The sequence below is a fragment of the Mercenaria mercenaria genome, unplaced genomic scaffold, assembly GCF_021730395.1.
Source record: "Mercenaria mercenaria strain notata unplaced genomic scaffold, MADL_Memer_1 contig_1276, whole genome shotgun sequence".
Classification (NCBI taxonomy): domain Eukaryota; kingdom Metazoa; phylum Mollusca; class Bivalvia; order Venerida; family Veneridae; genus Mercenaria; species Mercenaria mercenaria.
Window position 1 is genome coordinate 1 of NW_026459255.1, and position 58,447 is coordinate 58,447.

The window sequence follows — 58,447 nt, forward strand, 5'->3', positions numbered from 1 at the left end:
ATCCAAATATATGTTACAAGGGCTGTAGCCATGCTTGAAGTAGCACAGAAAAAATAAGGTTTGATTACCTGTAATATTTGCAATGTGCAAAGATAATAAATGTATAAATCAGGAAATTCTCTCTTTAAACTATTCAAGGTAGCATTTTTAACCTTCCTGTGTGTAAACAAAAGGTTTCTGAATATCAGCAGAAGGTTGTCTTCACTTTTAGAAAAATGGATTATTTCTCTTTAGTCTGAATTACCTTTTCACATCTGGTATAGTTGTTTCTATGAACTATCTTATCATTAAGAAAAAATATGATAAAAAGTGAAATATCACGCATTAAACACTGTAAATATAACGTTTCACATTCATAACGATTTAATATTAATACTTGTATAAGCATTTTCATGATAAGTATTATGTCTTAGGTATTATTACAAACTAAAATACCTTTTTTGTCAATTTAACATCTGATACGTTACCCAGGTTCTAATTTTAGGTTCTTTGGATAACACAGGGATTTCTCCGAAAAGAATAGATAGTACTATTGGAAAGGTTCCGACAATTGAATGTTTATTTGGAACAAATGAAAAGAAAAAAGATCATCGCGGATCTACACCGAACACTGTGGACGTGCATGTTGACGGAAGCTCCACAGATAGGTACACGACAGGTATCCGTTTAATCAATACGTTCACACCAATATCTGTTGAAACCATTCGGAAAGGTCGGCTATTATGTAAGTCCTATAGAGGCATATCAAGAAAAAGTATCACGACAAAAAGTGAAATATCGCTGTATTAAACAATGAAGATATTATGTTGTTTCAAACAAACTGTTACATTTACAAGTGACTTAATAGTTTTAACATTTGTGTAGGTATTTTCAAGATAAGTGTTATATCTTAAGTAATGTAACAAACTCAAAGATCTTTTGTCAGTGGTGTTGCTTTAAACAGAACAGAGTTTAACATTTGATACGGTTCCTAAATTCTGATTTTAGGTTCTTTGGAAAACATAAGGAGTTCTTTTGAAAGCATAAATAGCAACGTTGGTAAGGTTCCGGCAATTGAATGTTTATTTGGGGAAAACTACGAGAAGAAAGATTCTCGAGGATTTACACCGAACATTGTGGACGTGCATGTTGACGGGAGCTTCCCAGATAGGTACACAACAGGTATATGTTTGCTCAGTATGTTTGCACCAATATCCATTCAAACCATTAGCAAAGGCCGGTCATCAGGTTAGTCCTACAGAAGCATACCTATGACAGTGTCACGTCTTGATCTGTCACTTGGCCTGACAATCATCGTCAACTTTTATTGTTCTGTATTCCCAGTCTCCCTCTAATACAGTTAACCATTTCTTAATATGTGTGTCATTGTTTTCTAAACACTTATTGAAACCAATGGACATAAAAGAAGTGACTAGTTTAATAAGAAGTGTATTCAGACCCAAAACTTTAAAATTATACACAGTGTAATCAAACATATAAAGATATATAGACCAACACTGTTTACTAAATGGTTTTATGTCTAAAGTACAACACATTCTTTTTTCTTAAAAATACAGAACTCAAATCACAACAAACATTTGTATTTAAGGTAACGTTGCACTTGTATATTAGGTAACGTAACATGCTCTAGTCAAATCATTTTTGTTTGGAAAACGACATATTTAGTTTTATGTTGGTTTTAGTTTATCGGTCAGTTCAGAGTTGTTTACCTTAGATTTTTCGTTGGTAGGTACTGGAACGTTCTAGATTTCATAGAAGACAATATACATTGGCAAATATGTATTGATAAGAGTAACAGCTCCGTTCCAATATGCGAGATATTGCAAAATGAATAACACAAGCGTTGTTTCAATTCATTTCAACTTGTGATAAATCATGAAAGGTGGAATGCTAATTTTAAATAAAATACTCACTCGTTGTGTAATAAAAAAATATATTAACTATTTAAAGATCGAGGTTTATAAATGTATTGTATAATAACGATTTCCAACTATTAAAACTGTTTTAAATGAAAGTCTTTATACTAAGTACTAATACACTTTAATAAAGCATTAGACACGTAGTTTTTCACTTACATGTTCAGTTTTTCCATTTTGATATTAAACGACAATGCATGTACAGAGCCGAGTCCCAGTAATTGAAATCAAACTACTTTATTCAATAAACTGTATACCATCGCTAAGCAGAACACACTAAAACATCACTTGTGGATTTTATTGTGCTGTTTACGTCTGATTATAAGTAGGAGCAACAAATGCCAGTTACATCTCCATTCGTAAAGTCAGATAATGAAATAAAAACAATTAATCCAACTTTCAAATAACATTGGTGAAATGTGTTCCCGACACGAATTAAAAACTGTGACGTAGGCAGATATCATGTTTATTTGCATGTGCTGTACTTGTTCGATTATGCGCATTGTGTATTCTGTATCTTTATTTACATTTCCAGTGTTGCAATTGTACAATAAATGATACAGTTAATAATTATTGATTTCTGGAGGGAATATTAGGTACGCTGAAATCCGTACAGTAGATCACTAATTTAAACATTAAAGAAATATCTCAAACTATGCTCACACATGTCTTCAGTAAAATATTGGCAAATTCCCCTCGGAACGCCAAAAAACAAGTTTAAGTCTAAATTTTAAACAAAAAAAAAAGGCGCTAATTTTCTGTTGAACGTAATTGACACAATTTGAATTAAAACGAACGATTCGCAAAAGCTGAGATAGTTTAGCATTATTGCAATACACAATCGGTATCAAAATTGTGTTTCCAATACATGTGCTCATTAGATAAATCCTCAATATTTATTTGAAAATAAGGGATGTGATTTGTATAATTGCAACACTGTGAGTTGCTCTAATTAGTGACAAATGACTAAAACAATAGAAATTCGTACGTGATTTGGATAGACAAAACGACAGTGAGGTAACAATATATTCTTATATTGTTTTTATTCAAGAGTTGTAAGCTACAATATATAATACCCATTTTTAAGAAAATCAAACTGGAAGTTAGAAATAACAGAAAAAAAATTAGGTCATGAGTCATCATATACCTGTCAAAATTTGTAATGTGTTTTCACGAGCTGACAAAAATATTTTTATCTCTCTATTCTGCAATTGCATTGTTTTCGTAAGTATTTTGGTCGGATATTATAGTGTGTAACTTACTTTACATTCCACATTGATATTTGTGCTTGAAATTGCTTTGTTGAGTTCACCGAAGTCACGTATGAATTTCTATTGTTTTAGTTTATTGTCTGTTATAAAGGTACCCAACCTCAATATTAAGATATAAGAATTGTTCCCTTCTGGTTGACAAAGAAAACTATTTGGTTGAATCATAACATGACGGTTTTTGGAAAGAACTGAATATTCTTTGGTTTTTTTGTTATTCACCGGACATTCGAAACGTGACATCACCTTAAAACATTTATATGTTGAAATAATGCATTTTACGTCAATTTGATGCTCTCTAGCAGATGTCGTACAAATGTGCAAAAAAACAAAACACATTGGCTTTTAAAAGGAAAATATTACATGTATAAAGACATTTCACAAACAGTTTATTCATATGAATAGAAAATTTAACATGCTGCAGTTTATATGTACATAAATTAAATGAACTCTAGTGTGCATTTTACAATGTTTTTTGTTTATGGATAGGAGCTGCACATAATCATATATTGAAAAAATATGCGACTTGAAATATGTATTTGTTTCTGATAAAACTTGAGGTAAGTTTTTGTATATATGACTACGATCTTTACAAGAATTGAAAATGTTTCTTTTTTTCCTAACATTTGGGGTTTATACAAAGAGTTTGAGTAGAGATTTAGTCTTATTGTTTTAGTAAAGATACTACAATACTTACAGTGAAGTTGTTTTATATTGTACATTTCCTTGTCTGATCCCCTTTCTTACCACATTTCGAAACAACAATGCTTATACAAGGCAATATCGTCTATTTAACGTTTCTGACATGAATGTTGCTGTAAAATAAAATACACATATATGGCAAATTTCTTTTTGAATTATTCCCTTTACGAAACGTTACAAAGGATAAATATATCTACGATTAGATTCCAGATACGAGAAATGATTCACCAGTTTAAAACAATGTTAATAGTATCACCATCTCGCGCTGGGTACTGTCAAATTTCGGCCTAGAGAACTATTAGGTTATTCTAGGTTATTGAAAAATGTTTTAAATCTGACGAATCTCGACGCATACAAAAATGTATTAGAAATCGTTAGATAACATTTGTTACCAAACATTTATGCTACATTTAATTTTACAGTTAGTACAGCAAATACAAGCTTGTAGCCGAAAGGATGGAATTGAATGAAAATGCTTTAATATTTAATATTTTCAGATAAAAGTCAAGTTAGTAAAACTGAAGATGTATCAAAAGGAAACACTAATAAACTCGCCACAGAAAGTAAACTTATAGCCGTTATATCACCGGTCCAAGGGGCGGTTGCAAACAGTAAGTCAAATCCCTGTGAAGTTTTTGTTTAGATTTCGTGTATTGTATAACTCCTGAACATTATCATCTTCTAAATACGCGTTAATTGTTATTTTAAAAGTTATTTGCTTTAATTTGAGAGTGATTTCATTTATATCCCGAAATTATCTGGAGATCTAATCAGTAACAACAACTTTAGGAAATATTGATTTTTTTTTCACATTCCATTTTATTTTTGATTTACATTCAGAATGTCATTCTGTGGAAGGCAATTTCTACGGAGGACAGCAACTGACACGAGAACGTCTTCAGCTTTCTGGAGGCAGTGAAAATACACCAAAAGGTACTAATTATTGATAGTAAATACAAAAATATAAAAATATATCATTCTGAGTTGGTGGCTTATCACCTAGAACATAGTGTAGAAATCAAACGATAGTATTTGCAGCATATAGAGTAATGTGCTATTTTTTAGAATTGGCGAATCAAAAAGTGCATTTTACATTAGAGTTAGTAGCAAGACAACACACTCACTCAAAGAATACCTTTAATGTTCATCCAGAGGAAAAAAATAACAAAGGACCGACCAACAACGTGACATCACCGTCACATGCTGAGAATCGAATTGTTCATGTGAAGGAACCAGCCGAGTCTGATGAAAAGGGTAATTGCTTAACATAATTCCATATCGCTTATTTAATCACAATTGCTCGTGCAGTTATGTTTGTTCTGTTGTTTGTCAAATAACCGACAATGGTAAAATGTTGCAAAATGGCACAAATCTATAACGTTGTGTGCATTAGCCTCGCTGCTTATCAAAAGAAAGGTCAACAATGTATACTGTTTCATGACCACAATTAGTACATTTGATATTTCAGTTATGTATTTGTTGTACGGTAGGCAAAATAACACTTATATGTTTATGAGTAATTAAACAACTGACAACTGTAGCATTTAATTCACTTATCTAGCTTCTCCTAACTGTTGCTAGCTAAGTTCTGCTGTTTCCCTTAATTGTATTCCTTTTTGGTTAAGAAAGTAGAGCTTGAAGCCGAGTCAGTTAATTTCAGTCAAGAGAAGTAGTTTTTTTTTATGAATAGAACTTAAGTTGACAAGTAGTTAAGTCTATACCGATATGCCCTCTAAGATACAAAAATGTAAAATTTCTTTCTATATTTACGATACAATTACAATTTTAAACAGATTTGGTATGATGATGTCATTTCAATAAAACGGTGTACGGCACCAATGTTTGGCTTTCTTATGCAAGAAAAACAAATTACTTCTGGAACTGCAGCGTGACTTAATTTATTGTAGGTTCCAAAATAGAACACACTGGCTAAATAAGAATTTAATGGAACGAAAAGTTCTATACCGGTGACTCCTTTTGTGCATTTATACATAGTGTCCGATTAACGGAAATTTTGAAAATGGGATAATATTCCTATGAGCATTAGTCAGTAAAAATCCACAGTCGCTTTTAAGAATATTGCGTAGATTTTGATACATGTATGGGCATTTTCAGTGTATTTTGTAATTACCCACATGTATCGTAATGGTTTTTATGTTTCAACATTTATTATATAACGCCACTGAATACGTTCTTGTAGCAAAAAATAGGTGTTTTGTCAAAGGAAACCGTTTCAGTTTCTGTCCCAAGATGCTGTCCAAAATTGAGACAGATATTTTAGTAGTACCGTAAGAGTCTGTTCATTACATATGGAATATAGTTTTACAATGGGTCTGAATTGTTGCTTCGACAACTTTCTCAAGACAAATGAAAACAATCAAAAGAAGAATTAAGCAACAGCTCCACCACAATGAAGAATCGGAAATAACTTTTTCTTAATTATATTGGAATTTTTCTTCTTACAAATGGAATTTTAAAATATATTGCCTCTCAATATCAAAATTATACTTGCAAGCAAGAGACATTTTCTTATCGAGCAAATATTATTGATTTATTTAATATAGTAAACATAGTTTTAGAAACTGTTACATAAATTATTTATAGTTCCTCGAAACAAACATAAATGTGTCCTGTTCTTTTTAACTTTAGGTGCTGCAAATACTGAAATCGACTGGATAAAATTATTTAGAGACATAGTGCCGCACCTACCAATAGACGACTGTTCCTGGACGTTTTTTGCGATAGACCTTTTACGTATACCTTGCTGTTATATCATTTCAAATTAATCTTTGATCTACAGGCTATCATATTTGCTAAACAATGACATAACTTCACGACCGTTTACTGAAATAGTGTTTATTTATTTGAATGTGATAATCTTGTTGATCTTTTCGTAATGCTGATTCAAATAGCTTTAAATGTTTATCTTTATTTAATACAATTTAAATAAAGTTTGTACTATTTCTTGCCTGAAAAACACTAACTGAAATATAATATTATATGCTGTTTTAGATATTAGCCATGAACAATGTGGTTTACCAAAAAATGTCAGTAATGAGATGAACAAAATAAAACAGAACAACAAACGGCTAGACCTTGCTTATCTCGAATTGCTGAATATCTGGTACAGCATGATGGGTAGTGAAGCGAGTTTAGAACATATTGAAAGTGCATTAAAGAGATTGGACAACAAGGTCATTATGGAAGAATTCGAACGAATCAAAGAGTGAGTCTCCAAAAAGGTTTTTCTCCAATCTAGATATGAATAGATATGACTCCATGTATGCATATTTAACATCTTAAATGGTATAATGGAAGTACAACAGTGCAAAAACTTCAATTTGTGCACCTATATATAAATATGTAAACCTTTACTTATAGCTACAGGAGGTAGTTTTTCTGTTTGTGTTGGGTTTTACGTTAATTATAGATCATATGGCAATTTTCCGGCTTTGATGACGAAGGAAGACCCTAGGCGTCACTCCGTACATTATTTCATCACGAGCGGGCACCTAGATGGAACTCTCAACCTTCAGTAAGCCAGCTGGATGGCTTCTTTAATTGAAGAATTCAGCATCCCGAATGAGGCTCGAACCCACATCGGTGAGGGGCAAGTAATTCTAAGTCCGCGACCTTAACCATTCGGTATCGGAAGCCCATCTGAGAGTGGTAGATTGTATACGCAGAAGAAAATTTCAGTAAATACGACACCAAGATTAATGCAATTAATGATAATCATTTAAACATTATTATCTAAAAAGTCGCTTTTAATCTCCCATGATAAGAGTCGACTCAGAAAATTGTAGAGGTTCTATCATATAATTTGTTGTGTAAAATTTTAATTAAGGCTATATGAATTAATGCAGTGGGTAAATTACAAGCAAAATGTCATATTTAGTGGTATGCACGTGCACATTTAGACACGCTGGACGCGTCATACATGTATCTATTTAATGTTGCTTTAATTTGGACGCAGAAATCTACTTACACTTGCTTATTTTCTGCTGAATTTTCAGTTAAATCTTATTACGATGTTAGAAGCTTTTTTATGGATATTTAAATGTTTGCTTTTTGTCTTACAGCAATCCTCCTACAAGAAAAATATTTGCCCAGAAAACGGAGACATCATTAATGCCAAGGAGAAAAAATGAACAATTTCCACTAGCCCAACGTCCATTATTCGTTTATGCCCAACATGAAAGTACACATGAAATAGCGGAGACACACGACCTTCTTTCTCACACAGAGGATGGACACTTTGTCCAATTAACAAACTTTAGCGCTACATCTCAAACACAGACGTCCCAATCTTTTCTATCAGACCCATCAAGACTAGTGCGGCAAAAAGTGCAACAGCGCAGCAAGGAAAAGTATTACGACAATGATCCATATCATAAGGTTAGATGGCGAGGTTCCAAAAATAAAAAGAGATCTTCACGAAGGAAATCAAAAATGAAAAAGAAGCTTAAAATGGCTGAAGAAATGAGAAAATTGGAGTCAGAGAACTCTTCTCTTAAAAATGAAAATATCACACTTATTAAAACAATCTTACCGTTTGACAAGATTCGTTTGAGTCGGCAGCAATATAACACATTCGTTGACTATACTGTAAATAAAATAATGGAGCACAACCACGTTTCAAGAAAGACTGTGCTGTCAATAACGTATGAAGCGTACACTGAAATAGCTGAGACGAAAAATGGCGGAAGATATATACTTTATAGTGGGAGTCCAAACTTAAATTTGGATAAGGATCAATATGATGACCTAGTGTTTTATGTGAAATTTGCAAGGACTAGAGTACTGAATGAAATAGAAGAACTCCAAGGTAATGGCGATACTCTGTTCCTATTTATCACATATGATGGAAAATCAGCCCTTGAACTGTACCAGGTGAGTGGAAATCTGATAATTCAATATGTAAGACTAATGATATGCAGGCGTTATTGTTCCATAAGGTCTGTGATTCTTATATGAGGCACATTGCTATTGTTTCTCTCTCTCTCTACCTGTGCATATTTAGATTTCTACCTTCCACCCCTCTTACATCCAGCATGATATTACTGAAACAGATATGTCTTTGATATAAAGTCTCATAGCGCATCTCGTCAACACGTCCCCATTTTTTTAAAAAAAGGAAACTGCCCGCACTTCTTCTCCATTGCTATTTATAGGATTTGAATGTCACTAACTAGTCGCGCAATTATTCCGTGTCGATGATTGAAATGGTATTTTTGCCATTTGATAATTCTAGCTGGATTAAGCGGAAAATAGAAAAATTCTAAAGATTAAGTCGAACAATTATTGTCATGTTGCTTTTTTCAGAGGCAATCGCGTTTGAAGAAAAGAAGAAATCTGTTAAATTCGTTTGAACCAGATTATTGCTCTTGTAGTAGTGGAAGTTCATCTTCAGAGACAGAAAGCAGTGGCGTTCATGATATTGAAACAGGAGAAGGTCTTAAAAGCCAAATACATACAAGCTCAGCCTCTTCTTCCATGTATGATAATCGTGTAAACGACTTTTGTGTGGAAACTTACAACTTACCAGCGATATCCGAGAACAATAAATCCCTCAAAAATAAACACACTGTGTCCACACATCAAAATGAGTCATATTCTGCAACAATTTATAGCCGACGAAGACGTAATGAGGAGATTGAGGAAAATCACGACTGCAACGATAACGAGGATATCACAGTAGTAAAAGGATTGCCTGAAAGTGGAGGTTTTGAAGTAGAAAACGAAATGTCAGCAGAATGTATACCAGTTGAAGAGAATAGAAATCAGGCAATGTCAGAGCCATTGCGTACGCGTAACAGAAATATTGCAAATCACAACAACGGGGTGCAAGAAAATGATTCTGACATGTCATTTGAAGATTTGATGGAGGACATTGATAAAGAACTAGCATGTACAACGTCTTTATGAATGAATTCGATTTTTAGTTTTATATAGACAGACAGGAAAGATAGTTTGTATATAGTCAAAATAATAGCATAATCGAATAATTCTAAATCAGGTGAAATACGTATTTTTGTGTCACTGTACACGTTTTGAAATGCCTTACAAATTAAAATCAATTAGAAATGAGGCATTTCTTTAAAACAAATAACCTGTACGATAAGTAACGGTTCGTGTTACTAATTTGTAACAAATATTCATATTTTCATTTTTATTAGTACGCCTCCATTTGATTAAATTTATTATCATCCGATCACAGTAACATTGTAGTCACATTTGGTTTTTCGTTATAGGACACTGAACAATTCAGGAAACCGTGTCAATATCATAAATAAATGGTTAGCTATGAGTGTATAAATTCACCTCATCCATATTTACAGTTGACTGGTATCAGCCCTTCGTTCCACACATTAACTGAGCTTCTCACTTAAGAATCGTATTTAAATGTTTTCTATACGGTAGGCACAGAAATAATGTATTTTTACTAGCAATAATCTTTGATAAATGTGCTCTTGATTTAATTTCTTTGTGCATTTTGATAAACTAAAGACTTTACCCTCCAAATTTTTAATATCCTACATTTTAGCATATCGGAAAGTATTTTGGGAATAAGTTTATTTACCGCAGCAGTTTGAACGCCAGTAAAATGCATATGTATCCATAGATATTTTCGCAGAAATTTCTGTCTCTTAATGGTTTTTAGACAATGAGTTGAATAAAGATTATATTGTAGGGAAAAATATAATACATTGTACTTGTAAGATGTAAAAACAATGATTCGAGACTAAATGTGCTTTTCTGGCTTTTTGATAGTACACATGCATTTTGTTTTGAGTAAGCAAATGTGAAAGCGTATATTATGAATTGTTTCTTCAAATAAAAAAGATGCAGATAAATTCTTTCTTCGAAGTTTATAAACTTATAATTTTACAAATATAGAAAACTCATTTATATATTTTAAACAGAACATACTCTGATTGTTTATATTGTTTCAGATGATATATAGCATGCAAGGAATTCTTGACGAAAGCGTTTGTGCTTGAAATGAAAATAATTTTGTAATGTATGCACAAAGTTTATGTCTTTACTGAAATATATATTGAAACAGAAGTGAGCACCGTAGAATTGATTTAAACTTGTTAAAAGGATTATATTTTAATATATATTTATATGGTTTGTCAATACACTTGACACAAATAAGGGTCAACACTTACCAAAGAATATAAGACTGCTTGTCAGTATATCAGCTATTTTCATAGATAAACCAAATAAGATGATTGTCAAATAACTTTAGAACTCAATATTTATATACTTAAGAGGAGAAAGTTTTCAGATGAGTATACCTTACATCATTAATTTCCTTAGACTTCAAAATTATGTTTATTACTAATTACGAAGCTACAGATAATAAGGTTGGTCGAATGTCCTATATGAATATTCGAAAATAAATCTCACCTCGTGCGCATGACATCATCCCAAGCTTTTATTATATTTCAACTGACTTATGATAGTAGGTTGTCCTCCTTGAAAGTAACCCGAGAAATAGTATTGGTTACCGGCTGAATAAACTTTGAGCACTAGAGTATATAGCAAAACTATGTTCAACGGTTAATTGCAAATATTTCTTTACATTTCTGAATGTTTTAGCAGCTGTGACATTATACATCAATTTCTCCTCTTTAGTTCTTTCACTTCAGAGGACAATAGATCATGTTATTCCATTAAAAATATGACAACTTATTAGCACATGTGTAGGTGTGCTTGACTTTATGAACATTATGATGACATATTTAAAAAGATGAAAGCACCTCGCTTCCATTTAACGTCAAAGTTAACCAAGGAACTAAAACATGGCGGTTTTGTTGTAGCTCTATTGTAGCTTACGCGTTATTGATTTATAGAACCACTTTCTCAGATGAAGACTTCAACGCCCCAATTGAGGCTCAAACCCACATCGATGAGGGGCAAGTGTTTTGAAGTCAGCGTTCAAACTCACATCGATGAGGGGCAAGTGATCTGAAGTCAGCGCTCAGACCAAGATGGGCAAGTGATCTGAAGTCAGCGCTCAAAACCACATTGTCGAGGGGCAAGTGATTTGAGGTCAGCGACCTTAACCACTCGGCCATGGAGGTCACCTAACCCCCACTATTAATAAGTAGACGGAATGAATTAAAAAAGTTTTTATATATCAATGACATTTTCTAAATGTTTATGATGATGATATACAAATAGATTCATTACTTCTCTTTTTATATCAATGATCAAAGGAAAGAAAACTCGTTATTTCTCATCATAAGCTCGCCATGCTTATCTCGGGCTCATGACTGACATCTTATCTCGAGCGCACGACATAATATTTGGAGCGAACGACATCCTATCGCGTGCGCATAACATATTTTCTCGAGCGCACATCTTATCACGAGCTCACGGCATTTTAGCATTGAAAATGAGCATTGCGCAGCAGCCTTCCATAGGTTCTATACAAAACTGAAGTTTTATTTTTACCATAAATAGAAACCGCACCCAGAAAGATAAAAATAAAAGTACTTTTTGAAAATTTTAAAATACAAAGCTGATGGCTATCGTAGATGATTTGTGTCATTTCGGTCACAGCGACAACGACAAACAGGTTACGGCGCCCAACCGAACGTCACTTTTCCGAATGCTATCCCGCCGAATGTCGTTAAGGTGCACGACCATACGTAACCCCGCCGAATGTCGCACAGCACGACACTATGTATACGTGAGTGCGTCCGTCCGTCCGCCCAGTTAATGTTTATTCAGATCATATCTTTGTCGTACATACTTTAGACTTTACTCAGATGGATTCTCGCGTGAAAACATAAGATCTCTATTTGTTATGGAAAGGCGGGCGCTTGTATACAAGCTCTATTTGGTCAATGTCACACTTGGCTCAGGGGTCATGCTGGCGAAAATCTAGATACATAGTATCTTCCCAATGAACGACACCAAAAATTTAACGGACAGATGGACGTGTAGGCGCTTGTACACACACATTGTCCTCTATCGGACTGTTTGTCAAAAAAAAAATCTTGCAATTTAAAAATGACGTTGATAGGCTCACTGAAGGATTGAAGGTTGGGATTGAGGTAAGATGATTGGGGTAACTGAGCAATTTCCATTTGTTTCGCTTCATTAGTGACAAAATATAATCACAATTATTAAATCTCACTACCTTTTATTTCCAATATAATTAATACTATATCATTCATGAAAGCAAAAACACGACATTTGGGAGACAACGCTCGGCAGGGCGACTTTTGGTTGGGTGATATTCAGTGGGGCGAATTTTTGCGGGACGACATTCGGCGGGGCTAACCACGTTTGTCGTTGTCGCTGCGACAGAACAAAATAATGAAACGGCACAAATATGCCACTCTGGCTGTAACATTCAAAATATGCATTTATTTTGTTGTGCTAACGTCACACGAACACAATTTAGGTCATATAACGACTTTCCATCTTTTTATGGTGAAGGAGACCCCAAGTGCCCCTTCTTGCATTATGTAAGGATAGAGATAAGATGTCGAGTGCACGAGATAAGAACTCAAGCGAACGAGGTAACACGGCTTGCGCTCGACATAAAATGTCGTGACCACGAGATAAGATGTCGTGCGCTCGAGATAAGATCAGGTGCGCACGAGCTGAGGTTTTTTTCTACTGTTCAGTTATGAGTTGAATAATTAAGATTTACAACGACCAAGTCAGTACTTGAATAACGGGGTACGAGAATGAAAAACCTTGTTTTGGATTTTTCAAATATAATCATCAAACAATAAGTAATTTTTCAATTAAATATAGATGAACATTTCTAACATAAGATCGTATGAAAAATGTTGAGAATAAACAGATTTGGCCTGTCTCTGTTGCATGTAATAAGTAACCTTCATTTAAAAAATTTTGGGAGTGGGAGTATTTTGTTTTAGTTGCACTAAACAGCTAAGTTTCTTTACATTTCATTTTTGACGTTATATAGAAACATAAGTGGCATATAGCATCAGCAAAATAGTGTTTTTATATACAATGTAGTTTTGAAAAATATTTTGAAAGAACAATGTCTTTACTAAGCAAACTCTTAGTTTTAGTTTAAATTACTTTATATTTTAAGACTCTTTAAGACCCTTCGTAAGGCCCTAATGTAATTCCTTGATGATTTCGGAGCAGTTGTGCGGAGGTAAATCACGACAAATTGAAAGCCATAATATCACTGATAAGAAAATTGAACCGGAATATGCCGAAAATATGCAAAATGAGAATTTGTACTGATTGTACTGATCACTCCTGTATGGTTTAGTAGCGATCCGCCGAATAAAATACGAAAAGTGACCAATATAAATTTGATGAATCAAGGCCATAAATCCACTGACAATCAAAAAAGCGGAACATTTGATGATATGCAAAACTAGGCTTGAAAAGTTTGATGTAAATCAATCCAGTGGTGTTAGAGGAGCTGTGTGACAAACTTGTACAGATTATTTCGTAAATACACATGCTTATGTCAAATCAGTAATAAAAAGATGATGTCTATCAGAAAAAAAGGAGAAAATAAAAATTATCTGAAATGATCGGCCTTTTCATCAAAATTATTTGCAAACTAAATGCTCACAGGAAGTCGATATTTTATCATTAAAGGTAAGTTCTTGTTACAATTTTAGACCGAATACTGCTTGTTTGTAGCAACTGTCGACAACCTCTTAACAGGATTCTTTTCTGTTTTATGTCCCGGTTTTCAGGTAAAAGCTGGAATTTATTTTCCAATATATAAACTTCAAACGAGAGATTAATCATTTTCAATGGGCGTTTCATCCATTATAAAGTGTAAATCGTCAGTAAAATTTCACAAAAGGATTATAAAAACAAACACTAAAATGTCGATAGTTTGGTTGTAGGATGTACCTTAAAGTCTTGCTGATTTTTTTTTCTATCCTATCGTTATCTCTGTAACTACATGATGGATCTGCTTAAAACTTGAAATAGTTATTTCTCATCATCTGACACAAGGGTCATAACTCTAGACCAGTATTTCCTGACTTATCCCCCCTTCAGTGACAGCTCAAGCACCCACAAATGTGTCTAGTTTCACTGTCGAGCATCGTAATAGTCGAGAGCGCAGTCTCATGTGACAGGCCTTCTTGGCTAAATTTGATTTGGCCATGAGATTTATATGTCCAACATGGCGCTTGTTAAAGCAAAATTTAAAAGTGTGTTTACTGTCATTTATAACTTTAATTGATATGTAATATTTCTTAGAAGATGTCTTTCATAAGAATTGTAATTGCAAAAAAAATATTTATGTGAACAATCTTTCAAAATATTTGGGTTGTGAGTAAAAGAAAATATGTAAAACGATCACTGCAAACTCTGTTTCTTTAGGTGCATGATCAGATACAGCCATTGGGAGTCACATTGAGTCACTCAGGAATGTTAAAAAGCATGGAACAAATATCCGGCCACTTCAATTCAGGACTTGTTGGTGCCTTAAAAGAAGAACAATCGTTTCGCATTGTGGGGGATAATATAAATTTTCAGTTTGGCGTATCCCATGCCAGAAAAACTACTGGTAAAGCGAGTCATATGGAATACATGTTTAGGTCAGCTGTCATTGTCCAAAAAAACTTGCATTTAATCAGGTGTCTTCCCATAAACCACGTGACTTACGAACATTACCAGCAGCAAGCTTCATCCTTGATGATGCAATCTGGACCATTTTGGCCAGAGATGTTTCACATATAATGAGAAGTATATTAACCGAGTTTTTCCCGCGGCTAAAATTTATTTAAAAAGGCCACCAATAAAGACATACCAGGTGAACATAGCCAAGTATTGTGTAAGAAGAACAAAGTCATACCATTGCCTATCATGGCTAAATGAAAAAAGTATGCAGACGTGGTTGAGATTATGGATGAATTTGAGTCTTTTGTAGAGTCAGTCCATAAAAGTGCCGGAACCCAAATCACATCTGTTCATATAGGAGGTAAACAGTTGACACGCGAGCGATTTTCGGGGGCAAACGTCTGCGTGCTGCAGCATTGTCACCATCTGAGAGATTCACTCAGTTACAGCTTATAACATTTGAGCTATTCCATCTTCAGACGGCAGCCCAAGTAGCATTCTATGAAATTTTATATACACAGCTAACACTGAATTATTTACACTGTATTGAAAAAAGATACGGCTGATGCGGAAGGATGTAGATGGCAATGATGTGACGAATCATTATGATAACTGCAAGGTTCAGGCTACTTCCTTCATTAATGGATATGTTGTGGAGTTTGCATGTCATTACTTTAATATGGAAGACACAGATACTGTCTCATGTATAGCATAACCACTGAGCTCAAACAAGAGTGAGTCTGACATACAGAACTTACTTATACAATTTGCCATGCCTTTTGTTGAAGAAATTCTGAAACAGAATAGGAACAACATTGCTGCAATAAACACTTTGATGAAGACAAATTGGGACAGAATGACATGATACAGGAATATGGCAGAGTAATAGAAATAGGTTTAATGCTAATGGAACTTAATGATATAATTAAAGTACCAGATAGGCGAAGACTTCTTGCAACCATGAAATGCTGTTTGTAAAGGCACATACCAACAGATCAAAGTATGCTTTGGAAAAACTGAGACAGCTTAGTCAACATTACTTAGTGAGAGGCATGCTCAAAGAAGTCTGTATGGATTATTTGTTGATACAGGCGACAGAGTGCTCTAATTATTGCCAAATATAGGTTGTCAACCGTGCTCAAAAGCACAAAATGCCATCGTCATATGATGAAGAAATGCGTATCATCAATGACCTAAGGTCTGTAAGACATTTTACATATATGCATTGGAGACGCATTGACAGTATGAAGAAGGCCCTAAAGAATACAATTAAAAGCTGAATATGGAAAGATTTGCAAAGTAGGTTGAAAATTACCAGTTCAATCTTTCTCATAAATTAGGACAGTGAGATTTCTACAGCATTTGACTGGAAAAGGGATTTTCAGCACAAAGAATCTGATACTGAACAAGAATTATACAATCATGCATATCAATGTCTATGAATATTCAAAAATATTGAATGTTGAACATGTACTAATTAAAAGTTGATTTATTTAAGGTAGTTCTGGACATTTGACAAACAGGAAGTAACAGTTTAACATCATTTTCTCTTGATAACACAGAAGAAAACCTTGGCTTATGAAAAGAAATTTATTGAAACTGCCATTTTTATCTTTCAAATGTACAAATCAAGTATAATTATGCACACATACTTAAATATTTTATCATTTCCTTTAGCTGCATAAAGAAGGTTATAATATTGAGTGAATACCCTTGACTTTCATGATTTTGAACATTCTGAAGAAACTATGTTTTTTGTCGGTACAATGTGCTTATAAAACAACTGCCACAAGATCAATGTTTTTATGAAGATCTTCTGTAGTACAGAGTAAACTTGGTAGTTATAAATTGATGGACCAAAAGTACTATTTTATAACCAAAAACTGTTTTTCTTTTTGTCATGTTGGGTTTTACGTCACATCGACAAGGTTACAGATCATATGGCGATTTTCCAGATTCTTGGAGGAGGAAGACCTCGCGTGCCCCTGTAGGCATTTCTTCGTCATAAAAGGGTGGGCGTGGGGGGCACCTGGGTAGAACCATGGACATTTCCCCAGCCAGCTTGATGGCTTCCTCATAGGCTATCATTCTATGTGTGTAACTTCTGTAATATTTCAGGTTCTTCCCCATGACAACTGGAAAGGCAACGGCGCTTTATACACTTGAGAGTATTGTTGGATAACATGTGCCAGAGATGTATAACTTTGTGTACCTTGCGTTGTTATTTTGAAAATTAATAGCAACGATTAATCAGAAAGCTTTTAATGTTTGTAGTATTAATCATTCATACACCTTGGCGGCCTGATGGAGCTGTTGATGTTCTGGTTAAAATACTACTAGTAGGTTAATTGACAACTGTTTCCCAGCTATGAACTTGGATGTGGCGGTTTATGAGAGCTGTTATATTTCCATCTTTTTAAAAACGCCCAGCACAGCATTTCTGTTTTGTTAGTGGTACTGTTTAATTTTTTTAGCTTGAACAGTTTTGCTTGATAGGTTCCAATTTCGCTTTCATAGTGTTTGGTATTGCTTAATTACCCGTTGTATATGGTGCCTGACTTGTTAATGTCTTTGGACAGTTTCTGTTATATACAGGATCCCCTTTTCTTGGTTCTAGTTTGTTTAGTTCTGTCCATTGGTTTCTACTTTAAGGTTAGTATAATAGATTATTTTAACTGAGGGCCATACGCCGTTTTCTGCCGTATGAACATATTTGCGGATGTCTTTAAATGTATCACGGTATATGACTCATGTGCAAATATCGAGATCGTCTCGACCCGCGTATCTGTGAATTTTTATTGAGAATTCGTCTGTGTTAAATGAGGCTGATATTTCATGTATCAGTCAATCAGGGCGTTTTCGTTACAAGTTATGATTCCTTAAGTATAGGGTTTTGTAAAATTATCAGTGAGAACGTTTGCTTGAGTATGAACTGTTTCCTAAGTTAATTGAAAAAAAGCGAACGGTCTTTATTTAATAATAGAGCACAACATTGTAAAAATGTTAAATACTGAGGATACATATCACTTCTTGCGTTTTTAATGATGGCAAATCACACTGAATTCGTCTTGAAACCGTGACCGAGGTTTGTCGGAAATGATTTCTTGGTTGCATTCTTTGCTTCCAAAGGATCTTTTTACAGATTTTATAAACTATCACAACAGCAATCTTTAAGTGCCGTGTGGCGGCTGTGCCCAGTCTCCCCGTACTTGGATTCAGTGTTGTTATATTTTCTGGTCCTTTGGGATCATGGAGTCCATTCAACATATATGTATCAGACTTCCGCTTAAGCCGGTGCTAGGGGGCGTGAGAGGTGTTGCACATTCCATTACCTCTCATGAACAGATCAATCAAACCGAGTCTGCAATTATTCTTCTTGGTTGCATTCTTTGCTTCCAAAGGCTCTTTTTACAGATTTTATTAACTATCACAACAGCAATCTTTAAGTGCCGTGTGACGGCTGTAAAAGGTCTCCCCGTACTTGGATTCAGTGTTATTATATTTTCTGGTCCTTTGGGATCATGGAGTCCATTTAACATATATGTAATACTACCGCTTAAGCCGGTGCTAGGGGGCGTGAGAGGTGTTGCACATTTCATTACCTCTCATGAACAGACTCAATCAAACCGAGTCTGCTATTATTCTTCTTGGTTGCATCCTTTCCTTCCAAAGGATCTTTTACATATTTTATTAATTATCACAACAGCAATCTTTAAGTGCCGTGTGGCGGCTGTAAAAGGTCTCCCCGTACTTTGATTCAGTGTTGTTATATTTTCTGGTCCTTTGGGACCATGTAGTCCATTCAACATATATGTAATAGACTTCCGCTTAAGCCGGTGCTAGGAGGGGGGGGGGGGGCGGGGGGAGAGGTGTTGCACATTCCATTACCTCTCATGAACAGACTCAATCAAACCGAGTCTGCTATTATTCTTCTCGGTTGCATTCTTTGCTTCCAAAGGATCATTTTACAGATTTTATTAACTATCACAACAGCAATCTTTAAGTGCCGTGTGGCGGCTGTAAAAAGTCTCCCCGTACTTGGATTCAGTGTTGTTATATTTTCTGGTCGTTTTGGATCATGTAGTCCATTCAACATATATGTAATAGACTACCGCTTAAGCCGGTGCTAGGGGGCGTGAGAGGTGTTGCACATTTCATTACCTCTCATGAACAGACTCAATCAAACCGAGTCTGCTATTATTCTTCTTGGTTGCATTCTTTTCTTCCAAAGGATCGTTTTACAGATTTTATTAATTATCACAACAGCAATCTTTAAGTGTCGTGTGGCGGCTGTAAAAGGACTCCCCGTACTTGGATTCGGTGTTGTTAGATGTTCTGGTCCTTTGGGGTCATAGAGTCCATTCAACATATATGTAATAGACTTCCGCTTAAGCTTGTGCTAGGGGGCGTGAGAGGTGTTGCACATTTCATTACCTCTCATGAACAGACTCAAACAAACCGAGTCTGCTATTATTCTTCTTGGTTGCATTCTTTGCTTCCAAAGGATCTTTTTACATATTTTATTAATTATCACAACAGCAATCTTTAAGTGCCGTGTGGCGGCTGTAAAAGTTCTCCCCGTACTTTGATTCAGTGTTGTTATATTTTCTGGTCCTTTGGGGTCATGTATTCCATTCAACATATATGTAGTAGACTTCCGCTTAAGCCGGTGCTAGGAGGGGGGGGAGGGGAGAGGTGTTGCACATTCCATTACCTCTCATGAACAGACTCAATCAAACCGAGTCTGCAATTATTCTTCTCGGTTGCATTCTTTGCTTCCAAAGGATCTTTTTACAGATTTTATTAACTATCACAACAGCAATCTTTAAGTGCCGTGTAGCGGCTGTAAAAAGTCTCCCCGTACTTCGATTCAGTGTTGTTATATTTTCTGGTCGTTTTGGATCATGTAGTCCATTCAACATATATGTAATAGACTTCCGCTTAAGCCGGTGCTAGGGGGCGTGAGAGGTGTTGCACATTCCATTACCTCTCATGAACAGACTCAATCAAACCGAGTCTGCAATTATTCTTCTTGGTTGCATTCTTTGCTTCCAAAGGATCTTTTTACAGATTTTATTATTATGTCTCCCACCACACAGTGGTGTGGGAGACATATTGATTTACTCCAGTCTGTGTCTGTCTGTGTGTCTGTCTGTCACAAAGCTTGTTCGCACTCTAAATCGAACATTTCTCACCCGATCTTCACCAAACTTCAGCAAAATGTGTCTACCAATAAGTGCTCTGCCAAGTTCGATAACTAGCCAAATCGGCCTAGGCACTTCGGAATTATGGCCCTTGATTTACCAAAAATACTCAGATTTCATGCGCAATTTTACCCCTAAACCGCCGCCTATACTACTAGTGGTATAGGCGTCCTTTGGTGACAAGAAAGCGCATGCACATGTGGATTAAGTAAACAGTATATAAAGACTGACTTACTATTTAGATGATTAGGCAGTTGTGGGAGACATGCGCTTTTCTCAAAAGCATCTCTAGTTCATGTAACGTTATCCATAGGCGTGCTTAATATAAAAATATCTTTTACTGAGTAAAATAGCACGTCACGAATCCCAAGCAAGGGTTTAGAAAAAATTTACCTGTACAACTGCAAAACTAAAGACACACACATATTCAAACACAAATCGCACTGCATTGAGTTACTTTCTGCGAAGAGTGCGATATAGTTAGTGGATACTTGTCTTTCGTTGTCTTAAACAGTAGGAAGAAGAAAGACTATATATGTAGATATACGAGAAAAAAGTTTGTACCAGGGATGCTCAAAAATGCATCCTTATTTCGTAACTTTGTACCGCCAAGGAAATGAGCATAACATAGTCTGCTTAGTGACCTACATTGTCATGAAGGTCATAGCGGAGACTGAATATACCTGTAGTTTCATTAAGGTTTCTATATGTAGCGTTTCCGCTTCATGTAAGGGAAGTGAGGCCTGTTGTTGGTAAGTTATGCATACCTGAACAGTGGAATATTAAGCATCCGATTCTAATGCCATAATACTGTTTCTATGCAAAATAAGATTTATCAATACCCGTTTTATTGTATATGAATTATAAATCTCACAAGCATTCTAAACAGCGTGGGTGTATTTTTTAATTTCACCCTTTTACCCTTTATATCGTGTGTTTGTTAATGTATCTATTCAAATTTGTCCACTACCGTATTTATGAACAAGAAGTTAGAGAATCTGTATCGCAAACTTGTTCATTCTTATTTGAAGTGTTGTGACTTATTTATATGCTTGTTGTAAATTTCGTGAGGTTCTCACCAGTTTTCGCAAGCAGTGAAAACGGATGCTGATTCAACGATCAAAATAATCTATACTCCATGCCATCTAGTGTGGAAACAGTCGCTCTTTCCCTGACACAAGAGGTTCACCTATTTTAGATCAGGCGACCCTTATGCGTAAAGAATCACAAAACATGTGTTGCAAGTTAGTTTTTAATTAATATTTTGATTTCAAAGAATGTAAATAGTTTAAATGGAAACAAAATTCGTATTTTTGCACTCGCGACGCTAAAATGCTACTGCACGACGCAAAATTTTGAATATACAAAGCGGAAAGATTCGATACGATGCGTGACATTTAAGTGCACCGCAGTAAAAATGTCACACGTGGTAGTGTATATTCTTGACTGTTTCAAACCCTATAAATTCAGTTTTATACTATACTGAATTAATTCTCTCTTTCCGGTCTGCTTATTATGATATACATGATGGCTACAGTATTAGATTTAAGCTGATATAGACATTGAGTTTTCATGAGTTTTTATCTTAAGTTTGATCAAGTTTGACCGAGTTTCTACACATACCATATATGTATGTGTTCGAAAAGGTACTAGACCAAAAACACTTTGTCAGTAACGATAAAAGGCTAGACTCGGCTACAACGCTGCAATTTTGATATCAATGAGAAATTAATATTCAATATGAATCTCATCTAAGACTCAAAATCTTTTGAAAATAGAAGTCGTGGAATTCAATCTTAGCATGATCTCAGTCCTCCAAATCGAGCCTGTCTTGATCATTTCTCAAAATCTGATATCAGATTATGAAAGTTCGAACATGTTGATGCATAATTAATTCTGGATGTTTGCGCAGTACTTTGATAATTTATCGGAGCTCGTTCCAACAGGAATGAAAGATACAGTATAAGAACTTCATGTGTGTTTAAACAATACAATTCAAGATATTTAATTAGAACTTCTACTTTATGGAACAATTTACAATTATCAAAAATTAATGAAAATCAATGAGGCAAACACAGTCTTTAGTACGATGTAACAAACAATAAACTGACATTCATTTTATTCAGAACGTTTATTTATTTCTTTTCACAATTATATTTTGTACTCCGATTTTTCTTTTGTTGTTGCTAAGAAAAACAAGTCTGAGATCGTATGGACGAACATAAATTAAAACAAAACTGTGTCGTTTAGGAATCACTGTAATCTTTAAATCCATATTGCAAGTTTTAATTTTTTTTTATCCATGAAGATATAAAAGAGAAGAGTGATCGCAGTACCATAGGTTCAAAATTTCACATGTCTTGTCGTTCGAGTTGTAACATACGGTCGCGGGGAAGATAGTAAATGCAATAAATACCTCCATATCAATACTAAGTATTAAATCATAAGCTATATGCAGAACATTCTCATTCAAGTAAAATACGACAGAGTATTTTGCTGAATCTACAGGCATCCCATATGTAGACATTCATGGAGCAAAATCGTTAAAATATATCAAGAACTGGTTTCTAAAACATAATAGAACATAAAAATCTGAACATTGCGATTACCTGAGTTAAATGTAGCCTGTTCACTTTCCATATAATTTCAAACGTATGTATTTTATCAACATTACAATGATGGCAAAAGTTACTACACATATAGGTAGAAAAAACATACGTAACATATTTTTTCTATCTTGCGAACCTTTAGATATTTCGATAATACCCATACCTTAAGTACGAAGCCCACAGTCCGCTGTCCGCGTCGAAGTAAGTTGCAAATCTCTATTATTACCTCTCATGAGCCCAGTCTGCTATTATATTCTAATTATTGGTTGCGTTCTATACTTTCAACAATTTTCTTATAGTTTATATGAGGGATGTTCGAAACGAAATGCAACACATCTTCTCTTCTGTCCACCTTTCAAATTGGATAAAGGATTTGAATACAGTTGCAGATCTAAATATTGACGTTTTAGTTATATACAGTAAAAAATTCACCGAAATCGGAAATTAAATAAATTTACTTTATTAGTTTGATAACGGTACTGTCATAACTTCTAGCTATAAAATGTAGTTGTTTGCCAAGTGATTTCGCACAGAACTGGGAGGGCTATAAAACGTAGATGAGCTTCACAATTTAACAAAGGCGGATTGAAATATTTGAAATATTTGATTTTGTCTCCGTAAATCTTATCAATTTTTATTATTGGAATTGTCTGTATGTTCTTGAAAGCTGACAAAGACTGTATACGTAAGGAAAAGACTTTGAACTGAGCAAACATTTTGAAGAAAAAAGAAACAAACAAAAAAAGCTGTTGTTTTATTTTTATTTTGGTATTAAGAAAAAGCCTTATATGGCATACACAATTTGTTATTTTTTCAAGTACTTGTTTATATTGTGTTACATCAAAGGGTTTCAATTTTTTGTTAAGGTAGAAAAAGTAACAGAAAAACAAACCAGCAACTATTAACAATAACACACTTTTATTCATAAAAGTAATATTGCAAAATGCCTTTGAAAATTGTCAAATAGCCATAAAATCAAACCTTATGTGTCAAAGTAGTCCACATCATGTCCAGGTCAAAGCTAAATCCAACCAGTGTAAATTCCACAATATTTCACAACAGTTCAAAATTGAATTTAGTATATCAAAAGAATAAATAAATCCTCTTTTCAAAGATGATTTTTTTTAAATCTACAATTTTTATGTAAATCCTTCAAATGTGTAATATCCAAACTAGTAATATTTTGTTATTAAGAAAAACAGGAAAGTCTGCGCTACCTATAAAGATAATCAGGGAAGGTTCAAGACTTTTCAAGTATCTACAACAATAAAAAATTCTTGAAAAGTAAGAACAATCCAGACCTAAAAAAATGTCACCAATTCTGGAATACCATAGAAATATACATAGTACAGGATGTCTAAAAACTAGGCCAATAAACAATAAATTAATCAAAAATGTTAAATGTAACGGGAAATGACATATGCATAACAATTGTTTGCCACCTGAATATTTGTTTATATAGTAAATTTAGTTTTGTTTTTAAACAGACTTATCAAATTATTAAAAACATGTCACTACATATACTGTAATTAATTAGCAAAGGCGTCAACAACTCGCCATCAACACACACACAGTTTGATAGCTGTCACTATGATATGAGGAAATCCATGCTTTGTCTGTGACTCAAAAATCATGTTCAAGTCTATGTAACGGTGTTTGGTGGTCAGACGTGTCGAAAGCTGCAGACAGACCGAGAAGCACGAGGACTGTTACAGAATTTCGGCCGGGAGATGTGAATATGTCATTCTGTACCTTTATCAAAGCCGCCTGAGATGAATGAAACTCCAGTCTCTCATGTAGCTTTTGAATTCATGTGCCGCTCACTGCCCGTTCCAAGAGTTTTGAAATGAAAGGGAGATTAGACAGAGGTCTGTAGATTTTGAGACCTGGCTTCTTTAGCAGAGGTCTTATCCTCACATTTTTAAACTCTTTTGGTACATAACCTTACCCCATTTATGTGTTTATGATGTTGTTATCAACGGCAAGAATTCATTATGACATTTTTATCAAAGCCCATAATGGTAACAGAATTTGTATGGAGATGTCTGTATGATTTGTTTTACCTCTTCTGTCATTGCAGTAGCCAAATCAGCAAGACAGTTTACTTCTTCCTAATGCTCTGAAAAAGTGAAGTCCACTGAATCACAATCAGTCTGGCTATGCGAAACAATGTCTTTCCAAATGTTTGTAATTTTATCGATGAAAAAAGTCACTAAACTTCTGCGCAAGTTCCTTCGAGAATGCGTTGGAGGCACGGGCTGCAACTTGACTGCCTCCTATCAGATTCTGTTTATCTTGGCTAAACCTTGTGATTAGTGCCACATGACTGTGCCTTGTCAGAGAAGTTGTGGACTCGGGCCTGAATTGGGAGAGTATTTATTGTAGCACATTGGTCTCTATAAAGTTGATAGTCGAATTTTACTTTAGATTTATGCCATTTCCGCTCAATTTTGCGTTATAAGTGTAAAGCCCCATAAAGTTTGTCTGTAAAGCACGGAGAGCTTGGTCGAGTTTTTGTGCGTAGGGGAGCGGAGCATGTTTATCTTTCAGTAAGGATAATTCATCTGAATATGCACTCACTAGCTAATCCACGTCTGTGTCTTCTGGAAATGTATGTACTAGAAGGGACACTGAAATACATTGTCTGAAAGAACATACGTCAATAGAGCGCCATTTCATAAAAATAAACCGTCTTTCGCACCGCACCGAAGCTGGTTTTGTGGCACAGGTATTGCATAATGGTCTTGTGACATATTACCAGTATTGTCATATGAATCGATGACTTCGACACGTGATATTATTCTGTTGTTGCCCCTGGTGTTTGGCCGCGGGCATGGGTAGGTCCATTCAAATGTTGATGCATACCACTTGACTGAATTACACTGGTAAATCTGACAGCACCTTGATCTGATGGAATATCGAGATTGAAATTCATGTATCCCACAAGCAAGCCATTCTTCTTATAGAAACATACTACTGTGTAAACCGATTTTCGTTTTTTTTGGTGGTGGTCTATATGTCACTGTCACTTGCATACAATCCATGTATTAATTTTTTTTTAAGATGTTTGTCACGACTAGATGCAATAACACGAAGAGTAAATATGGAATTATGCATGAGAGCCACAGTACCTCCACGGCTGCGGCTGCATTGTACAACATTTTGAACTGAATAACCATTTGGTACATGTTCGCCAATACACATTTCATCCGGGGTAGTTCCGAGCAAAGTATCAGTGATTGCTTGGAAGTCAAAGTCTTTTGAAACTATATAATCACACAGAGAATTTGTCATTAATATTTAATTTTGATAGCACTTTTGGTTTTATGCTGCCGAATTTCAAGATTATGTCCATCTATTCAGTTTTAAATGTTGGTAAAAATTCATTTCGTGATTGAACTATAATTTTGATTGCTTCGGGCAGTACTTGTAAGTTATTCAAAGGAACTCCTTCATTGACATCCCATATTGACATAACTCGATATCTACCCCCTCTTGTACCTCTGTATTTTAAAATATCTAAATGTTTTATTGTAAATAAATGCTGGTTGGCGAGCGTAGCGAGCCTAAAGACAACAACAAAGAATGGACATTCAAAGGTATTATGATGTAATTAAAAATTTATACTGTGCCTAAAAAGGGAAGTGGGTGAGATCGCATCCGCCCCCGCCCCCTTGGATACGCCCTTGCACACCAGTTATGTTAAATGTATTTTCATTTACATCAGATATTTCCTTCTGTTGAATAAATAGTAAAATATTTCATGCAATTTGATAAAATGTCTTTTTGATAAAAGGAAACTTTAAATTCATTTAAAGACCTTTTATGACCTTTTAAGTTAAAGTGTACAATGTTTATGACCTTGAAACGAAAGTATTGAACGAAACATTTTTGTCATTTTCAGATTGTCTAGTTACCTAATATATATATTTACAGAAAAATAGGAGTCAAAAGCCATTGGATTAGCTGAAGAATTGAGTAGTTGCTAACAAGTAAACGTAAACAGGAATTGCTAATACAGACCAAGTTGCATTACTTTTCGAACATCACTTGTATTGTATGGTAATAACCTGTAAGAAGGCTTGGTATCAAAGTCTCGATTCTTTTACTACGGTAAGTATGTTATGATAATAAAAACATATATATATTTACTATAGACTCATCTATATATATATATATATATATATATATATATATATATATATATATATATATATATATATATATATATATATATAACATACTATTATTAAAACGTAGATAAAACACATAAAATACAGTATATTTCCATTCAATAATTGAATACTAGTTATACTAGAATATACTGATTTATTAAACCGCCTTATAAATTACATACAACATGGATATAATGTAAGTCGTGAAAGATTTGGTTAAAAGCCGCTCTGAAATATGATACAAAACTGCAGATATACTACTGATATATTTTCACTTTTAATGAAAGAAATCAATATGCTTTTGTTCGTAGTGGAACTTTTTCTATTCAGAATTTCAATGAATAACTGTATCTAATTACATTCAGAAAAGCCCCGTTTATGTTTGTTACGTCACGTACAGCATTTTATATTTTGGAAAGCATAAGGTATGTACTTATTTCATTTTTTTTTAATAAGTTATTATGTGTTACTTTTGGCAGAGTCAAAATCTAACGAACATTAATTTACATGGTTCTATCAAAATAAATTTACAATCGATTAAGATTATAATGTTATTATACGTTGCCGTTAACATTATCTAAAATCAGATCGCAGTTGGTTACTACAATGTAATATGGGCTTTCCAAATTTCTTCTCCTTGGAAAATAATTTTTGTTATTTGACGATAAAATATCTCTTCTAAAAACAACAAAAACGATTACAACTCGTATAGTAGTCGCAACTTGACCGCGATGGTTGACCTTAGGCTGATTATTCATATAGATCATTTCATTGTAGAAAATAAGGGGTGCTAAGGGAAGCCGTGTATTGTTCAAAGTAATGAATTAGTTTGTGTACAATGCACAATCAAAGTATATATACATAAATTTGATCAGCTAAAACTTTCCAGTACAATAATTTATATTTATATTAATTTATATTTCCATTTTCTCGTGCACCTCGTGTTTTTCACACCACTGCAGTAAATCTATATCACGATAAATGTACGTAAAATTTGAATTTATGAATGCAAAAAGATGAAGCGTACACACCTTTTCAATAATAAGTTGTGCCTCATTATGTATTATAATACAAAGGTCAACCATCGGGGTCAAGTTGTGTCTACTATACTGTAATAATGTAGATTTATATAGTGTATGTAATTAGCTTGCATTTCAAAAATACAAGAACGTTTACTAGTAAGCCATATTTAACGATTACCGTAGTTTTCATTATCAACTTGTACTATTGTACTTATTTTGACTAAGTGCTATGTTTTATAATGTTTTCCGAAATGTGTTTCTTTTTCTTTTTATTTTTTTTTTGGTAAAAACAAAAACGAATTAGAAGTGCAGAAATTAATTATTTCTTGCATGTTATACGGGGATTCCAGTATTTTTACCGGTATTTGAAAATTCCATGTTACACCCTGGGGTGTAAGATGACTCTTCGTGCTGCAAATGACGAATTACATACATATGTAGAAGATTTATGTTGTAATTTATTATTCAGCATTTCATAAAATTGATTAAACATCCAATACCTTGACAATTCCTTTGTTCCTGTTAGCATATTTCTCGATTCAAAAAACGTCATTTTATCAAAAAGTTATAACGCTACGTAGAGATGGTACCTAAAAATTCCAATTCATCTTTACAGATTGTTTTCATAGTGAAATGATAGCTAAGTTTACCAATTTACTAAATATATTTCTGGTTTAAATTTCCTCTTCTCCATGCAAAACTAGAAATCATTATTTTAAATAATGACTTTCTCAAAATATCTGAAGCAAAATTGACAAATCTTGCAATGAACGCTTTTCAATGATTTTAGGATTTCCCCAATTATAGTCTATATCAAAAGTTTCCATAATATAGTGTAAAGTGTAAGTTTAGTCTACTTTCAACACTTTGAAAGAGCCCATTCTGAACTTTCTTTTGTCTTTTACAAAAGTCAAATTCCAAACCTAGCCAAGATTCTAAAACCCTTAAAACAATTTTGAGTGAAAGAGAATGACATGCTCTTTATTTTAAGCTTACCAAAACCATATCATAAAAGAAGTTATTAAAGATTTAATAATGTAAATAAACGGCATAGCGGCGCGCTTGAAAAGAAACCGAATGAAACGGGCAAATATTTTCAATGAATGCCTCAAAGATGTACTTAAAAGTCCTTGGTAACGTGTTAGTGAGAAATAATATATCTCATTTATTGATTTGCTCTCGAATAAAATCATTGTTTGTCGTTCAGATGCGTATTCTTATATCACGGGGGCTTTGCATCTGAACTCCAAACAATGATTTATTCTGCGACAAATCACTAAATGAGATATATTGTTTCTTAAATAAAGTTATCTCCATATGCTTTTTGAGCGATAAATATATGCAGTTTAGCCACTTTGTTACACAAACCTGATACCAGTTTAACTTTTTTTTTATTTCTTATTGTTGGATATATAAATTTAACATTTTTATATCTATTTTTTTTGTAAACCAATGTATCACCATTGAGAACAATAAATAACTTTGGCTAAAAGATCAAGCTAAATAACGTTTCTTAATGTTATAAATTTTCTTTAAAGGAAACTATGCATAATTTTACTTTATCTTCATGTACAACTAAACTTTCTATCAGGGCCTCACTACAACTTATAAAATAACTGTCAGTGTAAGCCATGAGAAAAGTGAGCATGCTGTATTTTGAATGCAAAAAGATTTAAACAAATGCAGGTCATATTTTGTCTGCCTGATCAGTTGTTAGAAAAAGGACCTATCTGATTTTTCTTTCACTTTTGACCAAGGTTTAATGTTGACTTCAGTTTATTGGTCAATTCAGAGTCGTTCCACTTAGATGTTCTTGGGTAGGTACCATCTCTACGTTACGCTGCAACTGATGAAACAAAGCCAGCTGTCTTTGAAACGTCGTGGCGCCTTTCCTGTTTTTAGATATTGGTTTTAATATGCTGCCATGAGAAATATTTCTATTAAGAAGGTCGTTCAGTTTATTTTAGTTTCATTTTTATTTCTTGAATATGGTATGCAAGAAAAAGATTCTATCACTGGCTGTAGGTGCAGGTACAGTTGGGAATATCTCGCTCTCGGGAGACTGTTAACGTTTAACCTTATAGTCCTGTCTTGTAGATAAATATACAAGTGGAGGAAAGACGTATTATTTTATTCAGAGATTTCAAGTCTGCTTGATAGAAATTAAGAATTAAAAGACGAAGACAGCAAGTCGATATATGTTGAGAGAGCATAGTCATCAATAATAGTTGTGTAGTGACAGTAATCTTTGCACACCAAATGATTATACATTTTCAGAACTCTTACGTGAATTTGTACCTTCAGTAACATGCAGTCTACATATAAGTCACCCGCCTTAACTGTTGGCATTATGTAAGACATTGTCATTGCGCCTTTAACGAAAGAATATTAATTTTATATACTATTTAAACAGTGATAATGTATGAATCTAGTCAGGTAACGAACATTTTCCTTTTGGTAGATAAACGACAATAGCCGGCATTTGCTTTGTCGATAAAAAGGCTTTATAAAAACCAAACATTACACAACCGCAATTAAAAGCAATTAAGAGAATATCGAATATTCTTGAAATGAAAACAAAGGTAGAGTAAAGGTGAGAAGTGTCAGACACTGAAATTAGAAATTGTATGAGTAATGTAGGATAAAAGTGAACCGAAACACTTCAAAACATCTTATACCAATCACAAAATCCAGCATGCATGCAAAACAAACTACCGAACTATGTATGGCTACACAAATAAACTATGATAACAGAGTCACGTTACATCGGCCTAATTTCAGTTTGATTGCATCTTTTGAAAAAAAAGTATGAACCCTTTGGAAAACACTTCTGATAAAAAATATAAAATTGCCCGTTTTAGGTTTCATAACTAAAGTTGGAATATGGATTGGGTACATTAATGTGTGAACAGTTTGTCAATGGAATTTTATAAAACAGTTTATAACGTGCACATCCAAACCAATTCTAGATGAGTTAAGAACAGAATCCGTACCAACGCTTTAACAATGCTTATCCTTCGGGATCATTGATTTTATCTCATTTAGATTTGACGATTGATTACTGCTTAAGCCGGTGCTAGTGGGCGTGGGCAGTTGCTCATTGCACAGAATCAAACCGAGTCTGCAATTTTCACTGTTTGCCTTGTTCTCGGTGCTTCCGAGGGATCCACTTTTCAGTTTTTTTTTTACTTCACAACAGCGGGTGTTTTATCTCAGTGTTGTTGTATTTTCTGGTCCTTCGGGATATTTGATTTCATCTCATTTAAATTTGAAGACTAAATACTGCTTAAGCCGGTGCTAGGGGACATGGGCAGTGTAGCAATTTCCATTACTGTTTATGAACACTGTCTGCCTTGTTCTCGGTGCTTCCGAGGGATCAACTTTTTAGATTTAATTAATATATAAAGAATAAAAGTAAAGGAGTGTATTCATTTTTCTTTTCAGCAAATGGCGATCGGACTGGCATGTTATTGGGCAATCTTGTTTGTTTTGCCTCTCGCCTGTGCTACTTTTGTTTGCAATGACACATATTCAAACACACAAGGTCTGCAGGTAAAGATTTTTCTTTTTTGGGTTTAACGCTAATTTTTAATAATATTTCAGTTATGTAATTGCGGGTACTTAACCTAACCAGTGTTCCTGGATAATGTACCAGTTCAAACCTGTTCTCCGCAAGTAACTCCCACATGAATAAGAGGTGGAGGACGAATGAATTTATCAAATCATCACGGAGAACAAACGGCCCCTCCGGGAATCGAACTCGCGACCCAGCGATCTGTAAATCTGCACTATCCCTATTGAGCTAAGCGGGCGGGTAGGTAAAAATAAATATTGCATAAATACACGTATGAACATTCTTATTTCCTTTTCATATATACGTGTGTAATTATTATAACTACTGTCGTAAAACTACCATTTGAAATATCACAATCAGTATTATGTAGGCATAGGAAATAGAGATCAATATAATTGCACCTTTACTAATCCTACCAGGTGTTCTGTATTACAAAAAGTGGATCTATTGTGACATTTTGATACAAGCGAAACTGTATTATCTGCACTGTTATTTACCTACTGGTACTTCGTTTTATTATTGGCTTGTTAAAAGTTAATTTTTTACCATATGTAAGTTGACAGAATCATAGGAACCATGCCTTGAGGGGTAAATCAAACACAAATGAATAAATCCTTAATGATTTTGTTGTGCAAAAAAGTATGATATTGTGTCTAAAACAGTTTTCATTTTCCACTCAATTGTGTAATTGCAAGGGAAGTAAACTAATAGATCTCTACTTATAAGTACTAGCCTAAGGCAAGAGTTGTCATTCTTTGTGGATCACAACTTTAAATTAAAAATTAAAACTTCTGTTATTGATATTAACAAAACTATCATAAACTCCACATTTGTGAAATCATTTTTGGTTATTTCAAGGACTCGGAAATTATTTTCTAGATTTTAATTAATGTAATATTATCATTGAAAATTTTAGGGCCGATCTCTATATTATGTAGTATAGTTATTCAGACCGTTTTGCAAGCCTTGTCAATTAGACGCTATATTCTGTTGCAGTGTTTTCCATGTGGGCCAGGATATACAAAGAAAGATGAATGTAGGACAAACCAAACTCTCGCACAGTGTATCCGATGCAATGAAGGAACGTACCAACCACACTGTTTATCTGCAAATGAAACTGGTGTGTGCAGAAACTGCACGTTATGTAATGTTTATATAGAAAATTGTACTATTTACCATGATGCTGTCTGTGGAGGGAGCAATAATGTAAAGGGTAAATCATTACTATTGTTATTTTATTATTGTTATTATGCCAGATTTATATAGCGACCTTATCATGATAAAGACGTTTAAACTCACTTTACATAGCGCAAAGGCAGCCGCTCAGAGCTTCAGTGTCATCCTCTAGTACAAACATATTGGAATCTGACCACAGAGACAAAGTGAAACAAAGTCCCCAGAACAGAGAAAGAAATAATTTTAAATACAGGCCCACCCGGCTATCTTAGCCTAGCTCTCTGAGAATAGACAGTATGATTCTTTAACATGCCCGATGTATAGCACCAATACACGTAAATCCGCGTTTCCTAGGAAGAACCTGTGCTCGCCTCTAAGAGTAATACAGGTACAACACATGCTTTCTATGTAATGCAACTAAGAATCAAATTATGAATCTAAGAATCAAATAATTAATCTATAAATCAATTTGTCATGTTTATCGCGAAATGCCAATCATCGAAAGTATTACTTCTCCAGCTGTTTATTACGTAACGAGCAAAAGTCATTTTTTTTGCAGCCACATTATTTTGAGCGAGTTCACTTTCAATAAAACTGTATAATTATTTAGATAATTGAATGAAATAAAGTGGCGCGAACTACCATTGATATGAAAGATTTTTTGTAGAAGGTACCAGTGAAGGAAATGGATTTTCAGTATTGATGTTGCCTTTCATATGGCTCTTCTCAGTTTTCGTCATCGCCTGCACATTTGTTTTCTGCCAATACAGGTATAATTTTGTGACACTGGTATAGAGGCTACAAAACACAACGTAATCTGCACTTATTATCCCTAGCAATAATTTTGAGAAAACAGAAGCTCATGCCGAAATACTGAATGTTAACAAATTTTATTTATTTATTTTTTTGAATATATTTAATAACATTAGTTTATGAATAAAATACCAAGTATCGTATATCAATAATAAGGGCAACACAAAAATAAAGTAAAATTGCTGCGAAAGGTAGACAGAAGTTATTTTCCCATAATTCAACAATTGCAGGACTGACAGCAAGGAGGACTGACAGTTCAAAGAAATACTGGATAATACCTTGCGAAAATTACTAAAGAGTAACTAAAGTAAACATAGCTATTAATGAAACGAAGCTTTTACTAACGGTAAAGTTCCAAGAAATATTGCAAACGGGACGTTAGGGCGAGTACGTCTATTCGTACGTCCGTCATATTTTGTGTTCGGGTCATAACTGAATAACCCTTAATGGTATTGACTTTAAACTGTGCATATATGTAGTTGGCGATAAGACAATGCGCAAAGCATATGACCCAGGTTGCAGGTTGAAGGGCAAGGTCACAACTGGAGCTCATAGTTAAATGATAACATCATTTTTCGTTTTCGGAGCATAGCTTAAAACGGTTTAAAGTATTGACCTTAACTTAGCGTATAGGTAGGTGGCGATCAGACAATGTGCGAAAACATTAAACATTTTGGAAGGCGAAAGGTCAAGACAACAAATGGAGCTCAAAGGCCAAATTTGTCATCCATGTTGGTGACCGGAGTTAAATTTAATAACTATGCAAGATAAGGATCCAGTTTTCTTCAATTTTACTCTTTACTCCTCTAATCTTCCGGTGTATATTGTTCTGCTTTGCGGAGCCCTATGTTGCCATTGCGTTGTTAGAGATTCACATCGCAGGTATTACTTTCATTTACACTATCCTGTCCCGGACCATTGCAGGCCTAGGACTTAAGTTAGGTATTCTCCAAAACCAATTAAACCTCCTACATGGTGATTTTATCAGTGACTACCTTAAGGCGGCGGTGCACTACCGCCTCTCTTTGTTTGCTGTATTTGTGTGTGTGTGTGTGTGTGTGTTTTGTTTGTGTGTATGAGTTTATGCGCGTCTGTGCAAGTGTGCGTGTGCACGTGCGTGCTTTGTTTCTGGATATTTATTCTTGTTTGCTTTGTATGAACCTCAAACATAACTGTATGTTTCGAATCTATATATAACGGTATAATTTGTTTGTTTGTTTTGGGTTTAACGCCGTTTTTCAACAGTATTTCAGTCATGTAACGGCGGGCAGTTAAACTAACCAGTGTTCCTGGATTCTGTACCAGTACATATCTGTTCTCCGCAAGTAACTGCCAATTTCCCCACATGAGTCAGAGGTGGAGGACTAATGATATCAAACAAAATGTCGTTTATCAAATAGTCATGGAGAATATACGCCCGAGGATCGAACTCGCGACCCCGAGATCCGTAGACCAACGCTCTTACCTACTGAGCTAAGCGTGCGGGCTAATATAACGGTATAATGTTTTGTAAATGATTAATAATGGTATTGTTATCTGAGGATTTCACATATTGTAAAATCCCACATTTCCTTTATATTATGTTTTCTGCTTGGAAGTAGCAATTTTGTTTTTGACACGATGATTATCTGGACAGATTACTTTAAAACAAGCTCACAGGAATCATTTGTTGCCAGATAGAACCTACATCTCTTGACAGGCGAATAAAACCATCATGTTTCTAAAGTTTGTAAATTGCTTAAACACCACCCTTGAGTGTCAAAATATGCATACACATTTTGAAACTTGAAAAGAACATATTCTAAAAACCATTTCGATTACGGTATGTGTCGCAAATACCTTATCACAAGACAACCCCCTCGCTACAGGTCAAATTTGGTAATTCAGTATGTGTGAGAAAAAATGGTATTTTGTCCAGCCTTTTTACTAAGTTTGCCCCTTGTGGCTTTGTTCTTTATGCAGGGTTGAAATACTTTGAGATCGCAGCTGCACACTATGAGGTTTACATCAAGGATACCTAGTAAATATTACTACGCAGACAGTAGATTAACTTTTGAGAATATCCATTCTTTTCAAGTAAAGTAGTGCATAATGACATTACATTTCACATATATTAACACTGTAAGCGACTATTGTAAAATTAACTTACCTCGAAACAAACATAATGACTATATTGCTAAATGACCAAATCTTTCTGTGAAAGGTGCCGACAGCGTCTTAATGAAGTCGGCAATAACAAAAGGAACAATGCTGTGGATCGAGTAATACCAAGAGACGATTGCAACCCTGGTGATAGAAGAAAAGGCGAATACATACATAACTTTACAACCCAAAATGAATTGGCATGTGAGTCATGGAACTCCTACCTTCAGTTTTTAAGATGTTTAATTTATTGTATTTTTATACTACATGTATATCTATATTCTGTAAATGTCCTGCTGTTATGTAACAACAACATATGTATGCCGTATGTCTTAATATAAAGAATATTACTTTAGTCACTCGGATGACTGCTAAAAGGGATACATTAAAAAAAACTTTTGTTGAACTGTTCAGGCTGAGCTAATGGTATAGGACGATGATCCGGCGTCCGTATCCTGGGTCCTGCGTCAACATTTTACTTTAACATAGTCTCTTCTGGAACCATTTAGTAGACGTTGATGAAACTTAGTCTAAATATTATTTGGATGGTCCTTTTTGAATAGCAGTGCAGAAGTTCTTTGCCAAGTTTGTCATATAGGCATAAGCTTCGATATGTGACATGCATTATGTAATAGTTTTCTACCCAGTTTGTTCAAATCATGCTTCTTGGGCCAAAGCTGGTCCCACCTAGGGATTCACGTGTTTTACAATTATTGGCCCTGTGCAGGGTGGTCACTTGTTTTAAGAAAAACTGTAAAACTTTGTCCAAAACCTTACGATTTAGAGCTAAGATATTTGACAAATAGCATTGTTTACAGGTCCTATACTAAGAAAGCACGCATCCGTTTGAGTCGGTTAGCGATATAGTGTCATCGTGGCCCTCATGTTTAAATGTTTTAAAAAACTCAAAATAATTCTGCGGGCTCTGCATTTGACATATTACAGCAATAATACATAACAAAATGAATTAAGCTCAATTTATAAAGGTTTAACATCAAATGTTTTTCTGTTTGTTGATGAGGAAACGTTGTGATTAAACGAAAAATTCACAAATTATCAAAATACGGGTTTCAAGGACAGTAGCCATGCTTCAAGTAGCACAGGAAAATTAATATTTTGATTGTCTTTATTTTCTGGAATGTGAAAATAAAACAAATGTACACATCAGGATATTCTTTCTGAAAGAAATTCTTTACACTTTTTAAATTTCTTGAGTGTAAACAAAGGACGGTTGTCTTCACAATTAGGAAAAAAATGGATTTTTCAGAGTCTGAGTCCTGAGTCTGAATTACCTTTGCACATCTGGGATAGTTGTTTCTATGGACATATTTATCTTAAAGAAACATTATCACTGTATGTAACAATGCCAATATTTTTCAAACAAAGTTTCACATTAACAAAATTAATGACTTAATAATTTTTGTATAAGTATTTTCATAATAAATAATTTGGCTTTATTTCAAACCTAAAGATATTTTGTCAATCGTGTTGCTTTAAACATAACAAAAATAAACATTTGATACAATTCCTAAATTCTAACTTTAGATCCTTTGGAAAACAGACGGAGTACTTCGAAAAACATAAACAGTACTGTTGGCAAGGTTCCGATAATTGAATGCTTGTTAGGAGAAAACGACAAGAAGAAAGCTCCTGGAGGCTCTACACCGAATGATGTGGACGTACACGTTGACGCAGGGTCCCAACATAGATCTACAACAGGTATCAGTTTAATCAATACGTTCATCATGTTTTTATTGGTTGGGTTTAACGTCGCACCAACACAATTATAGGTCATATGGCGACTTTCCAGCTTTGATAGTGGTGGAAGACCCCAGGTGCCCCTCCGTGCATTATTTCATCACAAGCGGGCACCTGGGTAGAATCACCGACCTTCCGTAAGCCAGCTAGATGGCTTCCACACATGAAGAATTCAACGCCCCGAATGAACCCACATCGATAAGGGGCAAGTGATTTGAAGTCAGCGACCTTAACCACTCGGCCACGGAGGCCCTCGCGTTCATATGTTAACGAATATCTTTTTTAAACCATTAGCAATGGTCGCCCGTTATATTAGTGCTATAGAGGTATATCAATATCTCTTGCACGTCTTGTTCTTTTCCATGGCTTGACGATCATCGTCAACATCCATTGTTCTGTATTCCCAGCCTCCCTATGTTCTAATTAATTATTTCATGATATGTATGTCATTGTTTTCTAAGCACTAATTAAAACAAACTGGAGATAAAATAAGTGAAGTGTTATGACTAGTTAAACAAGTATCGTATTCAGACTCATTATATCAGATATGTAGACCAACACCGTTTAATTCATGGTTTTATGTCCAAGAACAGCACATTCGATTTTCTTCCCAAAACAGAACTATAAGTTAAATCAAAATAAACATTTGTAATACGAAAATTCAAGTACAAGTTTAGATGGTAGAAATCATGCTTCATGTAACAGAAAAAAATGTGTATTAATTTAGGGTTCTTAAAAAAATTTTTACAACCATTTATAAGCCTTTTTTACACAATTTCTATTCTGATGAAAAAAAAAGTATACAATTCTATAAAGGTTTTTTTCATAATTAAAAAAAAACACGGGTTATTTTTCACATTGAAATAAATTACAAAGTAAATATGAAACAATTTGTTTTTTTGTACCATTATCGTAAGGTAGATAACAAATATGACTATGAAACATGCAAATAATATATATTAATTTGTAAAAAAGAAAATAACATTTACGCTGACTGGATGATATAATTTGTTGTAGTATTTTATAAAAGTAAAATTATGAAATGTTACAAAATCAAGGCATTTTGTCAACAGTGGGGTGTTCAAACATCAATTTTCACGATATAAAAGCCTGATACCTATTGTTTATTTGAATCATGTGATTTCATTGCAAATAGATTTCCTATTCCACAATATTAATGTTAATTTGAAAAAACGACAAGGAAAACAAGATTCTTGAGGATCTACGCTAGAATTGGCACCAGCACGTTTAAGATGCCACGAGTAGGGATATTTAATTGTATAACGAAATATCCAACTGTAGCACACAGTATCTTGAATATGATAAAGACGATTCCCGAAAACATATTCATTACAACTTTCATATTTTCTGGTGTATTTTAAGTACCGGTTATCAATTTATAATAAAAATAATGAGCGATTCGTAATAGTTGATGGCATATTTGTTAAACGACGCTTTAGGTAACAAATATAAATGCATTTTTCCCGCCAGTTTTAGCACTTAGATAAAAGTTTAAATTGCCAGCAGACAAAACACAGAAATTATTATAAAGTCAACGTATTTTTCAATCAGTATATGCACCTGAACAAAACTACACAGCTGAGTACATGTATGCAAGTGAACACAATTTACTTAACTACGCGACAGCTTCTGTAGCCTAATGGCAGAGCGCCTGCTTCGAGTGCAGGAGGTCGAGGGTTCAATCCCTAGCCGATTCATAACAAAGACGTAACACAAATGATATTAGTAGTTTCCTTGCTTGACGCTCAGCATTAAAGGGAATTCCTATAGTTTTTTATGCGCATCTTTCTGCACAGCCGACACTTTCTATGGAATACTGAACTGAAGTCAACATTTGTTGAAACATGTTACAGACAATCTTAAATATGAGGAATTTTGAATGAAATAACATTTTTGATAAGTTATATCAGTAATCAAATGTTGATACTGGTTTATGTTGTATTGACAAGTATCATGCCTGACAGGTATCTTGCTATTTTTGTGGTTGTGTTTTCACATCGCATTTTAGTACAAAGACAGTGTTGTTCATATAATGTAAGATAATTGACTTAGTACTGATAAGACAATATCACCTTTCAGATTATTTAGTATTCAATTATAGAAAGAATTAAGAATTTTTAAAACTTTTTTTTAATTTTTAGCAGACATACATGTAATCAATTTGGCCAGGTTCGCGCCATTTCCGTCCGAACAGGTGTTGTATTCTAGCGGTCTTAACATAAAATTTAGCCTGGTGACCCATACATTTTTAGCCATTTTTTATGCTCACAATACAATTATCTATATACATGAAGAAAAAGATAAAATTCTATGAAAGAGTTTTTTCAAAATTTAAAAAAAATATTCTTCACTATGGGTATTTTTCATTGAAAAAAGTTCACAAAAGTAAATATGAAACAATTTTGTTTTTCATTTGTACCCATTATTGTAAGGATAGAGTATTACAAATATGACTATGATATCAAATAAGTATATAATAAAATCTGTAAAAAGAAAAAACCGTATTGTGCTGCCTGGATGTATATTTTGGTTGGTATTTATAAAAAAGCAGAAAATTATGAAAATGTTGAAAAATCGCTGGCAGTTTCAGCAACAGTGGGTGTGTTCAAAACAATTTTTCACAAAAACAAGCCTGGTGACCTATTGTTTATATTTGTTCATTGTTTTCAGCACAAATTTTCCTATCATATATGTGAATTTAAAAAAATTCTATGAAAGGAAAAAAACTATAGGAATTCTCTTTAAGAGGATATCGCTAGAATTGGTCAGCCCATGTCAGTTTAATGTCACTGAGTAGGGCATCATTTAATGTGTCTACGACGTAATATTCCAGTGATGTAGCACAGACAGATATTTACGTGACTGAATTTTTTTTGAAAAAGACGTTCCGGAACAGATGCATATCATTTAACAATGCATTTTGCAATGTTTCTGGTGTATTTTAATGAACAGGAGCTTTATTATAGTTTTATACTATAAAAATACGCGACTCAAATTATATACCACTTTCTGATAAAACGTGAGCGAAGCGTTTGTCTGTACGGTTAGGACCATTACAAAATATTAAAAGATATTTTTTTTTTGAAATTTTATTTTACTAATGAAAGAGTTTATTTTTTAGTCAAATTTTCTTAGGAAATACTGTATTAAAGTTTCGATGTATTTCCTGTCTTGAAGTAGATCAAAAGAATTTAAAATTATTAAGACAACACATTCTTTCTAGTTTCGACTTTTATGTCTTCGTCAGAAATAAAAACGTACAATACAAACGACGTCACGTCCGTTCGGAGTACACATACAGTCCGACGTCAATGTACATGACATCTCTAAAGTAAACACTTGAAGTAAACACCTCCTTATCTAAATCCCTTTCTCTTCTTTGATTTCGGAAGAAACAGGTTTATACAAAGTAACAGCATCTATCGCAACCTTTGTGACATTGACGCATTGCTGACAATTATATAAAGGTTGCTGTAACATAGAATATGTCATTTTTTTCTTTTTGAATTATTATTCAATTGTACCAAAGATAAATATTTTAACGATTAGTTTTCAAGAATGTGAGGTGATTCACCAGATTGAAGCAGTTTAATAGAATTGTGTACCACAGTACATCAATTTTATTGCAACAGATGTTGTATTTGTGGTCGATGAAGGTTATAGATAATCTTTCTCGCTTGGATCATGACTCTTCAAGTGTCCAATTAATGGCATGATCAAGTGCAGTGATCATTTGAGACATGCAAACTTAAGATATTTCTTTCGTCTGTAATCATCTCGTTAGTTCTCTCCTAGCGCAAAAGCCATCGGAGCTGCATTTGAAATTTTATACATCCTCTCATCAGGTGAATGAAGTTGATATTTTGCCGACGCATTTACGTCAATGTCTGCTTTGACGTATGACTTGACAATGTTCTTATTTTGATCGTCTGGAAACTTTCTCGGAATAAACAGACAATATAGAAACATAGCTGCCACAAAGGTAAAAAGTTTGCATCATCCGTAGTGACAAATATTTTCAATATGCTACAATTTAAACGTCTTTAGAGATGTCATGAACATTAACGTTGGACTGTATATGTACTCTGCACTTTTTAAAGGAGGTTTGCATGCAGTACTTGCTTAACAATTCTATATATATAGAAGGTTGAGGTAAACTCATTAGCTATCTCATATCGGGCCGGTGGTTTCACACTTTTTATCACCACGATCCTTTACAAAACACAGCCAAAAATGACATATCTGGTTTTCTATTGAATGGTCTTGATTTTAATTTAACCCGCCTGTACCGCGCGTTTAATGAGGTAGGTTACCTTAATATTCGTATGTGCGCATGCCTAACCGGAAGCTAACGTGACGATTTACGACGACGTTTACGACAAACTAAATGTGTTTGTATATCCATTCTTCAGAAAAAAATCATGAACCTGATGCTTAATGGTTTAATAATGCAGAAATAATGAATAAATTGCCGCAGAAACGCTTCAAAATATTGTTGCTTTAAAATGACGTCGTTGACGTCATGACGTTACGTGTTGGTTACCGCGCAGAATTAATAGCTTTTATTTTGAAAATACGTAATTCTGTGAATTTTCTTTATTTGAACTAATTTTAAACAGCCATTATTTGCTGAAATATGTTTTATGTGTCTTTCGCTCTAAATAATAATCGATATTTTGCTTCTTTTATGTAGTTTTTTTGAAATGTTATGCGGAATGTAAGAAAATGGATGATGGTAACCGATATTAGCTGGAATATAGCTCGGTGAAAGGTTACTTAATACTCCCATTCTCAAATTGATGTTACCATGGAAACGAAGTCCGTGACCTATATATCTAAATATAAAATTCAAAAGCGTTGAAACTTGTCTATTTAAGGAACACAGCTTCGGCTTTTTATTTGCATTTCAACAATATCCATAATAATAATAGCAGCATGCAGAACGATTTTTCGATATAAATGTCAGACGAGGGGTACTGCTGTAAGTATTTTAAGCTGTGAAATTTGTTTAAATAAATGCAAATAACACGAAAATATTACTTACGTAAGAAATGAAATGTTTTAAAGCTACATTAACAAGAAATATAATCTTATTTAATATTATTTTATAAGAAATTACGATAAAAAGCAAAATATAAGCTATTTTTAACATCTCTGTTGCCATGGTTACTTACAACTTTAAGAAAAATAGGGTACCATGTTAAGCGTTTGGTATTTTGCTAAAAATATTACCCAAATACTCCATGTTTGTCATTAACAGAATGGCACTGAAGCCGTCGAAAAACCCGTTTTCATACATGGTTGTTTAAAAATGGGAGAAAATGCGTTACCATGGAAACACGAGCCCAGCGACATATACATTTTAAGGTTATATTAGAAAGCTAACCCGCATACTAGTAAAATTATTAATTATGTTGACTTCTACGGATATCAATGAAACCAAAATACACTGAAAACTGTAAAATATACGTATTTTCCTTCTTCTTTCTACATAAAATACCTTTGGAGGGTCATGTTCTTCAAACCTGTATAAAAATTGTACTTGAAGGGCCAGAGATAAACGAAATTGAGATTGTAGCAGTTAAACATTAAATTACATGAAGTACAAAAAAAATGCTGCGGTTCAACGAATTTAATTTTACACTGGTAACAAGGTAACCTACCTCCTTAATCAATTGAGTGCGTCAACGACGAATGGTTGATATATCTCCCGTCGAAAATCGGGGAAGGATTTTTTCTTCTTCAAAAGATAACTTTTCATACCTTCTAAAGTACTCTCAATTTTTGGCTTTAAGTAGTACCAATGTTAAGAATCCTTTGTCACATGTGGGTGCAATTCATTTATGTATCGGTAACAGGTCCCCGACATGCTCATCTAGCTAACAGAAGGCTATTCAATGGTATTTCAAAACTATTGTATCACCACGCGTATAAACATGTATCAGTTATCGTTAGAAAACAGTTCTTACAAAACATTCAGGCTACATCTAAGATCTTAATAAAGCAAATCTTTTCAATGGAAGGAAGTAATTGACTGAAAATGCTGATATTTAACACTTCACAATTTCAGATGAAAGTCAAGTCATTAAAACTAAAGATGTATCAGAAGAAAAAAACAGAAAACTCAGCAAAGAAGTAAACCCATTGCCGTTATACTACCTGTCAAAGGGGCGGGCGTAAACAGTAAGTCAAATTGTCTGTTTAGCTTTTATTTCGATATCGGGTATTGTAGTATTTCGCTAACTCCTGAACATCTCAATACGTGTATACTGTTTTTTACGTTTATTTGTAAGTTATTCATTTTTATAACAAGTACTAGAAGAAATATTGATAATTTCTACCTTCCACATATTTAGATTCTGATCAAGGCAATCGTTATGGAGGACTGCAACTGACACGAGAACGTCTTCAGTTTTCTGGAGATAGTGAAAATACACATGAAGGTACTTATCATTGACAGCAAACACAAATATATATATATATGTGAAGCTCAGTTAGGTATCATTCTAAGAAAAGTGGATCATTGATTTCAACACATTTAGATTTGAAGAGATTGAATACTGCTTAAGCCGGTGATAGGTTGCATTTTCCATTACTACTCCTGAACATACTCAATCAAACCGAGTCTGCAGTTTTCACTGTTTGCCTTGTTCTCGGTGCTTCCGAGGGATCTACTTTCCAGATTTTATAACCTAGAACATAATCTTGGAATCAAACGATAGTATTAGAAGTATATACTTGAAGCAGTTTAATAGAATATGCTATGCTGTCTTTTTTCAAAACTAGTGAATCAAAAAGTACATATTACATAAGAGTTAGCAGCAAGACAACACAAACTCAAAGAATACTTTTAATGTTCACCTAGAGAGTACAAATAACAAAGAACCGGCCAATAAAGGAACACCACTGTCACCTGCTGAAAATCAGACTTTTCATGTGAAGGAACCAGCCGAGTCTGATGAAAAGGGTAACTGTTTAACATAATTACGTATCGCTAATTAATCATAATTGCTCAGGCAATTATATTAGTTCTGTTTGTTTTAACGTCATACATGTACAAATTATGTCATATTGCGATTTACTGTTGTAATTATTCAGTACAGTAAGACTTAGCCCACTAAGGGATTATTCATATACGATTTCACCTTACCCACGGCCCCCACTCGTGGTGGGGCAGGGAGGCGGAAGAAGTTGATAATAGTTTTTAAGTATTGATTCCGGAAGAGTAATCTTATAGAACTTTATATGTTACTACGTGCTGATTGTATATAGAATTACAATTACGATTGCTGTTATTATTATTATTAAAAAAAGATAAATAATTTTGTATTGTATCGGTATTTTAGGAATAATTCTCTTAGACCTAAGTCTTGTCGTAATGGCTTTTAGAAATGGCCATTTTGTGCAATTTCTTTCGTATATCAGGAAATTGACACATCTGTATACCTGGAAAAATGTAACGAATACCTGGATATATTGTTACATAAAAGTAATGCACAAAAATAAGGATTATAAACGAAACCTATGTGAAAACAACTGGCTATCTACGATCATGTAACTCAAACTGGTATTAAGTCTAGTGATCTTTTCTCATTTAAAGACGGAAGTGCTCAATGGTCAAAAGTAGCAAATGGCACAAATCCGTCCCGTTGTGTACTATGCATATTATTGAAATTTTCCCTAGAATAGTAGTATACTGAAACTCTAGCGTATTTTCAAAGTACCAGTGATTTGTACCAGTACCGTTGTTCCGGAATATGACATTTATCATAATCAAACATTCAGTACCTTTTCAGGAAAGAGGTTTTGATACAAGCTTATAGCTTACTTCTCAATCCTATGACATTAATATATGTTTGTGTGTAATGCATATTTGAAAATAAATATTGTTCAAACCAAAACGCCACACCTGCTTTTTTGTTTTTATCTCAGCCAAATTTAGAATGATTTTAATGTCTATTTGACACTTTTTATGTGATTCGTTAAGCCAAATGTCACAAAATTAGTGCTAAACGGGAAGTAGTAACGCCTTGCGGCCAACATTACACTCTTCAATGGATAGATGCTCTTGAGCTGACATCGGATACTGGTGTGCATTAGTAGACTTTCAGGTTGGTATTGAGAAATATGCAAAAGTTCTTCAGTGGAGATTTGCGTAACACTAGCGGCACAACAGAATTCTGCGAAGAAACCATCGCATATTTCTTGATTTTTTTGTTGAATATTCATTTATACATATAAAATGACAACATATTCCGTTCTGCCGAGAAAATTTGAAAGTTATCGATGTTAATGTATTTTTGACACTGTGTTATCCATAAATGAGGTGTCTTAAGTGACGTCACACACCTGATAATTACACATTTATCTTGACGGATGTTCAACCGAACGGTGTTGAAAGTCAGTTTATGATAATTTAAATCTCATCAATCTGACATGTACTTCTGTGCCATTTGGGATTTACTGATTATAAGACTTTTGATTTAACGGATACTTTATTGTAACCGTTACGGCTAAATGGCTTTAATTGCTATTTTATTACGCTTTGTAACAGTAAATTGTTATTAAACATTGTGTATAATTTTCATTCAAATCTTTTAAAATTTCGTAGAGTCAAAGAACAGGAAAACACGTTTAAAGTTAAAAAAGTTGTTGAGTAGATTTTCAGTATTGAGTGTGTATATGGTCTGTAAATTTTGTTTGAAACTGGATTTGTGCATTTACTACTCCTGTCAAAGCAGAACTTTTGCAACTTATCAGAGTTGACTCCTAGTGTCTTTTGATAGTAAACTTCATTAACTTTCTCCTAACTGTGCTGCTTGAGTTATGCATTTAGGTGTAAGACAGTTTTCCCGAGTAAATATGAAGCATACAAGAATTTAGCTTTAAAACATTACATATAAAACCGATAAGGCATTTTTGTGACCCGTGGTCATTTTTCTGAAATGCAAGCCAACAAGATCCTTCTGCGTGTGATAATCAGTTGTTGTCTAACAGAAATCAAAATAGAAGCGTCGAGGAGAATTGTGATTTTCTTATTCTGTGACAGACATCGATATTAATTGGAAGACGATGGTCTGATTTCTGCTTCAGGAACAATATCTTTATTTTTTTATAAGAATTAATACATTTTAGCAAATATATATTGCCACACTGCTGATGTTGCAAGAAAGTATAAAGCGATAGCGATATTGAACAAAAATTACCTGAAGGTAAGGCTATTAAAGTCAGCTGTCCTATTCAGGTTGTCAACAAAATGGATATACACACCAAATCGACAATGAACGGGTACAGACTGAAAGACTGCAATCCTCTCCGGAAAAGAAACGTGAAGAAGGTATGTTATTTAGCAAGTATATATATTTCGCGGCACGAATTTGGTCGCATTAGGAAAATATGTGTCAGGTTAACTTAATCGGTGAAGCACTCGTCCTATAGGCGAGAGGTCCTGTTTTCGAACTCAGGACGGATTGCACATTTTTTCTCACTCTGTGGCAGGTAAATGATTACATTAAAAACATAAGAAGGGGACGGTGTGGGGATTTTGGCGTTTTATGTGATTGCAATAATAGCCCCGATCCCAAAATGTCTGAAAAATAAAGCAAAAAAAAAATAAATAAAAAATATATAAATAAAAAGAGATAAATTTGTCATCAGTAAGCTTAGAAAACTAAGCAACAACAAAAAAATATAAAACTGCTTAAACAACTGGTCCTTTGTAAATATATTTGTTTTTAATGTATGTCTTTGAATGAAAGAAACAATAAATCCACATAGATATATACGTCTATAGGCATGCACTTGTTACTACCCCACTGATTTTTCATGAATAGGTGAACAATTCTACAATTTGTACCAAACGGTATTAAACGATAAAGCTTAAATGTATAATATGTTTAAATGCGTTCAGAAATTTAGTTGTTAAAATATGCAAACAGTACTATGCAGGTTTCATGATCTGTTTTGATTATTTTTCAAATACAGGACGACTAGTTAATCAAGATGATAATCAGTTGTCGCTGACCAAATATCAAGATATAGACGTCGAGGATAATGGTGATTTTTGCTATATGTATTATGCTTAATTTACTTCATGTAGTGTTGGAGTTTGTAGTTGTACTGCTTTCTTTTCCATTGTTTCACGTACAGTCATTATATTAGAGATAATTTCTGATTTTATAATGTCGTCTCTTGAGCACTTTTTAATTTTTGAGTATATACAAGAACTGAGAACACTTTTCACAAAGCAATTTTGCAATATGTTTATTTCCACCAAGTTTTGCATAGAATGTAAATATTAAACTAAAAAATGATAAAGTGGGTGAGAATTAAAGTTAGATACTGATAAAAATGCAAGGAAAATGTAAATTTTTTCATTATTTTAAAAGTGTTGCAACAGATTACTGCCTCCTGCACACTTGTTCTGGTTATATTTCAAATATGTCTAATATTCTATTATATGTCTATATTTTAAAATCTTATGCTATTAAGTTTGTACCACTAGTCACTTTCAGAATACTCACATTTTATGGGTTTTTGAAAGGAATTATTCTTCGCCTAAAATGTATGAATTTTTCTTTGCCTAAAATGTATGCGTAAGTCTCTTTAAAAATTGATATTTTGAAAGGAAAATCAACTTATATGATAGACTGGTATGAGGTCATCTTAGCGTTGTACAAGATTTTACCACCGACAAAATGGGAATTCTTTGCCATTCACTTATTTCGTGAGTATCTTAGAATTAGGATATTGTTTATTAGCACCACTAATATGTTCATGAACGGACTAACACTTTTCAAGTTTTAGAGAACAATTAATTACAATTTAACAACATACTTCCAATCAAAAAGTGTGCAAGATATTGATAATAACTAAAACAAACTTGATATGTGTTATAGTGCAAAGTTTTTGCTTCTTTATTACAGAAAAATGTCAGCGAGTAAAGACGTTTAATGTTCACAATAAGGTGACAGAAATTGAACGAGATGCTCGTAATAAACTTACCGAGGGATGGGTACAAGCGGCCTATCTTATGGTATTCAATAAATGGAAGACAATTATGGGAAATGAGGCCAATTTTGAACAGATAGAGGATGTAATCAAGGAAACAATTGATGACAAAAGCGTTATGGATACATTCTTGTCAATAAAAAGGTTTATAACAATCGTGGTTAAGGGACCGATCCTTTAAACTCCTTGGAATAAGGGATGGGGATTTGTCTTTAATAAGGAGTTTTGTTTGCTTGGGATGAAATACCATATTCAAAGTATTTAAAAATCAGCTCCTAATTTATACAGTAGATGAAAAATTGTAAAATTTGCGAATGCCAAATATGCGTTAGCGAGTATTTCAATACTGAAAATAGTGTCGTCAGCTACGTCATGTTTAAACTATATAATAGCGAACTTAGAAGAAAGATAAATTTGACTAGGGGGTGTGAGCTTTTAAGTGTGATTTTGAATACTTTAAAAGCCGAATGCTGATTTCCAGTGAGACTTTCATTATAACTATTCTTATTATTATGGAACAAATATAGTATTTAATTACATATTTATTACAATATAAACAGTTGTCTTTTAAAGATGGTACTTCCCTCCTTGCTATGTATACTGTTTAAACATGTACTATATTGAAGTAAGAATATTTTTCAAGTAACTCCGAAGTCAGATTTTTTGTCATAAAGATCCCAGACACCTCCAGAATATCAAATGGTCTGCCTCTAAGTATGTAGGTGTTGTGTGTCCACTCATGGATTCCAATCAATGTGATCATAAAAGAGTACCGTTTAATTAAGCTGGTGCTAGGACGTTAGAGGAGTGTTGCACTTTTCATCACCTATCATGAACAGACTCAGCTATTTGTTTTTGTTTGGTAGCATTCTCTGCTTCCATTTTCTGATCGATTTTATTCTGTATGTATGTCGCTTGTTGAGTTTTATCAACGTTATTATGAACAAATAATTTGGTATTTAATACTAAGCATAAACTTAGAGTTCTCGAAACTGCCTTTATACCCAAACATATATTACTTTTCTTAACATTTTTCAGAAATCCACCATATCTCAAGATGCACCACGAGAAGGACTTGCGGACTGCTACCATGATTCCTGAAGGCTGCACACATGGGATGTCTGTGTTTCCTTTATTTAAACGACATTGTTTCGCGTTGCATGACCTTGAGACACAGAGTAGAGGTCACAGCATTCAATTCAACAGCTCCAGCCACAGTCAGGTTCGCAACAGTGTAATCCTCCTATGCATGTGTCAGACACATCAAGCTCTCAGGCAGTGTCTACTCACCATGCTATAAAACGCTCTCTGCTTTGCGAAACTTCGATCAATGACAGATGCTGGGACCAAGACTCCAAAGAGATGCATCAATGTTCATGTTCAACGGATAACAAGAAAAGAAAAATACTTGAAATGACGGAGGAAACTACGAACCTGATAGAGCAAATAAGACGCTACCAAATAGAAAATGCAAAACAGAACCTTCTTGCAGACAACATTCCAGTTCGTCAAATTGATTATGACTTGTTCATGGAGTACGTAATTGATCGAGTTATGAAAGTCTGCAATGTGAGTAAAAGAGTTGTTTTGTCAATTACATATCAGTCGTTTCGTGAAATACAGGAAATCACAACGCCACGGAATGAGAAAGTATACCTTTTGTACAGCGGGATACCATATCTAAACCTCACTAAAGAAGTGTATGAAGATATCAAGCTCTATGCAATGAATGTAAGGTCAAAATTACTAGATCATCTGGAAGCAAATGATATAACATACAACAAACAAGACGTTGCTGTATTTTTATTTATTACATTCACTGGAACATCTGTACTGGACGAAGATTCCAAGGTATATATAGTTTGTTCGAAAACAAAAGATTTTTGTGTGCGATTTGTTTATTTGTTTACATTGCTCCTTGTCTTATTTTAAGTGTTGTGATTTTACATTCTAAGATAAATTTTGATAAGTTTAAATGATATGATTGTGTTTCTACAAAAAAAAAACAAAACAACAAAACATTTGGATTGAAATGGGACTACAACTTTTCTCTAAATATGACAGATTGAAATTCAATTTACTACACATAAGATCAAGTGATAACTCTTAACAACTGTACTTTTTGTTTTAGACGAAACGTCAAAAGATAAGAAAGAAAACAAGTACATGTACATATTCATCGCTTGATCATGCACAAAAACCAGACTCGGACCCAGCAGATACATTGGTATCTGTTCATGGTATAGAAGAGGCGATTCTACAATCAGAATCAGATACCACAATAACTGATAACAAAAATGATCGTAAAAGTGTGAAAATATCGGATATTGACGTTAACACTAAGCAAGATGAAATAGAAATTGGCAACTCAGCAGTAAGAAGAGGAGGTAATCATAATGAAAACGCACCTCAAAACGCCGACGAAAATCAAAACATTTCGTTACATGTACCGACAAAAGTTGATAACGAAACGAAAATTAACTTGACAGACCCTCAACTTCGCGTTTCTTGTGCTGAAGGCAATACTTTTAAATTGGATCAGGAGCAAAACTTCAAGGCTACACCATCTCAGTCTAGAACTGCTATTGACAAATCAGAAGCAGCCGTCGACGAAGTTGATTTTCAAGACAAACAGATTCCATCAAATGAAGTTATTTTGATAGAATCGGATGATGAAATGGCAATGATCCGTGATTCATTCTTTCCGACAGGTAACGAAACCTACACCCTTGAACTTAGCAGCACTTTAAAATCAGAAATTCCCGATATCATAAAAACATTCAAAACACAAGATGGAAATGACAAACAGTTTGACATTAAAACGTAAAAAGTTTTGTATGTCTTTTAAAAATTGATGCACATTTTTTACTTCGAATGGAAAGATAATGTGATGAAGTAATATGGCATAGACAAGGGTTCTCATGAAAGGTCAGAACGCATTAAACTGAGCCTTCCAGGTAAATAAAGATACATACGCGAAGTAGTATCATTTATCTCTTATTGTAATGGTACTACATTTATCTTCTTTCCGAGAACAGCAACATCCTGTAAATACTATACAATTGTAGATACGCAAAATCATAAACGTTAATTTTAGTATTTTACCATACATACTCGTTTTTATTTGTCGTCTAAATAGAAAAAAGCAAAGGGAAAGTATAAGAATAGCAAATACTTTGCTAATTACTAAGTACAATTGCTAAACATAATATCAGGATTTTGTTTTGCTGTAGTAATGCTTGTATCAAACTAATTATAATAAAGATATATTGCTATTCTATGAATAACTGAATTTTGACCTTTATTATATATCATCCTCTAATGGTGAGATAAGAGACCAGTAGTTTGAGTAATCTTCTGCGCAAAAACGAGACAGTTTTCAGCACAGCTTAAAGCATCCTTTTGAGAGACCGGATTTATTGGTTTGAAAGATAAATAATATCATTAAAAACATTAAATCATTTAAAACTTATTTAAAAACGCAGTAAATTATTGTTTATTTTAACAAGAACTGTCCGTAATACAGCTCGCTCGACTTTTCTCAGTGCATGACTCTGAATTAGAGCTTTGCTAGTAAAAGGGGCATACATCTGTCAAAATGCAAATCAGAGTTATGGGGATTGTTTGTTATGGTGTAACGTTTGATAGTAAATACCTATTGTAGATTTCATATCAATAGCTTTGATAGTAACAGAGGTATTGAACTTTATATAAAACTTTAACTAAACTATTCTAAGTTAAAAATGACATAACTCTGTCCAAATTTAAACCAATGTTATGGAGATTGTTTCTCAAGTTATAGACTTTGATAGTGAATAAATATTTTAAATTTCAAGTCAAAAGCTTTGATTGTAACAGAGGTATTAGACATTATCAAAAACTTTGATAAAAAATTCTAAGTTAAAAAAGGGGAATTAATCTATCCGTCAAAATTAAAATCAGAGTTATGGGGATTGTTTCTTCTGGTGTAGACTGTAATAGTAAATTATTATGTCAAGTTTCGAGTCAAAAGCTTTTATAGTAATAGAGATATTTGACTTTATCAAAAACTTTAACCAAACATTTCTAAATTGAAACGAAACCTACGATAGGTGTCTTATGAATTGTATCATTTTGGTGTTCCCTTCAGTCATTTGCCATTTGTGAAGTAAAGAGAAATAAAATGATGAACTGTAGCAGTGTTGTGGTTCAAACATATATTAGTCTTACAAGTCAAAGAACCCAAGGGTAACACTGTCTTGATTGAAATGACTACACACGCTTACCGAGCTGTTCCGTTTTATCAGAACTTAATCAAGCTATTTCATTGGTTGCTGCTAGTGTGGTGCACAGACTGTATGCATCCATCCTTTCAATGATGAGTGCGTGCTTGACCACATGTAGAAACAAAGGAAGAAAAAAATGGTGTCTGCACGTCTTAATCCAATTAACAATGACAGAAAGAAGTACTTAGACGGGCCAACTGTACCCTGGTTGTAAGAAGGAATTTGTTACTGTAAAACATAAATCAGTTATATTAAGTACACAGTATAAATTGTAATTTTAGAACATACTGCCGCTCAGTATGCACTACAAAATGGCAATCCGGAGAGCCTTAGAGACAATCATTCCATAGTCAATATTATTCTCCGACAGGGAGTATTTCGCCAAATGTAAATACAAACTTTCACTGGAAAAGGTCAGGTCCGACTCCGTACCAGACATCCAGTTTCATACCTACATTTACAATATATTTTATTTCATAATAATTGTAAAAGTATGCAACGTACATCATCAAATATTACCTTAAATAAGCCTTTTACAATCATATATAATGAATATAACATTCTACATACCGATTGTGGATCGAATCGGTACATACACTGTCTTTACAACTGCTTTGTTGACTGTCAAACACACATTCCCATGATGGTGCTCTTATGCTGCAAATTAGAGTAAACAACAACTGCAACTAAGTATCATAGGCTGTGATCATTTATTGTTACTGCATATGCATTAATTAGGTTTAAGAATAAAGTTATAGAAAGTAAGAAAGTTAAAAATACCACCATCCTGAATACTATATTATAATACATGTACAATTACATGTATTCCAAATATTTAATTACTTATAAAACACCAGAAATAAGCTTGCAGTCTATGCTGAAAAGAAAAATATATTTAAATTAAGAGTGAATGAAAATGAGATCACAAATCAAGATGAAATCCTAAAGGAAGAAAAAAAAATACTATGAAAAATTATACTCTAAAAAGATTGAAAGAGAATCAGAATATGATTTCTTCGACTAAAATATGAACAAATGAGGAAATGATCAAAAGAATTTATGTGAAGGGCTTTTAACGGAATATGAATGCAATTTTTAAATGGAATGAAAAATAAAAAAGTCCTGCCTCAGACGGCATTACCTGTGAGTTCTATAAAACTTTATGGGAAAACATTAAAGTCTATTATATAAAATCCATAAATTTTTCATACAGTACAAAAAACTTAACTACTCTTCAGAAACAGGGGATAATCTAACTTCTCCCAAAACCCGAAAAAAGATCTAATGATATTATCAAATTGGCGTCCCATCAGTTTGCTAAATGTACACTATAAAATAGCAACAAAAGCCATATCAAATAGCCTGAAAAAAATTATCAACTCTGTAATAAGTCAATCACAATCAGGTTTTTTGAAGAACAGATATACTGGAGAAAATTTTCGATTATTATTTGAAACGATAGAATAATCAAAAACACACATTGAACCTGGTATTCTAATGTTTGCAGATTTCGAAAAAGCATTTGATAGTTTAAACCCTGATTTTGTTTTTCGCTGTCTTAAACACTTAAACTTTGGGGACTCATTTATTAATTGGGTAAGGCTCTTTTACAATGATATATGCAGTGTAGTAATTAACAATGGCCATTTATCTGAAAATTTCCCAATACAACGTGGTTTGCGACAAGGATGCCCCCTGTCCTCTCTGCTCTTTATAATATGTATTGAATTTTTATCAAATTATATTGAAAAAGATAAACATATAAAAGGAATAAAGATAAATGAAAAGCAACTAAAACAAACATTATTCGCTGATGATGCAACTTTTTTAAATAATGGAGAACCAGGATCTTTCGAAAAACTAGTTCATGTAATCTCGGATTTTGAAAACACGTCAGGATTGAAACTAAACAATAAAAAAAAAACAACAATTCTGAGGGTAGGTTCTTTAGCCAATACAAACATTAGACTGTGTCAGGAGAATTTTTTTTCCTGGACATCAGAATCAGCTAGTGCACTTGGTATGACATTTACATTTAAATGAACCTTAATATTAATCTAGAGCCAAAGCTCAACAGCTTTAAAAACTGTCTTAAACAGTGGGAATATAGGAAACTAACACTCCTTGGAAAAGTTAGAGTAATTAAGACCTTTGCATTGCCAAAACTTATTTACCCTTTTACAGTTCTCCAAAGTCCAAAAATAGAAACAATTATATAAATTATAAAAACCATGTATAATTTTATATGGGATAGAAAACCAGAAAAAATAAAAAGGGAAATATTGCAACTGGATTATGACAAAGGAGGGATCAAAATGGTTGATTTAAACAGTTTTCTTAATGCAATCAAATCCTGCTGGGTGAGAAGATTTAACGAAAATCAAACAAGCAAATTATGGGAATTTTTTATGAAAAATATCTAGAAAAAGTAGGAGGAAAACTAGTTTTTGAAAGCAATATAAATGAAAGTGACATACAGCAAATTGGTAAAACACATGACTTCCTATCTGATATTATTATTGGTTAAAAGGAATTAGCAAACAAGTTTTATGGAGCAATTCAAAGATAAAAAATGGAAACAAAACTTTATTTTTCAAAAACTGGTATGATGAAGGTATCAAATATGTGAAAGATTTATTTGATTACAGAACCAGTAACTTTTATTCTTTAAATTCTTTAAACTTTAAACATATATATGTTGTAGAAAATAAAGATTTTTTAAAGTATCATCAACTTATAAACAGTATTCCTTCACATTTCAAAGAATAACTTAAAACCGAAGATATGAACCCTCCTAGGGAAAACCATATAGAAAAACTTTGTACATCAAAAACGCCAAATAAACTCCTGTATGAGAGATAGATTAAAGATAAACCAAAACCGAAAATAAAGTCTGAAGAAAAGTGGGAAAATATTTTGAACAAAAGCAATATTGAGTGGAAAAATGTATATATTCAACCTTTCAAAGCTACAATAGATACAAAAATCAGAAATTTTCAATATAAACACATCAAGAGAATCTTGCCAACAAATACAAGATTATTTAAAATGGATATATCCCCTACAAACCTTTGTGATTTTTGTAATATGCAACCTGGAAACTTAGAGCACTTATTCTGGGAATGTTGCCATGTACAAGTTTTGTGAAACAACTTAACTCAATTTCTTAAAACAAAGAAAGTTGAAGTAAAGTTTGATATAGAAAGTGTAAGTTTTGGTTTTTTGCAAAATAATGTGAAAAATAGTGTATTAAACTTTATCATTTACTTGGTGAAGTATTACATATTTCAAATGAAAAATAGAAAAAGAGTTCCATTTTTTGAGTCATTTGTGCATTATTTGAAAATAAGAGTCAGTATAGAAAAAAAAATAGCTTTCATGTGTGGTAAAATGAACTATCATGAAAGAAAATGATCAGGTTTAAGATAACAGCAGATGAAAGTCATATTTAAAGGCAAAAAATAATAATAGGTATATGCATGTTATATAAATATATACATATTCCTTTCACAGTTTATTTATAAATAGAACAGTGTAAGTAAATAGAAACTGGAGACGGCAAAACAAAACAAACAAAAACTTTGACGACAAATCAAAATAAAAAAATCACCCTTTTTATCTGTTTCCAAGTTATTTTTTTTATTATTAGTATTACAGAAAATTATGTCTCATTTATATTTCTGTTGCAAACTATAAAAACTTCATCACATATAGCAGATGATATTTTTGAGAACTAAATAAAAGAAATTTGTTACTATTCTTCTGTAGCATTTAGCTAGATATGTATGAATATGTATCATGTGATGAGTATATTAAAACAAATTATAAAATAAAAAGCTTGCAGTCTATATTTAAACAAATAAAACAAGAACATACGAAAGTCCGGTGGTGACTCCATAGCTCATACTTTACACTTTATATAGAAACATCAGTTTTCAGTTCACACTTCATAGTTCACACTTCACATCTCACAGTTCACACTTCATAGTTTACACTTCGCAGTTCACAGTTAACAATTCATATTTCATAGTTCAGACTTCACTGTTCACACTTCATAGTTCATACTTCATAGTTAACCCTTCACAAATCATAGTTCACAGTTCACACCTTACAATTCAAACTTCTCAATTCAAATTTCATAGCTCACACTTCATAGTTCAGACTTCAAAGTTCACACCTCCTGGTTCATATTACATAGTTCATACTTCTCACTTCTCACTTCGTAGTTCATACTTCACAGTTCACACTTCACACCGAACTTCATAGTTTCTGTGAAATATGAACTGTAAAGTATAAGCTGTGAAGTATGAAATACGAAGTGTGAATTGTGTAGTCATTACATTACAAAACGGAGACATATAAAGGTCCTGCTTCAAGCAGATAAGTTGAGGTCTTTTCAAGATCATCCCATGAAAGCCAGGTTGGATGGCTACGCTAGCAGCTTTGTTCACGAGGGAATAAAACTTAATCGAGAGTTCAAAACTGAACTGAACATACCAACGTCTTCCCTAGGTAGTGAAGACATTATAAACCCACTAGCGAATGACCTGTCCCTAGTGACTGTGAGTCCTGCTGTTCCTTATCTTGACCGCGGGAGCAAGAGGATGAAGGTATTCGGAAGAGCCTCACACCGGCAATGATCAATGAAGACTATCCTCCGGAAACATGGACTCATGTCTATACAGATGGATCAGCCACATGCGCCATCAAAGATGGAGGAGCAGAAGTTTTCATTCAATACCCAACTGGCAAGGGAGAAACACTACATGCAGCCACAGAAAAAAAAAACACACTGCAGCACAAGGCAGAGACTGAAGGCCGTCTCAATGGTTCAAGACTCGGCATAAGAAAGCTACTCAGTCGTCTTTCTCACAGATGCACTGTCTATCATGGAAGCTCTGATCAACAATAAAGCTCCGCAGCAAGCAAGGAGAATGCAGAGCCTGAGTATAACCTGCAACGTAGCACTTCAATGGATTCCATCCCATCGTGGTAATGAAGAGGCAGACCAACTGGCTAAGCTAGGAGCTCAGTCAGAACAGTCATCATCAACCTGTCCATGTGGTGAGGAAGATCAGACTACGGAGCATATACTCCAGAGACGCAAAAGGCATGACCAGGAGCGAGCTGCAACTTGGCCGATAGATACTTCAATCCACCAGAAACTGTATGGAGGCACTTTTGATCTGCTCTGCGG

The 58,447-nt window shown here is 33.8% G+C and overlaps 2 protein-coding genes and 1 long non-coding RNA gene across 3 annotated transcripts; all 3 read left to right on the forward strand.

Moving 5' to 3' along the window:
- The first annotated feature begins 459 nt into the window (after nucleotides 1-459).
- Nucleotides 460-10,749, forward strand: LOC128551575 (uncharacterized). Its single transcript, XM_053532475.1, has 9 exons — nucleotides 460-658; nucleotides 988-1,161; nucleotides 4,384-4,497; nucleotides 4,727-4,819; nucleotides 5,039-5,140; nucleotides 6,536-6,640; nucleotides 6,899-7,112; nucleotides 7,969-8,779; nucleotides 9,212-10,749. Exons 7-9 carry the CDS (start codon nucleotides 6,946-6,948, stop codon nucleotides 9,812-9,814), a joined length of 1,581 nt encoding a protein of 526 aa, XP_053388450.1. The 5' UTR covers nucleotides 460-658; nucleotides 988-1,161; nucleotides 4,384-4,497; nucleotides 4,727-4,819; nucleotides 5,039-5,140; nucleotides 6,536-6,640; nucleotides 6,899-6,945; the 3' UTR covers nucleotides 9,815-10,749.
- A 21,186-nt stretch (nucleotides 10,750-31,935) lies between these two features.
- LOC128551576 (uncharacterized) lies at nucleotides 31,936-37,909 on the forward strand. Its single transcript, XR_008368833.1, has 4 exons — nucleotides 31,936-32,043; nucleotides 33,062-33,278; nucleotides 33,909-36,400; nucleotides 37,742-37,909. It is a non-coding gene; the product is annotated as an uncharacterized LOC128551576 (long non-coding RNA).
- A 4,365-nt stretch (nucleotides 37,910-42,274) lies between these two features.
- On the forward strand, nucleotides 42,275-49,721 carry LOC128551577 (uncharacterized). The gene is made up of 8 exons (XM_053532476.1): nucleotides 42,275-42,279; nucleotides 44,073-44,158; nucleotides 44,332-44,418; nucleotides 44,841-44,942; nucleotides 47,220-47,312; nucleotides 47,960-48,031; nucleotides 48,603-48,701; nucleotides 48,901-49,721. Exons 1-8 carry the CDS (start codon nucleotides 42,275-42,277, stop codon nucleotides 49,164-49,166), a joined length of 810 nt encoding a protein of 269 aa, XP_053388451.1. The 3' UTR covers nucleotides 49,167-49,721.
- The last annotated feature ends 8,726 nt before the right edge of the window (nucleotides 49,722-58,447 follow it).

Excerpts from the sequence above, each read along its gene's own strand:
- LOC128551575 (XM_053532475.1), top strand. The coding sequence starts at position 6,946 with ATGAACAAAATAAAACAGAACAACAAACGGCTAGACCTTGCTTATCTC. Across the intron at positions 7,113-7,968 it reads GAATTCGAACGAATCAAAGA|CAATCCTCCTACAAGAAAAA; the intron begins GTGAGTCTCCAA and ends TTTGTCTTACAG. Across the intron at positions 8,780-9,211 it reads CAGCCCTTGAACTGTACCAG|AGGCAATCGCGTTTGAAGAA; the intron begins GTGAGTGGAAAT and ends TGCTTTTTTCAG.
- LOC128551577 (XM_053532476.1), top strand. Across the intron at positions 44,159-44,331 it reads CAAAGGGGCGGGCGTAAACA|ATTCTGATCAAGGCAATCGT; the intron begins GTAAGTCAAATT and ends CCACATATTTAG. Across the intron at positions 48,032-48,602 it reads TATAGACGTCGAGGATAATG|GAAAATCAACTTATATGATA; the intron begins GTGATTTTTGCT and ends ATATTTTGAAAG.